At 48.1% G+C, this 70458-nt stretch overlaps 11 protein-coding genes across 11 annotated transcripts; 10 read left to right on the top strand and 1 right to left on the bottom strand.

Moving 5' to 3' along the window:
• Nucleotides 1-29336: 29336 nt before the first annotated feature.
• On the top strand, nt 29337-32498 carry LOC120838766. Its single transcript, XM_040208828.3, has 2 exons — nt 29337-29551; nt 31939-32498. The coding sequence occupies exons 1-2, from the start codon at nt 29380-29382 to the stop codon at nt 32385-32387; spliced, it is 621 nt and encodes a 206-aa protein (XP_040064762.3). The 5' UTR covers nt 29337-29379; the 3' UTR covers nt 32388-32498.
• A 140-nt stretch (nt 32499-32638) lies between these two features.
• Nucleotides 32639-33529, top strand: LOC120838777 (F-box/LRR-repeat protein fbxl-1-like). Its single transcript, XM_040208839.1, has one exon. It carries the CDS (start codon nt 32639-32641, stop codon nt 33527-33529), a length of 891 nt encoding a protein of 296 aa, XP_040064773.1.
• Nucleotides 33530-33625: 96 nt separating this feature from the next.
• LOC120838775 (F-box/LRR-repeat protein 14-like) lies at nt 33626-34522 on the top strand. The gene has a single exon (XM_040208838.1). The coding sequence runs from the start codon at nt 33626-33628 to the stop codon at nt 34520-34522; it is 897 nt and encodes a 298-aa protein (XP_040064772.1).
• A 43-nt stretch (nt 34523-34565) lies between these two features.
• Nucleotides 34566-35396, top strand: LOC120838774 (F-box/LRR-repeat protein 7-like). The gene has a single exon (XM_042288788.1). The coding sequence runs from the start codon at nt 34566-34568 to the stop codon at nt 35394-35396; it is 831 nt and encodes a 276-aa protein (XP_042144722.1).
• A 2346-nt stretch (nt 35397-37742) lies between these two features.
• Nucleotides 37743-38999, bottom strand: LOC8030531. Its single transcript, XM_042288787.1, has one exon. The coding sequence runs from the start codon at nt 38997-38999 to the stop codon at nt 37743-37745; it is 1257 nt and encodes a 418-aa protein (XP_042144721.1).
• Nucleotides 39000-39838: 839 nt separating this feature from the next.
• Nucleotides 39839-40846, top strand: LOC120838773 (baculoviral IAP repeat-containing protein 8-like). The gene has a single exon (XM_040208836.1). The coding sequence runs from the start codon at nt 39839-39841 to the stop codon at nt 40844-40846; it is 1008 nt and encodes a 335-aa protein (XP_040064770.1).
• A 122-nt stretch (nt 40847-40968) lies between these two features.
• LOC115319208 (baculoviral IAP repeat-containing protein 3-like) lies at nt 40969-41868 on the top strand. The gene has a single exon (XM_029979090.2). The coding sequence runs from the start codon at nt 40969-40971 to the stop codon at nt 41866-41868; it is 900 nt and encodes a 299-aa protein (XP_029834950.2).
• Nucleotides 41869-44170: 2302 nt separating this feature from the next.
• Nucleotides 44171-44602, top strand: LOC120838772 (uncharacterized transmembrane protein DDB_G0283675-like). Its single transcript, XM_040208835.1, has one exon. It carries the CDS (start codon nt 44171-44173, stop codon nt 44600-44602), a length of 432 nt encoding a protein of 143 aa, XP_040064769.1.
• A 213-nt stretch (nt 44603-44815) lies between these two features.
• Nucleotides 44816-45826, top strand: LOC120838771 (baculoviral IAP repeat-containing protein 8-like). The gene has a single exon (XM_040208834.1). It carries the CDS (start codon nt 44816-44818, stop codon nt 45824-45826), a length of 1011 nt encoding a protein of 336 aa, XP_040064768.1.
• Nucleotides 45827-49772: 3946 nt separating this feature from the next.
• Nucleotides 49773-50783, top strand: LOC120838770 (baculoviral IAP repeat-containing protein 8-like). The gene has a single exon (XM_040208833.1). The coding sequence runs from the start codon at nt 49773-49775 to the stop codon at nt 50781-50783; it is 1011 nt and encodes a 336-aa protein (XP_040064767.1).
• Nucleotides 50784-54753: 3970 nt separating this feature from the next.
• On the top strand, nt 54754-55761 carry LOC120838769 (baculoviral IAP repeat-containing protein 8). The gene has a single exon (XM_042288786.1). It carries the CDS (start codon nt 54754-54756, stop codon nt 55759-55761), a length of 1008 nt encoding a protein of 335 aa, XP_042144720.1.
• The last annotated feature ends 14697 nt before the right edge of the window (nt 55762-70458 follow it).

Here is a 70458-nt window from a genome sequence, read left to right as displayed (position 1 = left end):
ATGGGGATGGACATGTTGTGTGCTGATCGTGGCAGGGTGGCATTTCCTGGGACACACGATCGAGCCAGAATTGCCAGGAAGTTGACAAGAAAGCGGCTTTGCTTGCAGTTTGTGCAAAGGCTAAAAAACCCGATTCGTTGTTTCATGTTGTCTTGTCGGCCAGAGCGCTTTGAAGAGGCAGTCAAGGTGGCTATGCAGGAGGAGGCTAACAAGAGCCTGCCTTGCAGGATTCAGCCAGTGCGCACGGTGGGACAGCCCAGCGAAGTTGACGAGTTGAGGGAGAGCCTAGCCAGACTCGAAACACTGTTTCTGCAGAGAGGAACGGCCTCGCGGGGGATCTGGAAATCAAGGACACCGCGCTCCTAGGTGCAACTCGTGTGGAGAGCCTGGTCATTTTTCTCGATAGAGTGATAGACAGACAGCACCATGGTCAGGAGAGGGTAGGCGAGATATGGTTAAAAAAATTGGCAAGCCCCCCACTGCCTTGTTTGTAAAGACGGAGGAGGGGAACCAGAAAGAAAAAGAGGCCTGTGCAGTCTCGGTCACAAAGGAAAGGGTACAGAAAGGAATGCATGCTAACCCTCCTAATGAAATAACGGCTAATAATAAACATGGACTGAATATAGTTTACATCTCAAGTCCTACAATTTTTTTTTTTAAAGTACACCGAGAGAAATAAGTAAGAGGACATAAACATGTGCGTCTGAACTTTAGAAAAAAAGATGTTTACAACTTCCTGTAATGCCAAATTAGACGGCAGCTCTTGAGGAGGAGGAGGGGAGGGTACTGAGGGGAGGGTATGCCCCTCTTCCTCATCTGTATCCTCTCCTCATCCCTCCTCCTCCCCCTTTTCTTTTTCCTCCTCCGCCCCCTTCTCCCTCCGCTCCTACTGAAACTATCGTAATTCCTCCCCTTCCTCCTCCACCTCCTCGCCATCATGGGACGTTTCCAATTCACAACTCCAGCGCGCCGCTCGCCCTCCCGCGGACGAACGGAGAACCAGAGGAGTGGCGGCGGCGGCGACGCGGAAACGGTGGCAGGGACTGTCGGCCTTGATGCGTGAAGCCGTTTTAACGAAAAAATTGAACGCGTTAAAACAGGAATTCTTGTTCTCCGCCGAGTGGCGGCGGCGGCGACGCGGAAACGGTGGCAGGGACTGTCGGCCTTGATGCGTGAAGCCGTTTTAATGAAAAAATTTAACGCGTTAAAACAGGAATTCTTGTTCTCCGCCTTGCAACAGCCTTGCACGAAGGACCGGAATGTCTAATTTTATTAGAGACTTTTCGTGTATCGCATATGCTGCGGATTTCTGGTCTTGTGCATGGCCGCCAGCTCAATCTGTACTCAACGTGACGAAAAACGCTCCCACTAATAATGAAGAACTCTATAGTACTGTCTACGGAAAGTCTATTCTTTGCCATAAGTAGGTGAAAACTCGTCGCGCAATGGTATGTCGAGCAATACAAATCGGGAATGGGTTCGCGTTTTAAGGCCGTTACAAGGAACATGACCATTATTTCCAAGCATTTCAAAAAGACAGATTACCCGTACTTGCTTTCCGGTGATTACAAAGCAAATAAAGAAAGGCTAGAAGCCTTTTAAGCGGTTCTGTGTTAGGCAGCCGTTTGTGACGAGAGCTTAGAACGCGCAGTTTTGGCCAGAGGGACCGCAATGTTGCAAATAACGCGGTGTAAAAAATGTATGGTATATTAAAATATTTATTTTTGATAAATCGATAAATAAAACCCCTAAACACGCCGGTTATGTTAATAGGCAGTTTTTGCAGAGCGTACGACACCCCTAAACTTCGTTTGGACGTACAGCGCACTGACGTTCAACCAGTGCTACCAACTTTCACGAGCGACTTGTTAGCCGAGTTGTGCAACTTTTTAAAATAACCCAAGTAAGTGTGAATGACTGTAAAAAAATAATAATAATCGGGGTTTTCTTGGTCCTATTGCAAAACCTCGTTTTTTTTTTTTGTTTTTTTTTTTCGGTACTTTTTGATGCGTACTTTAGCTGTTTAATATCTTATAATGCACCGTCATCAAGCCTCTCGTAAAAGTTGGGGCCGTCAGTTTGATGTCGATGGGCTGCACGGCGAACTGAAGTTTTGGAGTGTCGTATATGTACCAAGAAGTGTAAGGACTACAACATTTTTCTTTTTTTTTAGAATGATGAGCACGGCAACGCTAATGGCGCGCACTGAAAATTGTACTTCAAAGGCACAGCGCGAGCTTGCGGTTGTAATGCTACACTGCACGGTAGCCTGCGGAAAAAAACTTTCTATCAATAACTATAGACCAGTTTGATTACGTGTTGCAATACACTAACACCGAGACGGCGAGCAGCGAGTTGTGAGCCTGCATGTGACGCGAAGACACCAATACTGTGAACTCTTCCGAAGCTTGACGGTCAGCGTTCTCGGCTCTTTTTTTTTTAGAGAACTAATGGCCAGGCAAAGCCACAAACATATCTTCATCGCCCTCAAAAATATTCTGCCACAAACAGTAACCTGGCCGGTGCCTAAAACGCGCTCGCTCACCCCAAAGCTTCGCAATTTGAGGTTTCTGCAACTTTTAAATAACAGCATGCTCGTTTTCCTAACAAGCATCAGCATCTACGTCACCTGTAATATGATCCCTTCATAACCGCTTCGCATTTGTAGACCAATAAATAATTTTTAGTGCGCTGAACAGCGTCAGCGCGAGCAGGTGCGCGGGATATCCTGGAGAATCTATCCCCGTCTCTTCCGCCATCTTGGAACTACCGCTCCGCCACTTATAGGGCGCTGGAGTTGTGAATAATGCAACGCGTGACGTGAGGTCACGTGACCCTCATGATGTCATGTGACCCTCGTGACGTCACGTGACCCTCGTGACGTCACGTGACCCTCGTGACGTCACGCGACCCTAGTGACGTCACGCGACCCTCGTGACGTCACGCGACCCTCGTGACGTCACGCGACCCTCGTGACGTCACGCGACCCTCGTGACGTCACGCGACCCTAGTGACGTCACGCGACCCTCGTGACGTCACGCAACCCTCGTGACATCACGCAACCCTCGTGAGGTCCCATGACACTCGTGACTTCTAGAGTCCCGCACATTGCATTATGGGACATTTCCCATAATGCACCGCGCGCTTACGCCGACGGCAACATCGACGCCAAAGCCAGAAACAAGCGCCTAATAGCTGCGCTCTAAAAAAAAGAAAAACGAAATCAGGGGGCGCAATTTATGGCGACATATTTCAATGGTTTGGAGAGTTTGTTTGCCCCAACAACGGCAGTTTTGCTCCTCACTTATAATTCCACTTTTTGGTTGGTTTATACCGAAAGTATATATTATTTTGACGCTTCAACACTACAAATACCTGGTAGATATGCACCCCATTGCTGAACACGTCACGACTGGTGCATCAAGTACCCCTGATTTGAGGCCACATCAGCGCTCGCTTTGCACAGGTCGAGATACGAACAGGAAACTTTTGAGACCTTCAAAATGCATCGAAGCCCTACATACATCGGTCCCCCTCCCTAGTCCTATCCGAATCCGACCTTGCCTTTTTTCGACCGGAACTTCAGCCTTGACCTCCCTGTCTCCTTCACCAGTTCATTAGGATCCTTCTGTTCCCCCCCCCCCCCTTTTTGCTATCCATGCTATTTCGGTTCCTTCCTTCTTCGCCCTTCCCCTTTCCCTGATAATGTGCCCCCTCCTCCCCCTCCCTCAGGAGAAAAAAAACCCCAGCCCGTCGGAGTCATCGGAGCGGTCATGAAGTGTTTGTGGTCTGTTGGGAAACGTCTTGTCTGTCCTTGTCTTTTATGTCCTTCCCTTTATTTATATTACCCTTACCAGCACGCTCCCCATTCCAAGTATACATATTTTGTGAGCCCCGTCATGTCCTGACCCTTGACGAATCCGCCGGTGCCGCCTGCGTTTGCTCCTGAGGATTTCTTTCAAGCTTCCCTCTTCACGTCCAAGTTGACCCTTCTCCAACTATGACTGAGGGTGTACAGCCTTTGACTGCGCAAGAAGTTGCTTCATGGATCATGTAGTATTTTAGTTTTTTTGTTAAAGTACTACAGCGCCTAGGTGGCACCGCCAACCACCACTGGCGCCCGTGCTCTCAGGCTGGCCGCCACCAGGGTGCACAGCCCCATGCTTGTGACTGTTGAGCAAATCAGTGCGGCTCGGATTGTCATCTGTCAGGTGTTTTACTTCCGGGGCTGTTCCCGGGCTTCACTGGCCACTGCCTCCATAATGAAAAATACACCAGGCAATCCTGGTGTGACATCAGAGAATCCTGGTGGGACACCAGAATATCTGGAGTGCCCACCAGCAATGAGCACACCAGCCTGTTGTGCCCACCAGCAATGCTGGTGTGTCGGGCACACTAGCCTGGTGTGCCCACCAGAAATGCTGGTGTACCCGCACACCAGCCTAGCAGGCACACCAGGCGAGTCTGGTGTCCACCACACGGGCTCATGGGCCCACCAGGCAGCCTGGTGTGCACACCACACAGTTTGATGTGACACCAGAGTACCTTGGTGTACACACTGAGCAACCCAGTGAGCACACCAGCCTGGTGTGTTTGGCCCACCAGATCGTCTGAAAAGGCCACCATGACCAACCTTCCAAAAAAGGAGTGTGACATTCTCAAGCGCACACTCAAAAAACGTAAAATCCGGCATAGTCAGGTGCCTGCTTTCCGCGGCATACACAAGGTACTGCGCCCACCAACGGGAGGCCAGCCAAAGCCAACAGTGTGCACGGCTTCGGAGGGAAGGCTACCCTGCAGATTTGATTTTGGCTACCTCACAAAAATTGCCTACAAACCCCCAGGCAAAGCCAACCGCCGAGACTTCACCCGTCACCAGAAGACCAGCCTGTATTCCATACATTCACACAACATCTCACCGCCTAAGAGCTCTCGCCTCAAAACACGACACAAAAGTGCTTTTCACGTACAAATCGAGACTCGGCGACATGAGTAGGGCCGTCAACAGAGAGGGACCCCCACGACCCAGCTGTACCAAAAAATATGCAAGGAAGTTCACCGCCTGCATGACAAAGAAAGTGTACGCGATCCCCCTGTCCTGCGGGGCCAGGTACATCGGGGAAACAGGGCGATGCCTCAACGACCGACTCCGAGAACATCAAATGGACGCCGAAAGAGCGGCTTCGAATTCCTAGCACCCGATCGCCATTCATGGGAGAAAATGTCCCGGCTACGCTCCTATTTTTGCCGGCACGACACCCATGGGAGGCCACTGCGAGCGGGTCGGGAGAGAAATAATTGAGGCCTATCGGATGGCGACAAGCCCACAGACCATAAGCACCCCTTCGATTTCGCTCTCAAGAAAGGAGATTACCTTTCTGAGGCCCACAATGGAAGCCCAACGCTGACAGACTAGGCAAGGCGACAAGGTCACCGGCAGAAGCGGCCTTTCCTTTCATTCTGTTATCCCACACCTACAGTCAAGCCCCCCTCCTCTCCCTCTCTCCCTTCCTCGTTTGGCAACCTCCTCCCCTTCCTCTACTTCCCCCAAGATTTCCCTTTCCCGTACTCCCACGGAGCGGGGCGGGCTTTGAGCTTGTGTTGTTGAAGTTGAAAGATTGTCCTGTCTGTATCGTCCCTTATTTGTCTCCACTTTCTAAATGGGTATTTGGTGTATAAAGTTTTTTGGGGGAACACACATATATCTAATTATGAAATAGTTGTGTTTGTTTGCTTTCTAAAAGTTATATGACTCGTGGTATAATTTGCTTGTGGCGTTTTAAAGGTAAAGTAATGGGGTTCTACCGACAGGGAAAACCTAAGAGTGTCAGGGAATTTTAAGGATCTGTAAAATGAAGGTAATGTCAACGAAACCCTTATGTTGGCCAAGCCAGGGAAATTCACAAATTAAAGCATCATGACAGTGTGCTGTCATGATGCTTTAATTGACGACACTAATCGTCACATTACTCAAAGCATCGCAAGACGTCACAACCTACTATTAAACAGACGGGAAGCACCACTGTGTCTCCAGCCTCTAGCAGGGACGATGAATAGAACGATCTTCTGGCTCCTGGTTTGTCGGACCTTGACGGTGGACACTTCCGTCTATGTGTGACCTGTGCTTCACACACATAGTTGCTTTAGACCTTTTTCTGTAGTTTTGTCTTCAAAGTGAAAATATGTCAGTCAAGTCTCCACTGGAGGCTTTTTCCCTTATGCTCCTTCGTTTATTTTAAAAATGAAATTATTAATAATATTGCTGTTATTCTTATAACCATCAATATTATTATTGTGATATCGCTGTCGAAGAAGCCTTTTAATGGGAACTGAGCCTACTTGGACATCTTCTAAAGCACAAGCTCGGTTATACCTGTGCTGGACAGCTTGAATGGTGCTCAGTATATGACATGCTCAAGGAAGTTCTCCTTGAGCAACTTGGAAAGCAATTTCAATACCCCAGCACAATTGCCAGATTGCTGTCACCCTTCTGTAACAGCCAGCGAGTTCAATCGAAATAGTGCGGAAAAATCTGGAAAAGTAGGGGAATTTGAGAACTTGGGAAAAGCCCGATAAGCAATCTGTTATATTGTTTTTAACAGCATTCTAATATTTCTAAATTTGGTTGCTGTAGTCTGTTGCAGGTTAAGAATAGCAGGAGGGTGGAGAGGAGGAAACCACGCCCCTTGCCATGATTTGTGGTTTTGTTTTCTCCAGTGTCGGCTCCACTAATCTGGAGAGAGACCCCTCCTGCTATTCTTGACCTGCTACAGACTATAGGTTCGCTTGATATTTGAAAGGGCAGATGTGCTCTTAAAAGGGGGGGTATAGCCTTCAGTACTGTGTTGACGTGCAGATCTGCATGAGCTACTAATTAATTTATAGCTATCTTGAGCATGAATGCTGCACTGTTGCTTTTTCCATTGTTGTTGATAAGCAACTGCTTTCATTTCACTTTGCTTGAAAACTTAATCCACATTATTGTGGTTCATGTGGTGAAACAATATTGGCATTATCTGTTGAATTGGTACTCAGCGCACTGTTCTTTAAACCTATACTTCTTATGTTGCAGGTTTCTTTGAACACTACGCCAGGCAGACGACAACCCACGAGGGGGTCATTGCAGGAAGGGCGAAAAACATCCGCCGCTACCTTTCCGAGAAAGTTAGCGAGCTCCGTCGTCGAGAAAGAGGTGGGAGTGCAAAAGAAACGTGAGTATGGATGAAAATCTATCGTCGCTGCATGTTTCACCAAAGGCTGTAAGGGCTGAAACGACACTTTTGATCTTTTCCTTTTAGGTTGGATTGAGGAAGAGCCTCGGGCGTCGCCACCATCACTGGCCATCCTCTTCATTCACTTTTGATATAATTAGATTGCATTTTTCCCCACCCAAAATTATGCTTTCTTGAATAAAGTAGTTATGACAGCAACGTTGTTAAACTTATCTTTGTACCCTTTTTTCTGAGTAAAGCAACAGTTAGATAACAGGTGCTCTGGTATCACCACAACAAAGCCTGATGTCACACTAGAGGCTGTCACATCAAAGCACCACGGCCTGATGTCACACCAGATTGCTGGTGTCACACCAGCACACCAGATCTCTGGTGTCACACCAGCACACCAGATTTCTGGTGTCACACAAGAACACCACAAAACGTCCCAAATCACATCTGTGAAAAAGTCTGGTGTCACATCAAGTCATACCGGCTCTAGGCCTGGTGTATTTTTCACTAGGGCTTGTTGGCAAGCAAGATTGTCTAGATTTCCAACAGGCCTGCGTGGGCTCTACGCCTCTTCTACTTCATTTTGTGGATTTTTCTTTTTGAAATTACAACAGATCACTCCGCGAGGTCCTTGGATTACACTCCCACCATTGGTCTGCCAACCATAAAATTGTAGATTGCCCAGGATGAAAATCACAAGAGATCAGTTTGATACAAACACTGCTTTTCTCTGTGATGACAAGGTTTCTTTCAGAGGAGTTTGGAACTTGGGACACCTACATCTTCCTGGTCAAGTCGGCGAGTAACCTAGCGTTCCTCCTTGGTCATGTTTCTCCATAATCTGAACCTGTCGAAAAATCAAGTGCCTCGACGCCAGCCCCAAAGGAACCCACCCTCCCATTAATCTCTCATCCGTCAAGCTGCCCTCAGCAACTGAAGTCCTTCTCAAAGTTTTTGCCACCGCTCCCAGTTTCAAGAGCTGACCACTTGGCTGCTTTTCCATGAGGTCGCAGATAAAGTTCCCGAGGCCTGCCGCCAAGATTTTATCAGGTCCGATTCAACATCTATGCATTTTCATGGTCGAAGCTAGACCGGAAGGAATGATGTGCGCCCTGCTGTTCAAGAGCTTCGCGACACAGATTTGAGGGTCCTCGAAGCGGACAAGTCAGGACAGTTTGTCATCTTCGACGAACAGCTACTGGGAGGTATCAGCTGCCCTCATCAAGAAAAAGCGACCTTCGGGATAACTTCACACGGAGGCAAAATGTCTTTGTGATGCCCTAAACCTCCCTTCCCTAAAAAAGTGCCATTGGACCACTCTCTCAACAGTATTTTTCTATATTCTTTTCTGCAAAAACACAAAAACCTGGCCTTCCACTTCACAGCATTATCTCCGAACGCGGTTGCTGGCAAAAGCACTTGCGCGTTACCTTTTCGACAGACTTGGAGATTGAAGCTAATGAAAGAATGCTGGGGTTCCATTGCCCATGTATTTTGTCAATAAAGGCTACGTGGGCGTTATTTTGTTTACCTGCACCACTAGAAGCTTGTTAAATGGCACGTAAACAGCGTCTCGGTATGGATCATGGCCAGGGCCCGGGGGGGGCTCTGCGTCTCCCGGATCTCACCAGGAGAGGCACGAGCCTTGATGCCCCGCCCCCGAAGTCTACGCCTATGAACGTGGGATCACTTCACACTTTGGTGTTGGAGTTGCCATCAAGCTCGAGACTAGACTAGTTTTGGACTATTCTGTCCAGAGCAATTATTGCCATGGATGTAGCTTTGGACCTGCAGAGGGATCTGACAGCCATGAAGACTGGGCCGAGAATCAAAGAGCAGTATCCTAGAAGAACTTCACTGGGTCTCCAAATGTGATGGAGCTGCAAGCAGCACACCAGACCTTCTGTCGGTCCATCCAACTCCACAACCTGCAGTATGTGACAGTGCTGTGCGACGGGGACAGCGAAGCATTTAACCATGTTGCAGGACTTGATCTTTACGGCAATGGCATGAGGAAAGAAGACTGTGTAAACCACGTCGCCAAAAGAATGTATGCTGGCATGGAGGCCCATAGGAAAACAAAAAAGGTCTCGGTGGAAGGGGCAAACTGACAAACCTTGTCATAAAGAAATTGACTAGCTACTATGCATCTGCACTGAAGACCACTGCCCTAGACGTTCCAGCCATGGAGAAGGCAGTGTTTGCCAGCCTCCTCCACAGCTACTCCACCGATAAAGAGCCCCGGCATCAGGCCTGCCCTCATGACTAACATTCCTAGTGTCACTTCAATCGCCACAAAGCGCTGGAGGCAGCAGGAGAGCCGACGAAGCCACAGCCACATCGCCCTGCCTTCTCCAGAGACATTGCAGAGGAGTTGGTGCCCCTCTACAATAGACTCTCATGGCAGAACCTACTTGAGAGGTGTGCTAGGATGGGAACACAGAACGAGTCGTTCAATGCTCTGGTGTGGAGGCAATGTCCCAAGACTGATTTTGCCTCTCGAAGAACTGTGGAGACTGCCGTGGCTCTTGCAATGCTGGAATTCAATCTGGGCCCCAAGGGCTTTGAGAGGGCCCTCCATGAGATGGGAATAGAGCCCGGAAGCCACCAGGTTCAACACGCAGACAAGGCCCTCCAAGCCAAGGTCTCCAAGGCCAAGCAAAAGGCACTGAACTCTTCGAAAGTGGCCCATAAGCAGAGGAAGCTGGCGGCAATCGCCAAGGCACAGGGGGACCAGGCAGCCAAAGGGGAAACCTACTCCGCTGGCACCTTTAGTGGAAACAGACTGGGCCGAACTAATAAAGTAAAGGTGTTCAATGTTTGAATGTGTTTTTCTCAGTTTCACTTTTTTGCTGCAAACTTTGTAGCAAGGAACCTATAGTTCGATGGTAAACATATCCAGATGCCTCGTTGAAAGAGTTTCTGAACTCAAATTTACTGGGAAATTGGGCTATCTACTTCATTTTGTTTTAAGTTGAAGTCATCACTGAGAAAAAGGGACATTTTGACAAAATGGCATTCAAAGAAAGCGCACCTGATTTTTGGAGAAAGATTTCTCTCTGAAATATTTACATTTGAATCATACAAAATAGACAGCCCAAAGCCACATACACTCTACTTCATATCCAAGCAATAAAAACAGTGGTTTAACATTTCATTTGTGTACGAGAGATTCCCTAAGGAAAGGTGCCACAGCCTCATACACAAATATAACTTTTTACATAGTTTTCCTAGAGAAGTCAAGGTTTGCACAGTGCCCCTGCATCTGTTCATAAATGTACTCTCCAAATTTCATTATAATCAGACAAGGAGTTCAAAAGTTACTAATTATGCCAGTGCCTCCCCTAAAGGCTAGTTACCCCCAGGATCTGCTGGAAATGACACTAAAGTGCATATTATTTGGACAGGCACCGATCAAGAAGGTAGGGTGCTCCTGCATTATTGCAGTATGTGTGTATGCCGTACATCCACGACACGGGGCACCCCATCAAGTCTTTGGCTGCTGGGTTCGGCACGAAAGTGTTCCTTTCTTGCCGTTTCAGGCTATCCTCTATATGCAAAATGGGCAACTCTCGTGACCCCCTTAAAAGTCTGCCCCAATAAAACGCCGCACTCAATCTCCCATGAAAAAAACAGTGTGTTCACTCCAGCCCACAGAGCTGTGGCTCCCAATACATCGGCCACTCTGGCCGAAGTGTTAACGACAGAGTTTGGGAGCATGCCAATGAGGTAAAAAATGCCGCCCTCAATCCCTCTGTCCCAAGTTATGACCCTACTGCCGATCACGTAGCGACTTGTGCATCGTGTACCTTCGACTTTGAGGTCACATCAGTGCTAGCTTTGCACAAGTCGAGGTACAGACAGGAAATTTTGGACGCCTTCAAAATGCACCACAGCCCTACAAACATCGGTTCCCCCTACCTAGTTCTATCCGAGACTGACCTTGCCTTTCTTTGACCGGAACTTCAGCCTTGATTTCGCTCTGTCTCCTTCACCATTGCATTAAAATCCTTGCGTTCCCCTCCCCTTTACTATCCATGCTATTTCGGTTCCTTCCTTTTTTCCCCTTTCCCTGATAAAGCGCCCCTCTTCCATCTCCCTCTGGAGACAAAACCCCTGCCCGTCGGAATCGTCAGAGTGGTCATTAATCGTTTGCTGCCAGTTGGGAAAACTCTTGTCCATCTTTGTCTTTCATGTTCTTCCCTTTATTTATATTACCCTTTTAAGCACGCTCCCCATTCCAAGTATACCTGGTAGACCTGTGCCATTTTATACCAATACTTCATTAAACATAAATCAACTAGTCAATTAGTTTGCTCTATCCATCGGCCCATGTTCACTACGGTAAATAATTATGCTATCTCGAAAGAACTGTTGCCTCACCTCAGGTTACTTTTTTGTAATCATTTTCAGTACTGCAGAGACACCCCAAAGACCATTTTAGTCGAAACTGCTAGAAACTATATCATACCACCATGTTCAATTCATATATGCAGGAATGTCCAATCTTCCTATTGCAGTAAGATAAATAGCCACTACCGAACTCTGTGGTGCATAAAGATTTAGTGGCCGTTTGGGAACAGCTTGTTTAAACAACAAAGTCCAGGAATTCGCCGGACGTCGACGAGTCTTTGCTCCTCCATGAGCAGATAGCACCGCCGATGGTAGTGTTGGCCTCTCGTCTGGACCTGCAGATGCTCCACTCATTCCACCACTGGGTTTGTGACGGAACCTTCGAGTACTGCCCTGCCACATTCACTCAGTTGTATATGATTTGTGGCTTCGCACATGGGGAAGCAGTATCGTTTGTTGCAGCACCTCTGCCTGGCAAGATATCCGCCGTGTGGGATGCCCCGAACCGTCGCTTTGGGTCCACTAGAGCACTACAGGTCGTCCATTTTGATTTCGAAACGGCCGCCACCACAGCCTGCCAGGGAACGTTTCCAGGCGTGACGACAACGGGGTGCCTCTTTCACTTTGTCCAGTGTCTCTCTGGGAAGATAGGAGAACTGGGACTGCAGGTGAGACCACGACGAATGATTTTTTAATCCTTTTTTTCAAGCTTGTTCTTGGATGCCTCGGGATCCTGGCATGCGGCTCAATTTCTTCTTACAGAATTTTGTGACGCCCGCTTTTGCGCATGCGAATAAATTGGCGATACCGAAACTAACCGCCCGAGTGACGTCTTGTGACAATAGTCGCTTCTCGCATGTCGTCACGCTCTAACGTCGTGCTAGGCGAGGAGCTAGGAGCTCACACAACTCATTTTTCCTGCGCTCTCGTGGTGGAAGTCGATTTTTCTAGTAATTGCTTATTAATATGAGCGGCACGCAGGCATCGGTTTGTGCTAAAACTTGGTCAACATTGCCTGGACCATGCCCGACGCCTCTTTCAATCGACAAATGAAGTTTCCAAAGCATCTTCATTGTTCCTTCACTAGGGCCGTTTTGGAAGGAGGTTGTTTTTTATATCATATGGTTTGTTAGGCATAAGTTAATACCATATTTAAAATTTCATGTTACAAAACCACCTATAAATCTCACTGTAGGCAAAAAACATGACTATTTTCTTTCGCGAACTACTTGCATTGGATCAATAAAAACCGTATAAAGCGCGGAAATTGCGAACATTATTATTATAACTCGTTCGGGAACGAAGCCTGACCTTCACGGAGTTCGGTAATCCCGCTACTCGTCGCCCAGGCTGGAAGCTATCGCTTGCGACCGGCTAACGAGCCCCTATCGCAGGCCACCTTACGATCGCGACTTGCCCCTTTCTCTGTGAAACGGTGCAGAAGAAGGAGAATGTGCGGGCGAGCTGGTAGGCGATCATGTTGCAAAAACTGGAGACTGTGGTAAAGGAAAAAATTTCCGAAGAAAAACAATTAAGAAAAAGACTGTCAAGGAAGAAAATAATTTGTCGAAAGAAAGGGATTCAGAAAAAAGATTGTCTCAATTGAGACGGCCTCTTTCCTCAATCTTTTTTCCTCAACGAATTCTTTTCTCCTTTTACCGCAGTCTCCGGTTTTTGCAACATAAGCAAAGAAAGGTGCATGTCACAACGTTTAATCGAGTTTTTCACAAAAAAAAAAGAAAAAATTACAAATGATTGCAATTTTTTTTATTCTTAGGGTGAGTGCGTAGACTGATTTATATAGTTTCCGCTATAAAAAGGTAATTTCAGAAACTGCTTCAGTACCCCTTTAAATGGTTTCATTTTTTGTAGTCTAGTAATCATTGCATTTGAAATGGTCCTCACTCTAGAACCAATCACAGTCCTAACTTCCTTATGCTCCTACTCACGCTCACACCACGTTGGTTTGCATTGCTTCTTCATTTTGTTTTTTTCTTCTTTTTGGTCCTGGGTTTGGCTGGCACGGTTCCACACTGCCGCCTGTCCCACGGTATTTTTGTCTATTTTCTGCATTTTTTTGTTTGTTTTCCACCCTGCCTTCACGAACACCTCTCCACAAAAACCTGGGGGCCTTCGTGATTATGGTTCGCACGCTGCTGGCCCGGCCGATGTGTCCTATACGAGAACTTCAAGGAAAGGATTCGTAAAGCGGTGGGGCTATCCCTGCTGCCACTGGAACTTGTGCTGTCACATTGGAGCCTGCGCCTCAAGAGCTCTCATTCAGTCACGGGAGACGGCAGACTAGACGGAGCGATACAGGATTTTGTTCTCCACGTTGAGGTGCAATGGCTCCACTCTCCAACTCAAGCGGAGCTTTGGAATTACCATTACGATGATGAGAATCTGAGAATGACAAATCATTTCGAAGTTGATTGATTGATTGATTTTGGGTTTTAATGGCGCAGCAGCTGCTAAGGCCATAGTGCGCCAGAACAATAGAAGAAAAAACTGCGGTACTATTTAAAGGTGAGGCATAATATCATTTCGAAGGGTGGCACAGTTCTCTGAAACAAAAATTTAAGTCTGTGCCACGAATTTCCCTCGGCAAGTTCCTGGCCGAGAACCAGCAGTTCATCCATCACCAAAACCAGGTAAGTGAGTTACACAATACTTCGACATGACCTTATCAATGATATGTTAATAGACCGCGCTTAATCCTGAGTGTATTAGTAGTAATAATAATGATATTAATAATAATAATATTTGTTCAGGCTCAGAAAAGACAGAACGGCACAGAAAGGCCTGGGGACCATAACATTTAAGTCTGCAGTGCTGCATGATGCTAGGTTGACGATGTGTGAATTTGTACGGGGGGATAAAAGGTGTAATGATGATTGAGTAAAGGTTTTGTCAGTAACGTATACATTGAGCATAAAATTGAGATCAAGTGGGCATGGAAACAGCCTGAGGATGCAGTCTTCTAATCCGTTCTGCTTCATTGTACAGATCCTGCTTTGCCTGTGTTCAGCGCCTGTCTGGGCATCGCCGTTTTCTCAAGTCATCGTCACAACAACGCTGGCCACGGAAGGATTTCCAGTTTTTCAAGATAAATCCGACGTACGTTTTGGCGTACTCGCGTACTGGCCGCAGTATGCCTTTACCCGGCACAAGGAAGCTACCCCATCGACATCGACACTAATCAACGAGGCTTCAAAACCGTGGAACGTCGCCAGTTCTGTCAGTGGGCATGGAAACAGCCTGAGGATGCAGTCTTCTAATCCGTTCTGCTTCATTGTACAGGTGGGTTCCTCTCCGTCGTTACATACTAGACGAACGAATAACCTCGTTCTTCTGCTGTTTCCATGCCCAAGTGTTATTTGTGTTACGGTCATTGAGTGTTATGATGTGGTAAAATCGTTACTAGCACTTTCGGGCGACATTGAACTTAATCCCGGCCCCATGAGCGACGTTCAAGCGAAACAATTCGCAGATTTGATGCAGCTGGTGAGGGATATGAATGAAAGATCTTTGAAATCTGAAGTTGGGCAAAACAGTTTACTAGACAGTGTGAAAGAAATAAGAGAAAGTCAGAGTTCAATCGAAAGAAAAATTAACGACATCGGTAATCGACTTACGCTTGTCGAGAATAAAGTATCTGCGCTTGAATTGGTTGACCAAGATTTCAACACAGTAAAATGTCTCGCTGAAAAATTAAATTATGACAACGCCACTTTGAATGACCGTCTAAACGACCTTGAAGATCGATCACGTAGGGATAATCTAATTATTTATGGTTTGGCGGATTCTCTGTCCGAAACTTGGTCCGTTACTGAAAGAAAAGTTCTCGAGCTTGCTTCTGGCTCTCTTGAGTTACAGGTGCCCCCAGACTGCATTGAGCGCTCACACCGCATCGGTGCTTTTAGTGCCAATCGCTGTCGCCCAACAATAGTGAAATTCTTATCCAATAAAGTCAAAAATTATGTATTTTCGTCGCGTTTTAAGTTGAAAGGTAGTGACATTTACATCTGTGAAGATTTCTCGCCAGCAACCCGCCAAGCTAGGAAAAAACTAACTGAGTTTGGAAAAGCCTCTAAAAATGTGTTTCAACTACGCTACAATAAACTGTTTATTAACAAGAGGTGTTATATGTATAACTCAGTGTCTGACGAAGTGTTTGATCTCGGTGCTGGTCCTGATAGGAGTGAAGGTGATAACGTCAACAGGCCTCCCCTTAACTTGCATCAAACGCCCTCATCTGATAGGCGCGAAGGAGATAACGTTAACATGCTTCGTAACACACATCAAGCGTCTTCTTCACCATAACATGTGGCAAGGGGCGTGGGTGCTATTCCTTTTTCCAAAAATGTGTCAGCACTTTTTAGCAATATAAGGAGTATTTGACGTCATCGTGATGAATTGTGTTCAGTTATTGATTCCTGTAGCGCTGACGTAGTAGCTTTAACCGAAACGTGGCTGTCATCGAATGTTCGGAATTGTGAATTATTCAGTTGTGATAAGCGTTTTAATGTCTACCGTTGTGATAGGGGTGCACGAAATGGAGGTGGCGTTTTATTGGCAGTTGCCGATCACATTGATTCTTTCTGTGTGCGTTTGAATAGTGATTTAGAAAGAGTTTGTAGTTGCTTGTGTTTGAACTTCCAAAAAGTTATCTTAGCCGTGTGTTATCGTCCGCCATCAGCTAATCCTTCTTTTGTTTCGAATCTTCATGATGTTTTGAACTCAATAATAGTGCGCTTTCCTTCATCTCCTATACTCCTCCTTGGTGATTTCAATTATCCTCAAATAAAATGGTCTCACCCGCATATTTTCTCTAACCCTTTCTCATCAGATGCGGAAGATTTTATAAAGTTATGTGATGACTTCAGCTTTTCGCAGCTGGTGTCTCTTCCTACTCGAATCACTGCTACAACTGCAAACGTATTAGATCTCATTTTGTCAACTTCACCTGAACTTATTTCTTCTGTTACTTTCATGCCGGCTCTCAGCGACCATTCGCTACTACATTTTTCACTTGATGTGCCAGCCAAAACAGCACAGCGAACTCTTAAAAAAATACGAGACTATGGTAGAGGTGACTATGACTCTATTAATGGTGCCCTTGGCCTTTTTCTTAACGATTACTTAGACCACTTTTCTGACCGTTCTTTAGAATTAAATTGGACATTGTTTAAGACGCAGGTTGAGCTCCTAACCAATAAACATATACCGCTACGTAACATCCCAATTGTTTCGAATTCCCCTTGGTTCAATAACACTCTAAAAAGACTTTCCAATAAAAAGAAGCACAAATTTCGTGCAGCAAAGTTAACAAATTCGGAGATTAAATGGCTCCAGTATCATGAGGCTGCCAATGCTTATAAAAGTGCAATCGCGGATGCAAAGTCAGTTTATTTTTCTATCACCCTGCCATCACTACTAACCAACAACGTCAAACAGTTTTGGAAGGCGATTAACGGCAATAAAAACACCACACTGTCTCTGTTTACTTTATCAGGTGAACCTGTTTCCACCGATGACTGTGCAAATGTTTTCAATTCTACTTTTGTTGAATCATTTTCAAACTGTATTTCTTCAACTTTACCTCAACTTCAACAACGCGCTTTTCTGCCCATGTATCCCATCTTAATTCAAACAAGTGGAATTATAAAGATAATTGAACAGCTAAAACTATCCTGCTCCGCGGGAGTTGACGGAATTAATTCTAAATTTTTGCTAAGAACAAAAGAGTATTCTTCTATAATACTGTCTAAATTATTTGAGCAATCACTTACTCTAGGCTCTTTACCTGACGATTGGAAGGTGGGTAAAGTGGTGCCCGTGCATAAAACCGGTGATCATCATTCTCCTCTCAATTACCGTCCCATTTCCATAACAAGCATTCCGTGTAAAATTCTTGAGCATATTATTTTTTCTCATCTCGTTCAACACCTAGAATCCAATTCATTCTTTGCTCCTGCACAACATGGCTTCCGTAAATCATTTTCGTGTGAAACTCAGCTACTCACCTTCACTCATGACCTTCACCTTATTCTTGATCATGGTTCCCAGGTGGATTGTATTTTCCTTGATTTCGCCAAAGCTTTCGATAAGGTGTCACATAATCTATTACTCCATAAGCTTAGCAAACTTAACATTGATCAGGATGTACTTTCATGGATTCGCGCTTTCCTTAATAACCGATCTCAATTTGTGTCTGTGAATAATACCTCTTCAATTCCAGCTCCCGTGACATCAGGCGTACCTCAAGGCTCAGTGTTAGGTCCCCTGCTCTTTCTTATTTTTATCAACGACTTACCTTCCTGCGTTTCGTCCTCTATTAGCTTATTTGCAGATGATTGCGTTCTTTACCGAGAAATAACTAACGCCTCTGATGTTGCTATCCTTCAGTCTGACCTTGATTGTGTTTCTAATTGGTGTAACAAATGGAACATGCAGCTCAACACTAACAAATGTAAAGTAATGACTGTTTCTCGTCTTAACTCGCACTCTACTTTCTACTATCTAAACAGTGTTTTGTTGGAAGGTGTATCATCGTATAAGTACTTGGGGATCCATATTTCATCGAACCTGTCTTGGAAGCCTCATATTTGTTACATAACTAACAATGCTAACCGCATGCTTGGCTTTCTCAAACGTAATTTTCCATCTGTTCCTGTATCTCTCAAGCTACTACTATACAAAACCCTTGTCCGCTCAAAATTGGAATACGCCTCCCCTATATGGGATCCCGGTACTGACTTACTTACAACAGCAGTCGAAGCTATTCAAAATAGATCTGTTCGCTTCATTCTTACTAACTATCACCACCTTCCATCGTCAGTTGTGTCTGTAACAGATGCCACCATGTTTAAGCGTTGTTTAACCACTTTTCTAAGTTAAATTTTCTTATGTTCGTGTTTCTATTCTTAGGTTGTCATTTTGTTTTTTAGTGATTTTACTTTGTAACCCACTCCCCTCTGTAATGCCCTCGGGCCCTGAGGGTACAATAAATAAATAAATAAAATAAATAAATTAGAAATATATATATAAAGATATGGCGCGAACCCCCAAGCTTTAAATTCAACCAGCTTATTTTCTTTTAATGCGAAGTTTGTGCCATTTTTATGAGGAGAGCTGCAGCAAAATATTAAAAATCCAACTAAATCACTGAATGTAATTTGTCTTTTATATTAGGCTAAATTATTAATCAATTTCTAAAGTCTTAACCTAGCAATAAGAGCTTATATTTTACAAAAGTTTAATTTGATTGAGAACAGGTCGGGCAACACAATTCACGAAGTCAAGCTTTGAGACTACTTTGGCGGGAGACACTTTGGCGAAAGTTGCAGAATTCGATGAACAATTTGAACCTGAATGTTCAACATCAAAACTTTGGTTCGAGGAAAGTTTGCAACATCCCTAATTATAATATGAATAGGCGATTCATTTGAATCACACCACAGCAGGAAGTGTTCGGGTGTCACATGCATGCATCGTCGCACATGTTGACAATGATCTTCCTATCTTTCATTCATTTACCTTCTTTTTTATTCTGCATTAGGTACAGATCAGGCAGGTGGTAAGAGGGGAGCTCCCCAAAAAATGCCGTCGGGAATACACTGCCAACAACGATGCCATCGAGAGTCTGAAGCAGGATATCATTGTCCATTGTGAAGAATTTCTGCTTGTGCCCGTCGTGACGCCATCTCTAAACCAAGATGACCAATTTGCGTACAAAATTGACGCTAAAGTGGCTCGGCCTCAACAGCTGATGACTGATGGCCAAAAGAGTAAAGAACAAGGAACACAATGTATATATGCATATAAATATATATTTGCAAATGGCTGTTCCGCTTCAATCAAATTCATAGCCAGCTGCACGGTGATCACTGCTTCAGTTTCAAAAGGACGGAGCACGGCGCACTTGGTAAGACAGGTAAGCATCGTATGCGCAACGAGTGGAGAGGATTTTTGAAAGACACCGATGATACTGGTTAATAATATATCTTACTTCATTGGCTCCTTTTTTCCCATGCGGATAGCTCTGATAACGACACCAGATACTCCACCAGAGCCCTTGCTGCTGCGTCGCATCGTTATAGGTTGTCGTTACCGGTGCACAAAAACAATCCATTAAATACTCGTTTATATAAGGGACCTTTTGTAGATAGCTTTCCTCCTCCCCTGCAATATCCGCAATTAAAGCACTGCACTGGGGAACTTTGTGGGTGCTTAGCGGGGGTGCGGGAACGACCTACGAAAGCCCACAAAACGCAGGGATTGTCGAAACGAGAACCGAAACCTCCGTAATTTTGACGGCAAGTCTCGACTGCAGCTAGACGAGCCGGTCTTGCCAAAACCTATTTATACTCTTTAGTTATTTATACATTGTATTGACAAGAGTCAATACAAAATGGAGAAAGCAAACTGGAAACTCTGATAAAAATATATGGGCAATAGTGGGGAGGCAGATGCACCAGTGCAGGAGCTGCAGGTAAATCGAGCGGGCGTATTGTACACGAGGTCCAGCTGCCGCTAATGTGGCTGTCACAAATTGAAGCAGACAGCAACCAGTCCGAAAATGAACTTCGGTAATGCATTTTTATGGGAAAAGGTGTTTACATTGTCGCTCTCCACTCAATCATAAGAACACATATTACGGTCATCTTATTGATTTGAACTCGAGCAGGACCGAACATTTCTTCGAATAAAGCAAAGTTTGAATTATTGGGAGTTTCCTCCCATATAGATGTATAGGATGGGACCTGCATGTTTGTTTGAATCATCTGCAAGTTTGAATTAAGAGTTTGAATTAACGAGATTCGACTATACACAAATTCATAACGTGATAGATAATTTGTAACATTTATTAAGCATAGAAATGAAAATATACGCCAGCTACGGGTTTTTTTTTTTTTTATTTAATGGCTGTAAACATGGGAGAAAAACAATAGTAAAATAGCCTTATAAATGCATTTGTGTTCCAAGTTTTTGGCTACAGAACACGCACTTGCGTATAAAAAAGCAGCGAAAGCCAAATAGAAGTAATTAAATTGATGGCAGCAGATGCTTAGAATCGAGTAAATACAGTATTTTACCTAAATTATTTTTAGGAGTTTAATTGGGTTCTATCCATCAATTTTTGTTTCCCCATCTGGCAACAGTGGGATCAAGATGGCAGACGGTATGCGAAGCATTGTGTGCAAGGTGGTTGTGGCAGTGATGTGATTGGCCTAAGCCATTTTGGAGCACTTTTTGGAGCAGCCAAAACAATGTTTTGGAGCAGCAAAATTGGCCTTTGGAGCAGCCAGAACAGTGTTTTGGAGCAGCAAAAGTGGCTTTTGGAGCAGCCAAAACAGTGTTTCAGAGCAGCAAAAGTGGCTTTTGGAGCCACTTTTGCTGCTCCGACAAACAAAGTGCACTTGGTGCTGTGTTGTGACGGAACTCGCTGTTTGTGTTTTTACTGCTGAGGCATCCCACAAGTGTACAGTGTTGTAGGCATTGCCGAGCAATTTCGAAAAGAACGCTTGCCACCGTTTTACTGGTTCCCGACGTGCCAGATTTTCATCAAAAGGAAGCAAACGTAAAACAACGAATTGCAAGCGTCTCGGCTGGTGCCTTTGTGGTGCTGTCATGTTCACATGCACGTGAGGGCAAGTTCAGCAGGCTTGCAGTGGCACGTGCTTCGTCGTGCGAGCGGAGACAACGGCTGTTCAATCGAAACCGAAATAATGCCATTCCCCTCTGTCGCCAACTGATTCCCAAAATAGTATTCAAAATGTAACTGTCCAGCGTATGACAAAAACAAAAAAGAACAGTCGGGCGGCGCGTGCTTGCCAGGCCAGCAGGCGAGGTAGAATCTAAACGCACACAAAAAAAAAAGGAAAGAAAAACCTAAGCGCATCAATGCATGACTTCACGAGCCAGGGTCAAAAAGTTCTTGGAGCGCTTTGTGCAAAGACTAAACTCGAGACAAACAAGCGCGATGTTCGGGTTCAACATGCACAGATTGTCTTCTTTGCTTTAGCTCACTTCTGTTCACCAACTTTGTTTCGCGGCATATTTTTCACGTACCAGGGTCCCTCTTGAAAGAAAGCCCACCGAGAGAAACCTAGGTAATCAATATTTCTACAAGCAGCTTTTGTAGTAGAGTATGATTTAGAAAAGGGCAGGAATGTCGATGAACAAATTTAGAAAGCGCCATATCTGCAGCGACGTGGGAACGGAAACACCCGACGTCGCGTGACCACGGTGACTGTGTTCGCGCGAGCGTTTCAGCTCACAAAGTAACTTTCGCCACCCAAAAACGTGGTTTTGTTTCACAGCATGACGGCATGGCTGGCGCCCGGCACACTAGCGTCGGAGCGTCAGCACACGCCTGCGTCTATCGTTGAAAAAATTTAAAAGAAGACGCGAGACGAGATTTCCGAGACGACGAGGGACGAGTGCGCGAAACGCGAGACAAACCACTGGGAAAAACCATGCAAGACCGAATGGACGATTGATGCAGGGTACTTTGTGTCGGGTGGCCGCTTGCACCACCTAGCTCACGCATGCTCAATTACGGTTCTCAGTTTAGTTTCGGTTTTGAAAGGCAACCGAAATAGGTCCTTTGGCACAGGCTTGGCGCAGATTACCCGTATTTTGGCAAAATGTAGCAGGATGTGGCAGGATTAGCCCCATGGCGCAGTTTGGCACAATTGGCGCAGCAATCACATCACAGTTGTGGTCTTTGCGCTACTGGATGGTTTTGTTCAAAACAAGGCCACTATTTTGAGAACAAGCGGTTCAAATCAACGCCTCCGATCACAGAGAAAGTAATTTTGAATCACTGACAGGTCCCACTTCACAGTTCGTTCAACAAGGGAGAGTATCCACAAAAGCATGGTAGCACAACTTCGAGAAGTCGGCAAAAAGCATCTTCCGAAACCACCAGACCCGTGCTCTTAGCAAGGATAAGCGTGGCGTGAACAAGCGAACCCCACTTGCTTAGGTTCGTATCTGAGGCAGTTTACTTTCATGGATTATAAATAAAATTTCAAAACACGTCCGGAATTCCCCTGTCAAGATTTGTTAGCTTAATAGGGTTGTACCTTCGATCCACACTTGTGGAGCATGAGGGTGAAGTGTTTAAGCAAAAGTCAGGCGTTTGCATTGGTTCCTGCCTCGCTCCTGCCCAGAGTGAGGTATACCTAGATCAGGCCACACTCGGCGTGCGCGCCATGTACAATTTCGAAATGCTTAGTTCGGCGTACGACGGAGACTACTTGTTTACGGCAGCCGTGTTGCGAAATGCGTACAAGTTCGCTTACGACAACTGTCTCTACGTGCCCCGAGGTGTTCCGAGTGCGGAGATCGCCGCCGTTCCGAAACGAGAAGTGTTGTTGAGCGTTCGAAACGCCACCGTCGGAGACGTCGTTGTGGACGTGAATAACATTCACAAGGAAGAAACCAAACGGCGCACGTCGTCTTCCGGTGGCGTGGGTTGCCTCGTCTTGGCGACGGGCCGACCACAGGAGAACGTGACTACCAAGATAGCCCAGAGTGTGGAAGCGACCGTCAAGAGCATGATCCCTCGCATGGCCGAATCCATAGGCGTGCCCAGTGCAATCGTGAACGCACTCGTCTCAACGAGTCAAGTGCAACTGTTGGACATCGTGCGCATGATCGATAATGTGCTATTTCAACACAGCGATTGGGAACAGAGAATAGAACGCGGTCTGCGAAACATCCCGTCTATCATGAATAACGTCACGAGAACCCCCCTAATCTCTTTCAGACCTAGCAAGGCCGTTTACACGCACGTGTCGGAGAATTCGGTCCTCGAGTTGCCCGGATTTGATAACTCTATCGTGTTATCTACGTACGTAGACGCCGAAACTAACAAACGCCTCTGCCCTCTCAAATACCTCCTCAAAGAACCGTTTCTCTTTCTCAATAAGGGGAGTGGGCGGTATTTCTCTCACTCCAGTGGAAATCATCCAATGCCGTTCACGCAAATGGAGGGGCTGCGTATTCTTTTCTATTTGCTCTGCTAATAAAAAGGAAGGGGACGTAGAGACTCGCGACACATTCGTTACTAGTACCAACCATGGGCATTCCGGCACTCTGGAAGACTGTGAACGACGTTTGCAATCGTTATTGCGAAGAAGAAGCGGCCCGTAGGTTGCTACGGACCCAACTCACTCGTCCGGACGCCGTACTCGACGCCTCGGAAACGGTCGACATCGTGTTTCGCACGTATCACGCCATGGAAGAAAATAGTCGACGCTACTTTTCCTACGAAGGCAGGGATTCCCGGGACCCGTCTCGCGACGAGTTTCGAGTGCAAGTGGTCGTGGATGGAAACATATTCCTGCATCACTACAGGCACAAGTTGCTGGAAGAGTGGAAGCCGTACGACCTGATGGCTCGAATCAACGGCATCAAGGCCCTTCCACCCGACACCGCCGAAGCGGGCTGGCGCAAACTGGAAGTCGACATCGCTACGGCCGGCATCGATCGAGAGACTCTGGACTTGCCCTTTCAAGAAGCGCCGCCCGTACACACCGAGTTACCAAACATGATGCGTGTATGCAACGTGTCGTGTAATGGACGGTGCGTCACCTACGGCGGTTTCTTTGCCTGCGTGTTCAACGCCATTTCGCATAAGGTGCGGTATCTCGTGTGTGGCTTGGGACTCAAGGGGCGTCACGTACACACGGACGTCGTGGTGGTATTCGACGGCGTGCCGCCAATGACCAAGTGGTGCGAACAATACAATCGCCGCAACCCCAAGACAGCCACTGTCATGACCGATACTTCGTCTCCGGTTCCGAAAAGGATCAAGACGAGCAAACACCACGGCGACGTTCTCTCGAGAGACCTGCCGGACTTTGCCGCGAAAGAAGTCACGGTGTTGCAGAGTCTGACGAGTCTGACGCCGTTTTCGGACGTGCTGCATGACGTACAGTCGTACGGAAATCTGCTAACGCAACCTCACGTGGCGAACGTGGTCATCGAGGGCTACAACAACCCCGAAAACGCCTACTATCAACTCTCATCGTTCACCGTCTTAAGCCCTTCGTTCGTGGGAGAGGGTGAAATCAAGATGATAGACGTGATGTTGACCGAATTGGACGACGGTGCCGTGTGGGACGTTTCCATAGCCCTCACGGACGATTCGGACGCCATGCTGGCCATGGCCACCACAGTCGACAGAATGCCGGCACGCGACGTTTACCTGTATTCGCCGTGTCAGTACGCACAGTCTCGCAAGCTAAAACGCTCCTACAAGTACGGAAACAATCTGGAAAGCGAGAGGCCGGAAGAGGCTCCAGTGGTGACGGTGCATCTCGTGGACAATCCGGCACCGTGTCGCGAGCGAGGTTATTATCACCTGCGGGAAGATTTCTTCGGTCGCTTTTTGGGCGGAGTCAAATATCCGTCTCCGATGTGTTACGTCGTACCGTAGCTTTTGTACGGCGGCTTCGAAATGTTGCCGGTCGTGATAAGTGCCAAAATGCAGGTTTCGAAAAACGTAAACATGATTAGCGGCATGTTAACTGCCACGCGCGAATGCACGGAATTCCTGGACGTTTTGCGCGCGACGCTTCGAACGCTAGTCGGTGACGAGAGGGCGGCTACGAAGCGTCGTCGCGGCCAACAAAACAAGCGATGGAAGGCGGCTAGAGTCGGTGAAATGGTAAAGAAATGGTCGGAACGCTACGTCAAGTTACTCTATTGGGTGACGCTGTACACGTGCTACGACGATAGGCTCGCGTGGTACGTGCCGCCGACGGACTTCATGTCCAAAAAAGGGGACATGTGGCAGCGACGAGTGTCGATCTTGTCCGTGGAAGACCTCGTGCGCTTCCTCGATTCTGGTGAAGAGAATCGAATCGAAGGGCATTTCGGCCGAACCACACGCGTACTCGTCGTCCGTCGCCGACGCAGTCCGCGTCCTAAATGGCATGTTCTTAATGGGCGCCGTGCAATACGAAACGAACTACGCAAACTGGGAGAACTTGGAAGCCGTGTGTGCTGCGTACAAACACTATCGCGACAATTGCCTGTGCGTGCTGGCGGAAGAAGCGGACCCGCGCAAAGCATGCTCGTTATTTCTCGAGAGTTCGGAATGGGCGCGCATGTTCACCACGAACGCGCTGCGCCGTTGTTACGAACTCACGAGAAAGCGACTCGCCACCGTGCGAATTGACGAGTTTCAGACAATAATGCAAAGCCTGGATAGCAAGCAAGCGGAAGCGGAATTTTTATTTGCATAGTGGTTTGCCGGAAGCGTAGTATTTGACGGAATAAATACCGTACGTGGAATTGACGGGTGTGCGTGCAATGTCGATGTAATAAAAGAAATCCACCAAACGAGACACCACGAGGTTGTGTAAATACATCCAATGTTTTTCGCAGTATAAGTTCTGGGAAAGGTACTGTCCGTTTTCCTTCGGTTTGAGTTTGCTCACCAGAACGGTCAACGGAACGAGTACCTCGTACAAACCTCGATAACATAACGGACTGTCTCCTGGATGAACGTCGCGTCCGTTCTCGGCGTCTTCGTCATCCATGGGTACGTTGATGCCGCCGTTGACGTAATCGGAAATCACTCGGTCGACGAAGTGCAGCACGTCCTTGTTGGCGCCTGGTTGTTTGCGTACGTACAGGTACACGTGGTTCTTGGTGCAGATGACGTCGTGAACGCGTAGCGTTTTCGTCACGTTAAGAAAATTCACAACGTCCACCACAATCGAATTGACAACGGGCGCCTTGTACGTGAACACGACGTTAAAGGCGGTGCCACAGTCGTCGTCTTTGGTGGTCGTTCTCGTACTGAAATATTTTGCGATGCATATCCATAGTTTTGTCGGTATGGACACGCTCAAATCAAGGTGCGTCTGTAAATAATCGCTCAGAGCGGGTTTGCTCTCTTCGGCCAACGGTACGCGTCTTAACATCTCGTCCGTACAAGTGGAAATAATTGGTTACCGGGACGTTTGGTCCGTCTACCAGAGTTTTTATTGTCCCACGACATGTTGTCAGTATTTGGGGTTAATCATTAACGGCGCTACCATAGTCGACACTTGTTCCATGTTTCGTTTTAAGGCGTCTCGAGCCGAAGTACTCATCGAGTCGGCGCTATCGCAAATAAGTATCTTGAGAAAATCCGAATTGAGCGGGATCATCACGCGAATGTCGTCGGCGATCGTCCAGCGACATCTCGACAGGAAAATGCGCAGAGCGGTATTAGAAACGAACTGGTTGCATAGAAACACGTCTCTGGTCACGATGGATTGCATGTTGGGTGCTGATTTCAGCATGGAGTCCACAGTCCACAAGTTTGTTACGTCCCAAGTGTCCACGACGTAGCCTTGGTTGATTCGCGCCGTCGTTTGATATTGTGTCGAGTCGATTCTTTCGGCCATTTTTAACGCCGATGCGAATTTGTCGTCGCGCATGCGATCGTACGCCACAGACATGTACACGTGTATGGGGAGTGGAAGGTCGTTGCCGTCGGCGCCTTGCGCTTTGCCAGCCATGGTCGAAGGGTCCAGATGAGGCAGGGCGCTAGTTATGCGCGAATAAAGGTTTCTTCCGTAATAACTCAAGAGCACTTCTTCGGTGAATTGGTTGTATATGCGCGAATTAGACAAGTCGTAGCATGACGAACCGTCGGGTACCGACCGTTTTCTTCGTCTACGGCGGTCTTGGCTATCATGAATTTGATCAGATTATTCGGTCCGTTAACCACCGCCACGGGTCGACCCAGATATCCCTTGCGATGCGCTTCGAGACAAAAATCCAACCAGTCGTAGTTGCAACATGCGTACGTAACGTTTATTGCTAGACGGCGCATCTCCGGCGTTATCTTCATGTCCTTTACTTGCTCCACAGCGTCACCGCTACCGTACACGTAGGCTGTGCGCACGGTGTTTGCCACGATCAGGTGGAATATAGACTTGTACGTATTTTTCGTGAGTATCGCGTCGACAACGTCTTCGTTAGTCGCTCCGGGGACGGCCTTCACGGCCGAGTGGAAAACCGGTATCCACACCGGGTAGACGCGAGCACGTGAAACCGATTTCGTAAGAAGCACTTTCAATGCGTCCGCGGGGCTGTAGAATAACGCCAAGATCTTGTTGTTTGTAGAGTCCCGCAGCGTGAATGATAAATCTTTCGGTCGTACCGACCACGGCTGACACGAATGCGTGGAATAAGTAGAGTTGCCCAGTGCTGGAGTTAGAAAGTTGATTTCGTGGTCCGTCGTGTGTGGCAGATTTCCAACGCCGGCTTTTGGAAACGTCGTCGAATGTGGAGTGTACAGGTAATAAAGCCAATCGTCCACGTAAGACTTGTATAGTGTGTACGCTTTGTCCAAATCGATCTTGTCAGGTACCGAAGACATGATGCTCCGTTCGTAGCCGAGGACGGCGAGGCCTCGTTTGTTGGCATCTTGGTCTTGGAAATTCGCCGCTTTCAAGCGCATAAAGGGATAGACTCGCCCACAAGCGTCCACTTGGTCAAACTCAGCCTTGACGTGAGAAGAGCCAGCTACCACCAACTCGTCGTAGCAGTTGTTGCTACCTCGGAAGACGCGATTAAAGAAGTCCATACCCTGTATCATCAGACTGTACACTCTGCGTCCAAACACCAGACGCATGGCGGTATGCGGTATGTCGCACTGTCTTCTCGTGCTGACGAACGACCAGAGAACTTCGTGTGCTTCTTCGGACGTGTGAGTGCGGCCGAACAACGCAGTGTAGATCCAATAATCTTCGGAAACGTGGCGTCCGAGAGCCTCGTCGACGACGAATGCCATGGCCACTCCGAACGTGAATGCCGACACGTCGATCTTTTGCGACTTGACGTCCGCGTCGTAAAGTGATTCGCTACCGTCGAAGACGCGCTCGCTTAGTTCTTTGGCGTAATATAGGTTCTTGTTCTTCACGCCACCGGAGATCATCTTCTCCCAGAACAGACCGTTGGCCAGCGACCGACAGGCGGGATACGTGCCGGTGGCGCTTGATACGGACCACGGGTTGCGATCGGAGACGTCGACGCGGTTGTATAACGAATAGAAGTAGTCCAGGGTGCAGAGAATTTTTGCTGTCGGCGTCCGCGATATACACGTAACCACCGCCGCGACCGTCCGTGTCTTTTCGAACGATCAGTTGTTGCGGAACGATCGCGTGTTCTTGAGGTTCTAGTAGGTAAAAGTCGGCGTCCGCCGACAATTCGTGCGGAAAAAGCGGTCTGTGTTTATCGTGGCGGCGGATGGGGAGGGGCGACTTTCTCAAAACGAAGCATATCCGCTTCGCTCCCAATTTGTTATCTATATCGAGATATAGAGGTTCGTTGCCATTGAGTGAGGGATTGGCCTTAGGAACGCTTGATCATCGTAGTCACCACCCCTTTCGTATGAAACGAGGGGTGCGACGTCGAGGGTGGAGGACACGTTTATCGAGTACATAACGCATCTGCCGACTACTGTGGGGATCAGTCCGTGCGGGTTTTATTTGGCGAACGCTTTCGAGACATGGCTCCGACGCTACGTTCCCGTGCTCGCATCGGTTGGCTTCCGGCCGAAATGCTCCAAAAAGTGTTCGAGTATCTAGACGACCGTTCCAAGTGCCGAGTTTCGTGTGTGTGCCGTGCCTGGCGCGACATCGTCTACGCTCACCGTAAGAACGACGTCGTCTTCATTCGAACCATCAACAGTGTGATTCGTAACTACAAGTTTTTCGTGAAGAACGAAGTACATAAGTTCAAGTTCGTCGACGATGGCGTGGATGGCACCAGTCACATTGGCATCATGTATTTCGCCATGTACGTGAAAATATTGCATTTGGACTTGAGCGACAGCATGGCTCTTGACGACACCAAGTTCAAGAAAATCGGATATCTCACCAAACTCAAATGGCTCAGTCTGGATCGTTGTACGGAAATCAGCTCCAGCTCATTCGAGATCATGTATCGCTGGTTGATTAAAGGGATTGTCCGGTCGAAACCGAAAGTACTTAAGTTCTTGCGCTCGTCACGTCGAGGGAGCCTTCATATAGACAAACGTCATTTTTATTTTGATATATGATCTCCCGTTATTAAGTAAACCTTTCATGATCCTATGTACGAAACTGCACCCCGAATTTCGCCAGTGTCAATGGCTGACATCCGTAGGTGCTGCGTGACGTCACAAAACGCAAAGGTTTGTCGGATGGTCGGGATAACAAGCGTTGGTCGATGGATGTTTTGTATTTTGTTTCGAATTATATAGTCTCCTAGGCACTACCCTACTAAAATACGGTTCTTTTAATGCAGTTCCCAAGCACGTGCAAAAAAAGTCACGCCTTTTAGCGGGATGTTACTCGCAGAGAGCCATAAGCTTCGAGCAAACGTATGCCGTTTCGAGCAAACACAACTGCGACGGACGCCGATCGAACTAGGGGCGCTTGCAAAGCAAAAGATGCAGATTTCGCCTCTGAAGCGGCACTTAGGTACACGAAGCGGCATCTGGGAACACCTTTCGGCGGATCCACTGGATCGGTGATGAGGCTGCGGGTCATTCCCTCAGTGGCGACGTCCGCGGGTCGAAGGCAAACGGCGAACCGTTCAAATGCATGTCGGACTCGTCACTTGACTTGGACGAGCTTGATGAATCGTAGCTACGCTCCATTTTCACACGCGGGTCAAACAGATATCGGGCTGCACGCGTGCTAAATACAACCTCTGGTATCATTTCGAGATGGCCAAGCTGTTGGTTTCGGTTTCGCTGCATAATCAAGGTCTGTTCGATTCGGCCAGGAAGTTCTGAACTATAGTCGGTTACAAGTCAAGAAGGTAGTGGCAAATGCCCCTCAAAGGGAATCTTTGCACTTCGACGATAGGTTCGCGGCATCAGGATGATTTTGCGTCGGGAGTCACTGGCGGCAGCGCGCGGTCGGTATACTGGTCACCTCGAAGGCGAAGGCCTGACGATAGCGTACGTCTTGGCCAAGACAATTATCGACCGTAACTTTGGCGTCAAGTTAAAGCGAGAATCGGCAAAAAAATACCGATTCTCGGTGTTTTTCCCAGGCCCGTTAGTGGGCGTCCACAGATACCAGCGGACAAAGCATGCAGTATTATGCTCAGCTACGGGGACATGCGAGTGCCAACGCACTAAATCCCGGACCTCTGCAATGAATCGGAGTCGTCAATATGCATCCAAGAGCAACTGAAGGCGGAGACTATCAAGAGGGCAATAGCTTTCCCGTGTCTGTAAGTAAGAATATCAACACTGTGGATCCCAACATAGCATCAAAAAGAAACAATTTACGTGAGCCAATATTTCAACACTCACCACAGGGAGCCAAACCTACGCGAGCAGGTGCCTAAAACGCTTTTAGAATATAATAATCAAGCAAATTCCTTCCCTCGGTTAGGATCTCAATTCCGCGTCCACCGCGGGTACGTTATTATCATAAATGAGAGGAAATGCAACCTCCGTATGGGCGTTATTGTTAAACATCGCAGACATTTGAGCAAGCGCTGCGAAAAATGGCACCGCGAGCAGAGGCGGACGAGGAGTTCTGCTATCGCCGTCTGCTCTTGCCGTCTGCTTCTGCACGGACGCTGAACCGAGTCCGGAGCCGGTGCAAGGTTTTGAGGAACTGGGTCTGAACTCGTTCAGAACTGGGATGAATCGGACGCGCCAGTGCAGTGGTCGTGCAACTTACGGTTGAATCGAATGCACCAGTTCCTGCACCTCCGAACTAGTTCAGCCAGTTCAGGCGAATCGAACAGACCTAAATTGACTGATCCGATTTGGGCGAGGAGTGGGTGGACGTAGTTTAATATCGTTGGCACAGCATCACACCTCAGCTTACAAGCAGTCTGTCCGCTGAGAGCTCAGCTCGTAGCTTTCTTCTGTGAGATGAATGCTGCATAAACAGGATCTCGATCTGGACGGGAACCCAGTCCCTACGCACGACGACGATCCACTTTGCTCGTCACTGCACGTCTCGCGGAAAAGTGTGGAACGTCATGTCTTGGCTCGCATATGCTGCCCGGTGGTTGTGGCACCCAACCGCGCAACAAAAATCTCACCCAACCACGAAACAAGTCGAGCACAACAACAAAAACGAAGCACGCTGAAGCGTTCACTCGCAGGCAAACAACGAGACAAAAATGCTCGCTTTGTGTTTTGTGACGTCAGAGCTTCAATGTTGCCAACGAAAGAAGCGTTTACGCTAGAATGCGATATGAGCACTATAAATTCAATTACTCACGCAGAGGGGCATATAAAATTCGGATATTGCACGTACGATGCTTCTCGAGGCAATAACAATGATATCCAATTGTTTTTTCGAATACAAAATTTGACCGGACAATCCCTTTAATCTGGAACATCTGAGTGTGCGTTACACCAACATCACGCGGTCTGTTCTATGCGATATGGCGAACAGACTCAAGAAGCTACAGTACCTGGACATTGGATACTGCCCGGATTTGGACGAAGTCGATCTACGGTACATCGCGGAATTCTTCGTTACTCTGAAGACCTTGATCGTGGACGGACTGGGGGGTGTGACAGACGTGGTCCTCTTTCTCGCGTTCACCCACATACCGCATCTGAAGAAGTTATCGGCACAGAACTGCGAGTCGGTTTACGGTCACGTCACCACACACTGTCCCGAAACTCTCGAGATCTTGGACATACGCAAATGTGGAGGCAGATACGAACCGAACACTACCATCTTCAACGGTATCAACCGGCGTCGCGACGGTAGCCTTCTTGTGCGTTTTACGACGCCTTCTGACAGTGACGTCAACATCAGAGTATGAGAACTTATCACGCGGTGGTTGTTAATTTTGACCTGTTCATATGGTTTTATCTGATACGGTTTGTCTTGTTTGATACGGCTATACTCCCCAGTGAGATTATAATAAACACTTTTATCTGATACATTGTGTCCTGTGATAATTTAGCACGTGGTGGTCGACATTTATCGGACACGTGATGTATTATGTGAGAGAAGTCTCCACCCACCAGACTATATAAGGTCTAGTACACGACTAGTTTTCTACTTACAAACATGGCTCCGACGCTACGCTCCCGTACTCGGATCGACTCTCTTCCGAACGAAGTTTTGGAAAAAGTGTTTGTGAATTTGGACGACGCCTCTAAGTGCAAAGCTTCTTGCGTCTGTTCGAAATGGCGCGATGTCATCTACGCTCGCCGGAAGAACGACGTCGTCTGCATTCGCAACATCGAGAAAGTTCGTCAGTGCGTTTCTTTTTTCGTGCGGAATCGCGTGCAAAAGTATAAGTTGCGCTACCAGACCCTTTCGGAACTTCACAAAACCGTCAGTGTCATGAATCTCAACACTCGTGTAAAAATAGTGCATTTGGACCTGAGCGGTAGCACCTGCGTAATCGATACCGCATTCAAGAAGAGTTTCGCCCGTTTGACTTCACTCAAATGGCTCTCTCTAGATGGCTGTACGGGAATCGACTTACACGGTTTGAGGTACGTACTGGAAAAAATGGTGAAACTCGAACATTTGAGTCTGAAGCACGGCAACGTCACATTCGGTGTCCTGATTTATATGCCGCGCATGAATTTACAATATCTGGACCTGAGCTATTGTCAGTTTCTGGACAATTACTCCGTGCAATACCCCGTGTGTTGTTTCCTTAATCTGAAGACTTTGATCCTTGACGGAGTGCAGGACGTGTCGGACGAAGTAATCGAAATGGCGTTTATTTATTTGTCTTGTTTGGAGACTCTTTCTGTGCGGAATTGCAAATTGGTTAAAGGCATCGTCAAGACCCCCTGTCCGGTCGGTTTCAAACTCCTGGACATACGTGGATGTGATGGTAGACACGAAATCGATACCACTATATTTGACGCCATCAACTCTCGCCGTGACGGGAGTGTCTTAGTGCGTTTCACGACGCCGATTGACAGTGACGTTAGCATATGAATATAATAAATGGTGGTGTTGGAACCATGACACGTGATGGAGAAGGCTCCACCCACCAGACTATATAAGGTGGTTGTGTCGAAATTTCTTGCAGACATGGCTCCGACGCTACGCTCCCGCACTCGGATCGACTCTCTTCCGAACGAAGTTTTGGAAAAAGTATTTGTGAATTTGGACGACGCCTCTAAGTGCAAAGCTTCTCGTGTCTGTTCGAAATGGCGCGATGTCATCTACGCTCGCCGGAAGAACGACGTCGTCTGCATTCGCAACATCGAGAAAGTTCGTCAGTGTGTTTCTTTTTTCGTGCGGAATCACGTGCAAAAGTATAAGTTGCGCTATCGGAACCTTTCAAAACTGTACACCACCACCAACGTCATGAGTCTGGACACTTGTGTGAAAATAGTCCATCTGGACTTGAGCGGTAGCACCTGTTTAAGTAATTCTGCAGTCAAGGAGACTGTTGCCCCCCTGACTGCCTTAAAATGGCTTTCTCTAGATGGTTGTACTGGAATCGGTTCGCAAGGCTTGAAGGACGTACTGAAAAACCTGGTGCATCTGGAATATTTGAGTTTGAAGCACTCGAACATCACGCTCGGTGTCCTGATGGCTATGCCGAATGCGAATTTACAACATCTGGATCTCAGTTACTGCCAGCTTTTGAACGGGTACGAAATCTGTTATCCCTCGCGTTTCTTTTTGAATCTGAAGACTTTCATCATGGACGGAGTGCGGGCCGCATCGGAGGCGCCCATCGTATTGGCGTTCAAGTATTTGCCTCGGTTGGAGACTGTTTCTGCACGGAACTGCGAATTTATTATGGGAATCTTCGTGGACCCCTGCCCAGCCGGCTTCAAACTTTTGGACATACGTGGATGCGGTGGCGACCACGAAAAGGATACTACGATATTCGAGAAGCTGAACTCTCGTCGTGATGGAAGTGTCGTCGTGCGGTTTACGGATAAGGATGGGCGTGACGTCACCGTTCGGGTGTGATATATAAGTAGAGACGCGAGACTGGGAAGTGCTACTAGACGCGATGGATCGCCTGCCCGCGGAGTTGTTGATGTACGTGTTCCTGTTCGTCGAGTCTGGAAAGAGGGGACGGCTCGCGCTCGTCTGTCGAGGATGGAAACGCGTTTTAGATTACGCTTCCCTCTGGAAAGACGCCACAGCGTACCTCGGCAAATATAGTAAACGTCAATACCGGAGCATAGATACGCGCCATGTTTCCAAGGCCAAGTTGGTGCAAGGCTTTGATTGGACTATTCTACCGCCGCGGATGTGCGACGTGAACGTCGGGGGCCTCTACGACAACTTCGGCAGACTCCTGACCATGGATCGTCGAGTGCTGTGTAACCTGACGCGTTTGGACAACGTCACCGATGCCGACATGGTGTTCGCAACGAATAGTATGCCCAACTTGTCGTGCTTAAACGTGACGCGATGTGTGCGTCTCAGCAATTCGAGCATGGACACATTTAATTATACGCGTCTCGTCCATTTAAACATGTCGTGTTGTATACACGTTACCAACGGCGGCCTGTACAAACTATGTATACCGACCCTGCGGACTCTGCACGCGTCGCAAGTGTGGGATCTACTGCCCGCCTGTTACGCGGAGCTGTTGATATGTATGCCGGAACTGGAAGATTTGGAAATTAATTACGCAGAAGACTTTTGCGCGGACGTGTTACATAAGTTTGTGTTAACCTTAAAGAAACTCCGCGTTCTCACGCTATTCGCGTCGAGTGAGATTGATATACACAAAATAAAACTCGCGGTGCGAGATTACGATTGTAAATACAGAAAAGTGCCGCTGAAAGTTGGCGTCGCTAGTGTTGCTACCAATACGTACTACCTTTCTTGAAAGAATAAATGTGTGTTTTATTCGTCCATTCGTGGTCTCTTTGACAAATCATTTGGGGGAATTTAGGTGCGAAACGAAATGTCCGATACAAGGAGATTCGACGTTGCGTCGAATCTCCTTGTATCTCACGGCTTCTGTCAACGCGTCGTCCAGGACAGAAGAACCGCTTGCGAGGTCGCTGAGTCGCAGATGCATCCCGCTCGACTTGCGACTCGCCAGAGCCGGATTGGAATTCTCGCCGATGGTAAAATAGTATCCACGCACTCCTCCCGCCACGCAATGCCTTTCAAATTCGTTAAACGGTGACTGGGTCCACTCTCCGCCCAAAGAACGCCATCCGCCCAGGTATTTTAACAGTACGTCATCGAATGCGTTGCGGAAAGAGTTTTCGAGGACGAAATTGTCCATCGTCGTGGAGTCGGTATTGCCGCGGGAGAAGGCGTGGAGTTTTTGCAGTAAGCGTACTACGGAATATTCGGACACCTTTCCGAAATGTCCACCGAACAATCGCGAATGACCATCGTAATCCAATTCGTACACGAATCGATCCATGGCGTGCATATGCAGCCACGGTTCGTAATCTCGCAAGCTAAAACGCTCCTACAAGTACGGAAACAATCTGGAAAGCGAGAGGCCGGAAGAGGCTCCAGTGGTGACGGTGCATCTCGTGGACAATCCGGCACCGTGTCGTGAGCGAGGTTATTATCACCTGCGGGAAGATTTCTTCGGTCGCTTTTTGGGCGGAGTCAAATATCCGTCTCCGATGTGTTACGTCGTACCGTTGCTTTTGTACGGCGGCTTCGAAATGTTGCCGGTCGTGATAAGTGCCAAAATGCAGGTTTCGAAAAACGTAAACATGATTAGCGGCATGTTAACTGCCACGCGCGAATGCACGGAATTCTTGGACGTTTTGCGCGCGACGCTTCGAACGCTAGTCGGTGACGAGAAGGCGGCTACGAAGCGTCGTCGCGGCCAACAAAACAATCGATGGAAGGCGGCTAGAGTCGGTGAAATGGTAAAGAAATGGTCGGAACGCTACGTCAAGTTACTCTATTGGGTGACGCTGTACACGTGCTACGACGATAGGCTCGCGTGGTACGTGCCGCCGACGGACTTCATGTCCAAAAAAGGGGACATGTGGCAGCGACGAGTGTCGATCTTGTCCGTGGAAGACCTCGTGCGCTTCCTAGATTCTGGTGAAGAGATTCGAATCGAATCGAAGGGCATTTCGGCCGAACCACACGCGTACTCGTCGTCCGTCGCCGACGCAGTCCGCGTCCTAAATGGCATGTTCTTAATGGGCACCGTGCAATACGAAACGAACTACGCAAACTGGGAGAACTTGGAAGCCGTGTGTGCTGCGTACAAACACTATCGCGACAATTGCCTGTGCGTGCTGGCGGAAGAAGCGGACCCGCGCAAAGCATGCTCGTTATTTCTCGAGAGTTCGGAATGGGCGCGCATGTTCACCACGAACGCGCTGCGCCGTTGTTACGAACTCACGAGAAAGCGACTCGCCACCGTGCGAATTGACGAGTTTCAGACAATAATGCAAAGCCTGGATAGCAAGCAAGCGGAAGCGGAATTTTTATTTGCATAGCGGTTTGCCGGAAGCGTAGTATTTGACGGAATAAATACCGCACGTGGAATTGACGGGTGTGCGTGCAATGTCGATGTAATAAAAGAAATCCACCAAACGAGACACCACGAGGTTGTGTAAATACATCCAATGTTTTTCGCAGTATAAGTTCTGGGAAAGGTACTGTCCGTTTTCCTTCGGTTTGAGTTTGCTCACCAGAACGGTCAACGGAACGAGTACCTCGTACAAACCTCGATAACATAACGGACTGTCTCCTGGATGAACGTCGCGTCCGTTCTCGGCGTCTTCGTCATCCATGGGTACGTTGATGCCGCCGTTGACGTAATCGGAAATCACTCGGTCGACGAAGTGCAGCACGTCCTTGTTGGCGCCTGGTTGTTTGCGTACGTACAGGTACACGTGGTTCTTGGTGCAGATGACGTCGTGAACGCGTAGCGTTTTCGTCACGTTAAGAAAATTCACAACGTCCACCACAATCGAATTGACAACGGGCGCCTTGTACGTGAACACGACGTTAAAGGCGGTGCCACAGTCGTCGTCTTTGGTGGTCGTTCTCGTACTGAAATATTTTGCGATGCATATCCATAGTTTTGTCGGTATGGACACGCTCAAATCAAGGTGCGTCTGTAAATAATCGCTCAGAGCGGGTTTGCTCTCTTCGGCCAACGGTACGCGTCTTAACATCTCGTCCGTACAAGTGGAAATAATTGGTTACCGGGACGTTTGGTCCGTCTACCAGAGAGTTTTTATTGTCCCATGACATGTTGTCGGTATTTGGGGTTAATCATTAACGGCGCTACCATAGTCGACACTTGTTCCATGTTTCGTTTTAAGGCGTCTCGAGCCGAAGTACTCATCGAGTCGGCGCTATCGCAAATAAGTATCTTGAGAAAATCCGAATTGAGCGGGATCATCACGCGAATGTCGTCGGCGATCGTCCAGCGACATCTCGACAGGAACATGCGCAGAGCGGTATTAGAAACAAACTGGCCTCGTTGTAAGTGTTTGTAGGCCACGTCGCATTCGAAAACCTTGAGAAGCTCGTTTTCCAGGAATTTCTTGTTAATTATGGTTATTTCAGTCTCGTCCTCGATGTACATTTTGACGAACATCTTGAGGAAATCGGCCAACACGCGTTGATCGATCTCGCAGACGGACAGGGCGGCCATCGACTGTCGTGTGCCGTCGGCGTCGCGAACCGTATGCAAAGCGGTCGACATGGACGTGCACCAACTCATTATGGAGGCGGCCACGCTCGGCGGAATGTGGTGCTCTAGATAATGCACGTCGTGCATCCAAGACAGATAGTGATTAAAGAACATGCCGTCGTACAAGTAAACTTCGTCGTTCTTGTACGAATGGCACACGCGCGTGTGGTAAAACAAGTTCATGGCCATGCGAAAGAGCGAACTATTGGCGTAAGCGGCCACTTCGCGCTCGTCCGGCGTGGGGATGCCGTTGGTGACCTTGAGACAGTACAACATGGCTCCGAAAGTCTCCGGATCCATCATTTCAAAGTTTATGCACTGGAAAAAAAGCCATAAGTTGCGCGGCGACACGCTGCAGGCCTGGGCGAAAAAACGGTCCAATTCGGAGGAACCGCCCTGCGTCGAACGGTGTAGTTCCACGAATCGTTTGTCGGTCCGACTGCTGCTCATGCATTGTTGCACGACGTGCGCTATGTTAAGAACGCCTACTGTCGTTTGCACCGCGTTACTGTTTTGCAGCGCGTTAAAGTACTTGTTTCGTTTGATCACGGGCACCGTGTCGAAAGTACGCTGTATCATGTCGTTGTGATCCTTTAGAGTGGTCGACACGGACGGATCGAGAATGGCCGCGTCGTCAGCTTCGTTCGTTTCCATTGGCATAACCGTGCGCAGAGTCATAAAATCCGTATCGCAACGCCCCAAAGCGGCGTCTTCGGCGTCCAGACGATTACAATCGTCAACGAGCATCGTGATGACGTCGAAAACCGTGCTGTTGTTGGAAAAGCGCACCTTCATCGCCTGATAAACCGGTTCGTTGACGCGAACGTTTCCGTTCATGTGCGCGTGAAGAAGCAGACCGTTAGTTACGTCGAGCCAGTTGTGCGCGCTGGCAGCTTGTACCGTGACGACGGGGCTGCAGCGCGCGCGGCGCAAAGCGTAATTGCACAAAGACACCTGCGAAGCCAACAGTATCTTTTTGGGGAGTATAGAATCGTTGACGACTTCGACTACCTGTCGTTTGCATTCGTCGACCACTTTGTCTATGTTCACGAGGAGAGCACGTAGCATGGCAGTCGCGAACGAATTGACGTACGGTTTGAGTTTGCGTATGACGCGCTGGACGTTGGACGAAGGCGACGTGCGTCTCGTTATCGTGATTCCGTTGCGCAAAAACTCGAGGCCGGCCACGGCGCTAAAGAGACTGCCGTCAGACAGATATTGGGCGTTGGTCGGCACCGCGTCCATCTCCAAAAGCAGGAGAGAGGCCGACTCGAAAATAGAGTAGGCGACCTTACTTATCACATCTTCGTTATCGAGCGTCGTAGTCATTTCCTGCAAAATATCCAGGAGGCGGTGGGAGGAGTAGCCAAGGAGGGTGTTGACGTTGGAGGCGGTGTCTCTGTCGTAGACGACCTCGTTGGTCTTGGAGTAGGCGGTCTCGGGAGGATCCGCGTTATAGACGGCTGCCAATAAAACAGACGCGTCCGTATAACTTATGGTCTTGCCGAGCGTACCCTCCGTCACTTTAGTCGCGAAACCAGTCAGGATAGACATTTTATTTTATCATGGAAGACATCGTGAACCGATTCTTTAGCTTTAGACAGTGGAAGCAACCCGTCGTTTCGGCGCGCGCCATGGCTTTAGCCGGTTTCTGCCGCTTGTCCGACAAAGCGTCCACCTGCACGTCGTGCGGCTTCGTCCTCGACGACTCCATGCTGAAAAAAAACGACGGTGGAGGCGACTACCCGTTCCAAGTTCACGCCAGTCAACGCCCGCAATGCCGGTACGTGCGCAATTTCACGGACCCGCGACTCGAGGAACTGAAGTACCTCGAAGGGTGTGCCGCGACCGTTGTGCAACACACCATGCCGTCGGTGCCCGTCTACAAGAATCCCATTAAACGACTCGAGAGTTTTCGTTCCACACCAGCCGTAGAACGCTGGTGGAGCGATCGAATGGAGCAAGACTTGGTGACTGCGGGCTTCTACTACGCTGGAAACATCGCTAAAGTGGGTGAATGTAAATGTTTCCACTGTAACGTGACAGTGCTCGGCTGGCACTCGACGGATGATCCTTGGGAAATACACGCCAAGTTTTCTCCCAAGTGCGAATTCTTGCGTCTTCACAAGACACCTGACTACATCTACTCGATCGCCAAGTCGTACGTGACTTCCGAGATGTACTGGGCGATGCAGCTGAAAGAGATCCGCCACCTGTTGTCGTCGCCGCAACACCGTCTCGCGACTATGAACTTGCTTCGTTTGAACGTGAACCTGTCTAACCCCGACAACGTCTACGACATGATCAAGCACGTCACCCTGGACAAGCCATGTCCGCATCTCTTCGAGGCTAGAGACCGCAGTTCCAATTTCGTGATCGTAGATTTGGGCCGAGACACGGTCGACAGCATATGCGATACGTTCGACTCTGCCCAGCGTTATCAGCCACAAGCCGTAAAGGAAGAAGAAGACAACGAGCAACAACAACAGTCGCTGAGCATCGCATGCAAGTTGGCACCAGCAACCATAGCGTCTTTACCACGTGCACACTGCGTTCTCTGTTTCGATTGTATTTGCACTCGACAGCAATGTTTCGTGTGTAAAAAATACATTCGCAAAGTTTTGCGCATCTATTATGGTTGAGTGAATAAAAAGCAATATATCGATACTCTCGTTTCTTTTTCTCTCCCTCTCTTACTCGGGCCGACCGATAAGATTGAGGATAAAAAGACGCTCGTCGACTGGACACGACGTGTCAGAACGCAATGCAGAACGTAAAGAAACGGTTCCTAACGTACAAATCGTACCCCACGGAGTGGGTTCCCGATCCGCGCGAACTGGCTCTCGCCGGATTCAAAGCTTGCGTGTTTGGATTTCCCAGATGTATGGAGTGTGACTGCGAGTACAAGTTGCTGCGTAAAGAAGGACCGATGGAACAACATAGGCTATTTTCACCCACCTGCTCGATCATCGTCGCCGCTAGTAGGGAGAACGACATTAGGGACTGTGACTACTTCACCGTGGATAACTACCAACACTACTACTCCAATCCGGTGCACCGAATGGAGTCTTTCGAAAGGTACTTGTGGCCCGATATGCCTTCGATACAACGCTTCGTCGACGCCGGACTATACGCCATCAACGGCGTCTTGGCTGGCTGTTTCGTCTGCCATTGCAAGCTCTACGCGTTTCACCATTACGACGATCCTCTGGTGGACCACGTGCAGCATTCTCCCAAGTGCGCTTACTTGAACGCGACGCTCGACAAAAGACGCATCGACGCCATATACAACGATTTTCTCAAGAGCGAACTGTACTTCGGGATGCATTTCCTCGACGTCGTCGATTACTCGAAACTGACCGCCGTGACCTATCTGTTGGGAACGAACCAGATCAAACTACGTCATCCCAAGGACTTGAAAGTTCTCCACAATCCACCACCAGTGCAACACGTCCGCGTGCCGGATTACGCAGAGTACGAAATGCAAGAGTTTGTGCTCGAAAACGACGCTACGGCATGTAAAATATGTTACTCGAATCAAGCGTCTGTAATCGCGCTGCCGTGTGGACACTGCGTGACGTGTAACCAATGCGCACTGCGACACCCCAGGTGTTGTATATGTAGAAAGACCGTAAGTGCAATCATCAAACGAACGCTTTATTAATCGTAAAAGATGATTGCCAACGTGGTGAATTGGATCACCTCGTCACTCGACGGCATTCAGTGCAACCCCATGATTCCCGCTAAAACCACGGCCCAACGAGTCAAGGTCTATTGCCAAAAATCGGGCATGAACTTTCTCGGACGTAAAGCAATCGTCCAGCCGATTCTTTTGACGCATTTTGACGGATCTAATAACCATTGGAGGTTGTCGTTTAACCTTTTCAATGGTTACACGAAGCCTCATTTTCACCCTTATCAGTTTCAATTGGAACAGGGGACCCGAATAACTCTGGCACGGAGCGTATTCGTAAAGTATTTTTTTTTACCGGCACTACAATCTCGGGACGTGCAACAGGCACTCAAGGACTCGCTTAATTACACCCCCACCGACCTGCTAAATAGGGCCGTCGATTATGTCATGGACGCCCTATGGGTTTTAACAAACCATCAACAATTCGTGTCGAACGTTGGAATTTGGGATGGCGTGGCTCGTCTTGTGCGTCGCACGCACAAGACTTGCGATAACGCTCAAGTCAGAGCGTTACAAATTTACCCGAAAGTAATCGAAAACCCTCAGGTGTACGCGAACGTAAGCACTCCACTCGAAGAGTCTGCAGTCCAGGATATTCTTAGTAAAGTGTTTTTTTCAAAATTGAACTTTACGAATCCGACGAGTGTGTCTGTGCATGAGTCGTCGTTTTTTTTCTACTTTTTATTTGCTGTAATGAACAACAACAAGGGCATCCACTGTACTTTCGTAATCGAATGTGCGAACAAAAGGGTATTGAAAGCCTTTTATCAGTGCATTCGACAGATCACCAACCCCTTTAACACGAAGATGAACGGAACGATTCGTCTTTTCGTGTTAAAGCATAATTTGTACGAAGTCAACGACGGTTGCTTCTACAAACTAGACAACTACGACAACATGCGTTCTCGTTCCACAGATGGCGTCGTTACCACGATTTGTTTTGTCAACGTATCGAATTACACTCAATTAACGGAAGTTAACAAGAGTAGGAGTTCGAAAAAAATGTTCATCGTGCACTTCTGCAATTTCTTTGGTAACGGCGAGGACGAGGACTTCGCGAGTAAATACCTGGACCGTCAGACGTTTTCGAAATTTTTCGGAGCACTTCTTAATTGGTACAAAAAATCAGGCGCATACGACGTGGAGTTTGAGATGAATAGGTGGGCTAACCAGAGTCTACACGTCATCGCAAACTCCACCCAATTTTTTATTGCAATCGTACCCGGCGTGTCGGTGGCGGATACTAAAAAACGAAAGCAATTGGAAGAAGAAAGCGAGTCCGACGAAATTCGACGCAAAATTATTCGGCTGGACGAGGGAAATCCATGGGGTCGAGACTCGCAAGAAAAAGAACAAGATACTCCCGTCCTAGACGAATTACCCGAAGCCGACGTTTTAGCACCATCATCGCCGCGACACCAGCGGACGGAATGTGTCGTATTACCACCATCGCCGCGAAACCAGCAGACTGAATATGTCGTGTCACCAACATCGCCATTAAACTATCAGATGGAGTGTGTCGTGCCACCAGCATCGCCATTAGACCATCAGACGGAGTGTGTCGTGCCACCAGCATCGCCACGTATCGAGCAGACTGAAGGTGACGTGCCACCACCATCGCCATTAAACCATCAGACGGAGTGTGTCCCAGCATCACAGACTGAATTTAACGTGCCACCACCATCGCCATTAAACGATCAGACGGAGTGTGTCGTGCCACCAGCATCGCCTGTCCAGCAGACTGAAGGTGACGTGTCGCGAGACCTGGAGAGTGACGTACCACCAGCATCGCCACGAGAACAACAAGAGCAGGAAAATGACGTGTCCCAAGCATCACCTATGTGGGAAAGTGACACGTGGACGGATAGTGACGTACAAGACTGACTCTGAACGTGGTGAAGCAATCGACGACATCTACGTACCGGACACTCTAGATCCAGTTCTCGAAACACTACTAATTCCGTTGAGAAACAGCCCTTCGCCCGAAATGCCAGTATTGTGTGGAGATGACGTGGATGACGTATTAAATACACCGCACGTGAGCTATAGTAGCAGTAGTCGTAGTACTAGCGACAGCGATAACGACGCTACTTTCACCAGGGGGCACGACCGGTCTGCTAGCGATGATAGTTCGTCCTAACCTATATAAAAAGACTTCATTCATGCATGCTACTTCAACAGCATCGGCAGCGAGAGGACCCGCGCCGTCTGGTACGCGTCGGACGATTGTTGGCTAGCAGACCGCGCCCGACCAAAGTGCGAAGAAACAATCATGTCCGAACCGTCGCCGTCTCTTCCGAACAACGACGTCAAAAAGAACTGTCTGTTTAAAGACGACGACGACGACGACGAGACCGTCGTGTGCCTGTGCTCAAATTGTGATAGGTGTGACGACGACGACTACAGAGAAGAGACGCCGACTGATTCGGACTTGGACTTTATAAATGACGGCGTCATCTCCATTCACACGGCAACCTCTTCTTCCAGTGACGAGGAAGACGACGATGACGACAGCGTCAAGTGTGTCTACGTGAACCGGCGTCGTGGACGAATTATAACGAGCGACGACGAAGATGACGACAGCGTCAAGTGTGTCTACGTGAAACGAAGTCGTCGACGAATTATAACGAGCGACGACGAAGAAGACGAAGAAGCATCTACGCCAAAGAAAATTCTAGTCGACGGAACTAGTAGTGAAAAATAAAAAAATATTTATTATTACAATCCAAACTTGCCTTTCATTCTGGCCCAAAGGCCTAGCGGATCGCGCACACCAGCGTCGATTCGTAAAGCGTACCCTCCGTCACTTTAGTCGCGAAACCAGTCAGGATAGACATTTTATTTTATCATGGAAGACATCGTGAACCGATTCTTTAGCTTTAGACAGTGGAAGCAACCCGTCGTTTCGGCGCGCGCCATGGCTTTAGCCGGTTTCTGCCGCTTGTCCGACAAACCGTACACCTGCACGTCGTGCGGCTTCGTCCTCGACGACTCCATGCTGAAAAAATACGACGGTGGAGGCGACTACCCGTTCCAAGTTCACGCCAGTCAACGCCCGCAATGCCGGTACGTGCGCAATTTCACGGACCCGCGACTCGAGGAACTGAAGTACCTCGAAGGGTGTGCCGCGACCGTTGTGCAACACATCATGCCGTCGGTGCCCGTCTACAAGAATCCCATTAAACGACTCGAGAGTTTTCGTTCCACACCAGTCGTAGAACGCTGGTGGAGCGATCGAATGGAGCAAGACTTGGTGACTGCGGGCTTCTACTACGCTGGAAACATCGCTAAAGTGGGTGAATGTAAATGTTTCCACTGTAACGTGACAGTGCTCGGCTGGCACTCGACGGATGATCCTTGGGAAATACACGCCAAGTTTTCTCCCAAGTGCGAATTCTTGCGTCTTCACAAGACACCTGACTACATCTACTCGATCGCCAAGTCGTACGTGACTTCCGAGATGTACTGGGCGATGCAGCTGAAAGAGATCCGCCACCTGTTGTCGTCGCCGCAACACCGTCTCGCGACTATGAACTTGCTTCGTTTGAACGTGAACCTGTCTAACCCCGACAACGTCTACGACATGATCAAGCACGTCATCCTGGACAAGCCATGTCCGCATCTCTTCGAGGCTAGAGACCGCAGTTCCAATTTCGTGATCGTAGATTTCGGCCGAGACACGGTCGACAGCATATGCGATACGTTCGACTCTGCCCAGCGTTATCAGCCACAAGCCGTAAAGGAAGAAGAAGAAGACAACGAGCAACAACAACAGTCGCTGTGCATCGCATGCAAGTTGGCACCAGCAACCATAGCGTCTTTACCATGTGCACACTGCGTTCTCTGTTTCGATTGTATTTGCACTCGACAGCAATGTTTCGTGTGTAAAAAATACATTCGCAAAGTTTTGCGCATCTATTATGGTTGAGTGAATAAAAAGCACTATATCGATACTCTCGTTTCTTTCTTTTTCTCTCCCTCTCTTACTCGGGCCGGCCGATAAGATTGAGGATAAAAAGACGCTCGTCGACTGGACACGACGTGTCAGAACGCGATGCAGAACGTAAAGAAACGGTTCCTAACGTACAAATCGTACCCCACAGAGTGGGTTCCCGATCCGCGCGAACTGGCTCTCGCCGGATTCGAAGCTTGCGTGTTTGGATTTCCCAGATGTATCGAGTGTGACTGCGAGTACAAGTTGCTGCGTAAAGAAGGACCAATGGAACAACATAGGCTATTTTCACCCACCTGCTCGATCATCGTCGCCGCTAGTAGGGAGAACGACATTAGGGACTGTGACTACTTCACCGTGGATAACTACCAACACTACTACTCCAATCCGGTGCACCGAATGGAGTCTTTCGAAAGGTACTTGTGGCCCGATATGCCTTCGATACAACGCTTCGTCGACGCCGGACTATACGCCATCAACGGCGTCGTGGCTGGCTGTTTCGTCTGCCATTGCAAGCTCTACGCATTTCACCATTACGACGATCCTCTGGAGGACCACGTGCGGCATTCTCCCAAGTGCGCTTACTTGAACGCGACGCTCGACAAAAGACGCATCGACGCCATATACAACGATTTTCTCAAGAGCGAACTGTACTTCGGGATGTATTTCCTCGACGTCGTCGATTACTCGAAACTGACCGCCGTGACCTATCTGTTGGGAACGAACCAGATCAAACTACGTCATCCCAAGGACTTGAAAGTTCTCCACAATCCACCACCAGTGCAACACGTCCGCGTGCCGGATTACGCAGAGTACGAAATGCAAGAGTTTGTGCTCGAAAACGACGCTACGGCATGTAAAATATGTTACTCGAATCAAGCGCCTGTAATCGCGCTGCCGTGTGGACACTGCGTGACGTGTAACCAATGCGCACTGCGACACCCCAGGTGTTGTATATGTAGAAAGACCGTAAGTGCAATCATCAAACGAACGCTTTATTAATCGTAAAAGATGATTGCCGACGTGGTGAATTGGATCACCTCGTCACTCGACGGCATTCAGTGCAACCCCATGATTCCCGCTAAAACCACGGCCCAACGAGTCAAGGTCTATTGCCAAAAATCGGGCATGAACTTTCTCGGACGTAAAGCAATCGTCCAGCCGATTCTTTTGACGCATTTTGACGGATCTAATAACCATTGGAGGTTGTCGTTTAACCTTTTCAATGGTTACACGAAGCCTCATTTTCACCCTTATCAGTTTCAATTGGAACAGGGGACCCGAATAACTGGCACGGAGCGTATTCGTAAAGTATTTTTTTTTACCGGCACTACAATCTCGGGACGTGCAACAGGCACTCAAGGACTCGCTTAATTACACCCCCACCGACCTGCTAAATAGGGCCGTCGATTATGTCATGGACGCCCTATGGGTTTTAACAAACCATCAACAATTCGTGTCGAACGTTGGAATTTGGGATGGCGTGGCTCGTCTTGTGCGTCGCACGCACAAGACTTGCGATAACGCTCAAGTCAGAGCGTTACAAATTTACCCGAAAGTAATCGAAAACCCTCAGGTGTACGCGAACGTAAGCACTCCACTCGAAGAGTCTGCAGTCCAGGATATTCTTAGTAAAGTGTTTTTTTCAAAATTGAACTTTACGAATCCGACGAGTGTGTCTGTGCACGAGTCGTCGTTTTTTTTCTACTTTTTATTTGCTGTAATGAACAACAACAAGGGCATCCACTGTACTTTCGTAATCGAATGTGTGAACAAAAGGGTATTGAAAGCCTTTTATCAGTGCATTCGACAGATCACCAACCCCTTTAACACGAAGATGAACGGAACGATTCGTCTTTTCGTGTTAAAGCATAATTTGTACGAAGTCAACGACGGTTGCTTCTACAAACTAGATAACTACGACAACATGCGTTCTCGTTCCACAGACGGCGTCGTTACCACGATTTGTTTTGTCAACGTATCGAATTACACTCAATTAACGGAAGTTAAGAAGAGTAGGAGTTCGAAAAAAATGTTCATCGTGCACTTGTGCAATTTCTTTGGTAACGGCGAGGACGAGGACTTCGCGAGTAAATACCTGGACCGTCAGACGTTTTCGAAATTTTTCGGAGCACTTCTTAATTGGTACAAAAAATCAGGCGCATACGACGTGGAGTTTGAGATGAATAGGTGGGCTAACCAGAGTCTACACGTCATCGCAAACTCCACCCAATTTTTTATTGCAATCGTACCCGGCGTGTCGGTGGCGGATACTAAAAAACGAAAGCAATTGGAAGAAGAAAGCGAGTCCGACGAAATTCGACGCAAAATTATTCGGCTGGACGAGGGAAATCCATGGGGTCGAGACGCGCAAGAAAAAGAACAAGATACTCCCGTCCTAGACGAATTACCCGAAGCCGACGTTTTAGCACCATCATCGCCGCGACACCAGCGGACGGAATGTGTCGTATTACCACCATCGCCGCGAAACCAGCAGACTGAATATGTCGTGTCACCAACATCGCCATTAAACTATCAGATGGAGTGTGTCGTGCCACCAGCATCGCCATTAGACCATCAGACGGAGTGTGTCGTGCCACCAGCATCGCCACGTATCCAGCAGACTGAAGGTGACGTGCCACCACCATCGCCATTAAACCATCAGACGGAGTGTGTCCCAGCATCACAGACTGAATTTAACGTGCCACCACCATCGCCATTAAACGATCAGACGGAGTGTGTCGTGCCACCAGCATCGCCTGTCCAGCAGACTGAAGGTGACGTGTCGCGAGACCTGGAGAGTGACGTACCACCAGCATCGCCACGAGAACAACAAGAGCAGGAAAATGACGTGTCCCAAGCATCACCTATGTGGGAAAGTGACACGTGGACGGATAGTGACGTACAAGACTCTGACTCTGAACGTGGTGAAGCAATCGACGACATCTACGTACCGGACACTCTAGATCCAGTTCTCGAAACACTACTAATTCCGTTGAGAAACAGCCCTTCGCCCGAAATGCCAGTATTGTGTGGAGATGACGTGGATGACGTATTAAATACACCGCACGTGAGCTATAGTAGCAGTAGTCGTAGTACTAGCGACAGCGATAACGACGCTACTTTCACCAGGGGGCACGACCGGTCTGCTAGCGATGATAGTTCGTCCTAACCTATATAAAAAGACTTCATTCATGCTACTTCAACAGCATCGGCAGCGAGAGGACCCGCGCCGTCTGGTACGCGTCGGACGATTGTTGGCTAGCAGACCGCGCCTGACCAAAGTGCGAAGAAACAATCATGTCCGAACCGTCGCCGTCTCTTCCGAACAACGTCAAAAAGAACTGTCTGTTTAAAGACGACGACGACGACGACGAGACCGTCGTGTGCCTGTGCTCAAATTGTGATAGGTGTGACGACGCCGACTGATTCGGACTTGGACTTTATAAATGACGGCGTCATCTCCATTCACACGGCAACCTCTTCTTCCAGTGACGAGGAAGACGACGATGACGACAGCGTCAAGTGTGTCTACGTGAACCGGCGTCGTGGACGAATTATAACGAGCGACGACGAAGATGACGACAGCGTCAAGTGTGTCTACGTGAAACGAAGTCGTCGACGAATTATAACGAGCGACGACGAAGAAGACGAAGAAGCATCTACGCCAAAGAAAATTCTAGTCGACGGAACTAGTAGTGAAAAATAAAAAAATATTTATTATTACAATCCAAACTTGCCTTTCATTCTGGCCCAAAGGCCTAGCGGATCGCGCACACCAGCGTCGATTCGTAAAGCGTACCCTCCGTCACTTTAGTCGCGAAACCAGTCAGGATAGACATTTTATTTTATCATGGAAGACATCGTGAACCGATTCTTTAGCTTTAGACAGTGGAAGCAACCCGTCGTTTCGGCGCGCGCCATGGCTTTAGCCGGTTTTTGCCGCTTGTCCGACAAACCGTACACCTGCACGTCGTGCGGCTTCGTCCTCGACGACTCCATGCTGAAAAAATACGACGGTGGAGGCGACTACCCGTTCCAAGTTCACGCCAGTCAACGCCCGCAATGCCGGTACGTGCGCAATTTCACGGACCCGCGACTCGAGGAACTGAAGTACCTCGAAGGGTGTGCCGCGACCGTTGTGCAACACATCATGCCGTCGGTGCCCGTCTACAAGAATCCCATTAAACGACTCGAGAGTTTTCGTTCCACACCAGTCGTAGAACGCTGGTGGAGCGATCGAATGGAGCAAGACTTGGTGACTGCGGGCTTCTACTACGCTGGAAACATCGCTAAAGTGGGTGAATGTAAATGTTTCCACTGTAACGTGACAGTGCTCGGCTGGCACTCGACGGATGATCCTTGGGAAATACACGCCAAGTTTTCTCCCAAGTGCGAATTCTTGCGTCTTCACAAGACACCTGACTACATCTACTCGATCGCCAAGTCGTACGTGACTTCCGAGATGTACTGGGCGATGCAGCTGAAAGAGATCCGCCACCTGTTGTCGTCGCCGCAACACCGTCTCGCGACTATGAACTTGCTTCGTTTGAACGTGAACCTGTCTAACCCCGACAACGTCTACGACATGATCAAGCACGTCATCCTGGACAAGCCATGTCCGCATCTCTTCGAGGCTAGAGACCGCAGTTCCAATTTCGTGATCGTAGATTTCGGCCGAGACACGGTCGACAGCATATGCGATACGTTCGACTCTGCCCAGCGTTATCAGCCACAAGCCGTAAAGGAAGAAGAAGAAGACAACGAGCAACAACAACAGTCGCTGTGCATCGCATGCAAGTTGGCACCAGCAACCATAGCGTCTTTACCATGTGCACACTGCGTTCTCTGTTTCGATTGTATTTGCACTCGACAGCAATGTTTCGTGTGTAAAAAATACATTCGCAAAGTTTTGCGCATCTATTATGGTTGAGTGAATAAAAAGCACTATATCGATACTCTCGTTTCTTTCTTTTTCTCTCCCTCTCTTACTCGGGCCGGCCGATAAGATTGAGGATAAAAAGACGCTCGTCGACTGGACAAGACGTGTCAGAACGCGATGCAGAACGTAAAGAAACGGTTCCTAACGTACAAATCGTACCCCACGGAGTGGGTTCCCGATCCGCGCGAACTGGCTCTCGCCGGATTCGAAGCTTGCGTGTTTGGATTTCCCAGATGTATCGAGTGTGACTGCGAGTACAAGTTGCTGCGTAAAGAAGGACCAATGGAACAACATAGGCTATTTTCACCCACCTGCTCGATCATCGTCGCCGCTAGTAGGGAGAACGACATTAGGGACTGTGACTACTTCACCGTGGATAACTACCAACACTACTACTCCAATCCGGTGCACCGAATGGAGTCTTTCGAAAGGTACTTGTGGCCCGATATGCCTTCGATACAACGCTTCGTCGACGCCGGACTATACGCCATCAACGGCGTCGTGGCTGGCTGTTTCGTCTGCCATTGCAAGCTCTACGCGTTTCACCATTACGACGATCCTCTGGTGGACCACGTGCGGCATTCTCCCAAGTGCGCTTACTTGAACGCGACGCTCGACAAAAGACGCATCGACGCCATATACAACGATTTTCTCAAGAGCGAACTGTACTTCGGGATGTATTTCCTCGACGTCGTCGATTACTCGAAACTGACCGCCGTGACCTATCTGTTGGGAACGAACCAGATCAAACTACGTCATCCCAAGGACTTGAAAGTTCTCCACAATCCACCACCAGTGCAACACGTCCGCGTGCCGGATTACGCAGAGTACGAAATGCAAGAGTTTGTGCTCGAAAACGACGCTACGGCATGTAAAATATGTTACTCGAATCAAGCGTCTGTAATCCCGCTGCTGTGTGGACACTGCGTGACGTGTAACCAATGCGCACTGCGACACCCCAGGTGTTGTATATGTAGAAAGACCGTAAGTGCAATCATCAAACGAACGCTTTATTAATCGTAAAAGATGATTGCCGACGTGGTGAATTGGATCACCTCGTCACTCGACGGCATTCAGTGCAACCCCATGATTCCCGCTAAAACCACGGCCCAACGAGTCAAGGTCTATTGCCAAAAATCGGGCATGAACTTTCTCGGACGTAAAGCAATCGTCCAGCCGATTCTTTTGACGCATTTTGACGGATCTAATAACCATTGGAGGTTGTCGTTTAACCTTTTCAATGGTTACACGAAGCCTCATTTTCACCCTTATCAGTTTCAATTGGAACAGGGGACCCGAATAACTCTGGCACGGAGCGTATTCGTAAAGTATTTTTTTTTTACCGGCACTACAATCTCGGGACGTGCAACAGGCACTCAAGGACTCGCTTAATCACACCCCCACCGACCTGCTAAATAGGGCCGTCGATTATTTCATGGACGCCCTACGGGTTTTAACAAACCATCAACAATTCGTGTCGAACGTTGGAATTTGGGATGGCGTGGCTCGTCTTGTGCGTCGCACGCACAAGACTTGCGATAACGCTCAAGTCAGAGCGTTACAAATTTACCCGAAAGTAATCGAAAACCCTCAGGTGTACGCGAACGTAAGCACTCCACTCGAAGAGTCTGCAGTCCAGGATATTCTTAGTAAAGTGTTTTTTTCAAAATTGAACTTTACGAATCCGACGAGTGTGTCTGTGCACGAGTCGTCGTTTTTTTTCTACTTTTTTTTTGCTGTAATGAACAACAACAAGGGCATCCACTGTACTTTCGTAATCGAATGTGCGAACAAAAGGGTATTGAAAGCCTTTTATCAGTGCATTCGACAGATCACCAACCCCTTTAACACGAAGATGAACGGAACGATTCGTCTTTTCGTGTTAAAGCATAATTTGTACGAAGTCAACGACGGTTGCTTCTACAAACTAGACAACTACGACAACATGCGTTCTCGTTCCACAGACGGCGTCGTTACCACGATTTGTTTTGTCAACGTATCGAATTACACTCAATTAACGGAAGTTAACAAGAGTAGGAGTTCGAAAAAAATGTTCATCGTGCACTTCTGCAATTTCTTTGGTAACGGCGAGGACGAGGACTTCGCGAGTAAATACCTGGACCGTCAGACGTTTTCGAAATTTTTCGGAGCACTTCTTAATTGGTACAAAAAATCAGGCGCATACGACGTGGAGTTTGAGATGAATAGGTGGGCTAACCAGTCTACACGTCATCGCAAACTCCACCCAATTTTTTATTGCAATCGTACCCGGCGTGTCGGTGGCAGATACTATAAAACGAAAGAAATTGGAAGAAGAAAGCGAGTCCGACGAAATTCGACGCAAAATTATTCGGCTGGACGAGGGAAATCCATGGGGTCGAGACGCGCAAGAAAAAGAACAAGATACTCCCGTCCTAGACGAATTACCCGAAGCCGACGTTTTAGCACCATCATCGCCGCGACACCAGCGGACGGAATGTGTCGTATTACAACCATCGCCGCGAAACCAGCAGACTGAATATGTCGTGTCACCAACATCGCCATTAAACTATCAGATGGAGTGTGTCGTGCCACCAGCATCGCCATTAGACCATCAGACGGAGTGTGTCGTGCCACCAGCATCGCCACGTATCCAGCAGACTGAAGGTGACGTGCCACCACCATCGCCATTAAACCATCAGACGGAGTGTGTCCCAGCATCACAGACTGAATTTAACGTGCCACCACCATCGCCATTAAACGATCAGACGGAGTGTGTCGTGCCACCAGCATCGCCTGTCCAGCAGACTGAAGGTGACGTGTCGCGAGACCAGGAGAGTGACATACCACCAGCATCGCCACGAGAACAACAAGAGCAGGAAAATGACGTGTCCCAAGCATCACCTATGTGGGAAAGTGACACGTGGACGGATAGTGACGTACAAGACTCTGACTCTGAACGTGGTGAAGCAATCGACGACATCTACGTACCGAACACTCTAGATCCAGTTCTCGAAACACTACTAATTCCGTTGAGAAACAGCCCTTCGCCCGAAATGCCAGTATTGTGTGGAGATGACGTGGATGACGTATTAAATACACCGCACGTGAGCTATAGTAGCAGTAGTCGTAGTACTAGCGACAGCGATAACGACGCTACTTTCACCAGGGGGCACGACCGGTCTGCTAGCGATGATAGTTCGTCCTAACCTATATAAAAAGACTTCATTCATGCTACTTCAACAGCATCGGCAGCGAGAGGACCCGCGCCGTCTGGTACGCGTCGGACGATTGTTGGCTAGCAGACCGCGCCCGACCAACGTGCGAAGAAACAATCATGTCCGAACCGTCGCCGTCTCTTCCGAACAACGACGTCAAAAAGAACTGTCTGTTTAAAGACGACGACGACGACGACGAGACCGCCGTGTGCCTGTGCTCAAATTGTGATAGGTGTGACGACGACGACTACAGAGAAGAGACGCCGACTGATTCGGACTTGGACTTTATTAATGACGGCGTCATCTCCACTCACACGGCAACCTCTTCTTCCAGTGACGAGGAAGACGACGATGACGACAGCGTCAAGTGTGTCTACGTGAACCGACGTCGTGGACGAATTATAACGAGCGACGACGAAGATGACGACAGCGTCAAGTGTGTCTACGTGAAACGAAGTCGTCGACGAATTATAACGAGCGACGACGAAGAAGACGAAGAAGCATCTACGCCAAAGAAAATTCTAGTCGACGGAACTAGTAGTGAAAAATAAAAAAATATTTATTATTACAATCCAAACTTGCCTTTCATTCTGGCCCAAAGGCCTAGCGGATCGCGCACACCAGCGTCGATTCGTAAAGCGTACCCTCCGTCACTTTAGTCGCGAAACCAGTCAGGATAGACATTTTATTTTATCATGGAAGACATCGTGAACCGATTCTTTAGCTTTAGACAGTGGAAGCAACCCGTCGTTTCGGCGCGCGCCATGGCTTTAGCCGGTTTCTGCCGCTTGTCCGACAAAGCGTCCACCTGCACGTCGTACGGCTTCGTCCTCGACGACTCCATGCTGAAAAAATACGACGGTGGAGGCGACTACCCGTTCCAAGTTCACGCCAGTCAACGCCCGCAATGCCGGTACGTGCGCAATTTCACGGACCCGCGACTCGAGGAACTGAAGTACCTCGAAGGGTGTGCCGCGACCGTTGTGCAACACACCATGCCGTCGGTGCCCGTCTACAAGAATCCCATTAAACGACTCGAGAGTTTTCGTTCCACACCAGTCGTAGAACGCTGGTGGAGCGATCGAATGGAGCAAGACTTGGTGACTGCGGGCTTCTACTACGCTGGAAACATCGCTAAAGTGGGTGAATGTAAATGTTTCCACTGTAACGTGACAGTGCTCGGCTGGCACTCGACGGATGATCCTTGGGAAATACACGCCAAGTTTTCTCCCAAGTGCGAATTCTTGCGTCTTCACAAGACACCTGACTACATCTACTCGATCGCCAAGTCGTACGTGACTTCCGAGATGTACTGGGCGATGCAGCTGAAAGAGATCCGCCACCTGTTGTCGTCGCCGCAACACCGTCTCGCGACTATGAACTTGCTTCGTTTGAACGTGAACCTGTCTAACCCCGACAATGTCTACGACATGATCAAGCACGTCATCCTGGACAAGCCATGTCCGCATCTCTTCGAGGCTAGAGACCGCAGTTCCAATTTCGTGATCGTAGATTTGGGCCGAGACACGGCCGACAGCATATGCGATACGTTCGACTCTGCCCAGCGTTATCAGCCACAAGCCGTAAAGGAAGAAGAAGACAACGAGCAACAACAACAGTCGCTGTGCATCGCATGCAAGTTGGCACCAGCAACCATAGCGTCTTTACCATGTGCACACTGCGTTCTCTGTTTCGATTGTATTTGCACTCGACAGCAATGTTTCGTGTGTAAAAAATACATTCGCAAAGTTTTGCGCATCTATTATGGTTGAGTGAATAAAAAGCACTATATCGATACTCTCGTTTCTTTCTTTTTCTCTCCCTCTCTTACTCGGGCCGGCTGATAAGATTGAGGATAAAAAGACGCTCGTCGACTGGACACGACGTGTCAGAACGCGATGCAGAACGTAAAGAAACGGTTCCTAACGTACAAATCGTACCCCACGGAGTGGGTTCCCGATCCGCGCGAACTGGCTCTCGCCGGATTCGAAGCTTGCGTGTTTGGATTTCCCAGATGTATGGAGTGTGACTGCGAGTACAAGTTGCTGCGTAAAGAAGGACCGATGGAACAACATAGGCTATTTTCACCCACCTGCTCGATCATCGTCGCCGCTAGTAGGGAGAACGACATTAGGGACTGTGACTACTTCACCGTGGATAACTACCAACACTACTACTCCAATCCGGTGCACCGAATGGAGTCTTTCGAAAGGTACTTGTGGCCCGATATGCCTTCGATACAACGCTTCGTCGACGCCGGACTATACGCCATCAACGGCGTCGTGGCTGGCTGTTTCGTCTGCCATTGCAAGCTCTACGCGTTTCACCATTACGACGATCCTCTGGTGGACCACGTGCAGCATTCTCCCAAGTGCGCTTACTTGAACGCGACGCTCGACAAAAGACGCATCGACGCCATATACAACGATTTTCTCAAGAGTGAACTGTACTTCGGGATGTATTTCCTCGACGTCGTCGATTACTCGAAACTGACCGCCGTGACCTATCTGTTGGGAACGAACCAGATCAAACTACGTCATCCCAAGGACTTGAAAGTTCTCCACAATCCATCACCAGTGCAACACGTCCGCGTGCCGGATTACGCAGAGTACGAAATGCAAGAGTTTGTGCTCGAAAACGACGCTACGGCATGTAAAATATGTTACTCGAATCAAGAGTCTGTAATCGCGCTGCCGTGTGGACACTGCGTGACGTGTAACCAATGTGCACTGCGACACCCCAGGTGTTGTATATGTAGAAAGACCGTAAGTGCAATCATCAAACGAACGCTTTATTAATCGTAAAAGGACACCGCGTAGTGAAACTTAAAATACGGGTGAAGTTTGGCGCAAATAAAGTAATCGCGCACGTGCAAGTGCCTGTCGATTAGCGAATGGAAATAAAGCCAACGTTTGGAACAGTACTTGGTTTGTTTTCTTTCCGTGCCGGTCTTGAGCCACATGATGAGGTATTTGATGTCGTCGTTGTACTCGTAGACGTCTCTCTAACCAGCAAATTGGGCAAGGGAGGATTTGGTACGGTGTACGCCGGCGTACGGTTGTGTGACAAGGCTCCGGTGGCCGTGAAATTCGTCTATTCCAAGGCCGTGTGGAAATGGCATGTTACCGACAAGGGAGAACGCATACCGATCGAAATCCACACCTTGAACAGAGTGCGTCACGTGCGCGGCGTTGTGCGCTTATACGATTGGTTTGCAGTATCCGACGGTTACATCATGATTATGGAAAGACCCATAAATTACGTGTCCTTGGACAAATACTGTCGAGAGGGTAGAACTTTGACCGAGGCGCAAAGTATCCACGTGTTCGAGCAACTAGTCAAGATAGTCTACGAATGTTGGCTTCAATGTGGAATTCTTCATTGCGACATCAAGGACGACAACGTTTTGATAAACCGAGAAGATTTATCGGTACGCTTAATAGACCGATTTCGCGATAGAGCATTCTCAACGCCCTCGGAAAACTCACGCCGGCACTCCTTTCTTCGCACCACCGGAATGGCACATACGCAAGAGGTATTATCCAGAATCGCTCGTTGTGTGGACATTGGGGGTAGTGCTCTTTCGCTTAATCTTTTCGCAACACCCCTTTCGACACTTATCGGAGATAAAAACCTTCGTCCACGTGAAGACTCTCGAAACTTTCCGCGAAATCTCCAACAAGGCGTTATCGGATCTTTTGGCGAGTATGTTGACCCGCCTACCTCAAACAAGGCCAGGTCTAGACGCCATCTACAGACTCTCTCGCACCCTTCATCATGACGTCCTCCGCAACGATAGCAAGTGAAGAGGAGGGGAGGGACCTCCCACATTTTTTTTCGACAATTGTTCGTTTGTTTTATCTCGCCGCAGCTGCGCAAACCATTGTCTCCATAATCCACACCTCGTGTATATAAAGAGCACTTTCTTGCCAGAAATTACAGTCACGACTACTATTCAGTAACGATGAACAGCCAACTCCTACTCTTAGTTATTCTTTACGACATGGTCTTTCCGTCTCCCGAGGTGGCGACGGTAAAGAACACTCGGCGGCGACGATCCCGCAAGCCCAGGGTTAAGGCCGCCGCCATCACAACTAGTCTCATCGGACCCAGCACATCCACGTCTCGAGTCGAAAAAATTCTAACCGACGCTTTTCGCACTCGAAAATTAGTACAACAGAGGAAGACTACCGGCCTGGAAGACCTCAACATTCACGAAGCGCTGCCGGAGGACTTCGACATCATCACTTTCAAGATGGTACCGAACCTGGCTCTGGTACAGTCACTCATTCATTACACTTTACTCCTGGCGTACAACGATAAGTTGTGTGGTCACGTTTTTTCGGACGTGGTCCAATGCTTCTTTCCATACGTAAACGATGGCATGGCGCGACGCTGCAACGAGAAAAAGATGATTGCCGACGTGGTGAATTGGATCACCTCGTCACTCGACGGCATTCAGTGCAACCCCATGATTCCCGCTAAAACCACGGCCCAACGAGTCAAGGTCTATTGCCAAAAATCGGGCATGAACTTTCTCGGACGTAAAGCAATCGTCCAGCCGATTCTTTTGACGCATTTTGACGGATCTAATAACCATTGGAGGTTGTCGTTTAACCTTTTCGATGGTTACACGAAGCCTCATTTTCACCCTTATCAGTTTCAATTGGAACAGGGGACCCGAATAACTCTGGCACGGAGCGTATTCGTAAAGTATTTTTTTTTTACCGGCACTACAATCTCGGGACGTGCAACAGGCACTCAAGGACTCGCTTAATCACACCCCCACCGACCTGCTAAATAGGGCCGTCGATTATTTCATGGACGCCCTACGGGTTTTAACAAACCATCAACAATTCGTGTCGAACGTTGGAATTTGGGATGGCGTGGCTCGTCTTGTGCGTCGCACGCACAAGACTTGCGATAACGCTCAAGTCAGAGCGTTACAAATTTACCCGAAAGTAATCGAAAACCCTCAGGTGTACGCGAACGTAAGCACTCCACTCGAAGAGTCTGCAGTCCAGGATATTCTTAGTAAAGTGTTTTTTTCAAAATTGAACTTTACGAATCCGACGAGTGTGTCTGTGCACGAGTCGTCGTTTTTTTTCTACTTTTTTTTTGCTGTAATGAACAACAACAAGGGCATCCACTGTACTTTCGTAATCGAATGTGCGAACAAAAGGGTATTGAAAGCCTTTTATCAGTGCATTCGACAGATCACCAACCCCTTTAACACGAAGATGAACGGAACGATTCGTCTTTTCGTGTTAAAGCATAATTTGTACGAAGTCAACGACGGTTGCTTCTACAAACTAGACAACTACGACAACATGCGTTCTCGTTCCACAGACGGCGTCGTTACCACGATTTGTTTTGTCAACGTATCGAATTACACTCAATTAACGGAAGTTAACAAGAGTAGGAGTTCGAAAAAAATGTTCATCGTGCACTTCTGCAATTTCTTTGGTAACGGCGAGGACGAGGACTTCGCGAGTAAATACCTGGACCGTCAGACGTTTTCGAAATTTTTCGGAGCACTTCTTAATTGGTACAAAAAATCAGGCGCATACGACGTGGAGTTTGAGATGAATAGGTGGGCTAACCAGAGTCTACACGTCATCGCAAACTCCACCCAATTTTTTATTGCAATCGTACCCGGCGTGTCGGTGGCGGATACTAAAAAACGAAAGCAATTGGAAGAAGAAAGCGAGTCCGACGAAATTCGACGCAAAATTATTCGGCTGGACGAGGGAAATCCATGGGGTCGAGACGCGCAAGAAAAAGAACAAGATACTCCCGTCCTAGACGAATTACCCGAAGCCGACGTTTTAGCACCATCATCGCCGCGACACCAGCGGACGGAATGTGTCGTATTACCACCATCGCCGCGAAACCAGCAGACTGAATATGTCGTGTCACCAACATCGCCATTAAACTATCAGATGGAGTGTGTCGTGCCACCAGCATCGCCATTAGACCATCAGACGGAGTGTGTCGTGCCACCAGCATCGCCACGTATCCAGCAGACTGAAGGTGACGTGCCACCACCATCGCCATTAAACCATCAGACGGAGTGTGTCCCAGCATCACAGACTGAATTTAACGTGCCACCACCATCGCCATCAAACGATCAGACGGAGTGTGTCGTGCCACCAGCATCGCCTGTCCAGCAGACTGAAGGTGACGTGTCGCGAGACCTGGAGAGTGACGTACCACCAGCATCGCCACGAGAACAACAAGAGCAGGAAAATGACGTGTCCCAAGCATCACCTATGTGGGAAAGTGACACGTGGACGGATAGTGACGTACAAGACTCTGACTCTGAACGTGGTGAAGCAATCGACGACATCTACGTACCGGACACTCTAGATCCAGTTCTCGAAACACTACTAATTCCGTTGAGAAACAGCCCTTCGCCCGAAATGCCAGTATTGTGTGGAGATGACGTGGATGACGTATTAAATACACCGCACGTGAGCTATAGTAGCAGTAGTCGTAGTACTAGCGACAGCGATAACGACGCTACTTTCACCAGGGGGCACGACCGGTCTGCTAGCGATGATAGTTCGTCCTAACCTATATAAAAAGACTTCATTCATGCTACTTCAACAGCATCGGCAGCGAGAGGACCCGCGCCGTCTGGTACGCGTCGGACGATTGTTGGCTAGCAGACCGCGCCCGACCAAAGTGCGAAGAAACAATCATGTCCGAACCGTCGCCGTCTCTTCCGAACAACGACGTCAAAAAGAACTGTCTGTTTAAAGACGACGACGACGACGACGAGACCGTCGTGTGCCTGTGCTCAAATTGTGATAGGTGTGACGACGACGACTACAGAGAAGAGACGCCGACTGATTCGGACTTGGACTTTATAAATGACGGCGTCATCTCCATTCACACGGCAACCTCTTCTTCCAGTGACGAGGAAGACGACGATGACGATAGCGTCAAGTGTGTCTACGTGAACCGGCGTCGTGGACGAATTATAACGAGCGACGACGAAGATGACGACAGCGTCAAGTGTGTCTACGTGAAACGAAGTCGTCGACGAATTATAACGAGCGACGACGAAGAAGACGAAGAAGCATCTACGCCAAAGAAAATTCTAGTCGACGGAACTAGTAGTGAAAAATAAAAAAATATTTATTATTACAATCCAAACTTGCCTTTCATTCTGGCCCAAAGGCCTAGCGGATCGCGCACACCAGCGTCGATTCGTAAAGCGTACCCTCCGTCACTTTAGTCGCGAAACCAGTCAGGATAGACATTTTATTTTATCATGGAAGACATCGTGAACCGATTCTTTAGCTTTAGACAGTGAAAGCAACCCGTCGTTTCGGCGCGCGCCATGGCTTTAGCCGGTTTCTGCCGCTTGTCCGACAAAGCGTCCACCTGCACGTCGTGCGGCTTCGTCCTCGACGACTCCATGCTGAAAAAAAACGACGGTGGAGGCGACTACCCGTTCCAAGTTCACGCCAGTCAACGCCCGCAATGCCGGTACGTGCGCAATTTCACGGACCCGCGACTCGAGGAACTGAAGTACCTCGAAGGGTGTGCCGCGACCGTTGTGCAACACACCATGCCGTCGGTGCCCGTCTACAAGAATCCCATTAAACGACTCGAGAGTTTTCGTTCCACACCAGTCGTAGAGCGCTGGTGGAGCGATCGAATGGAGCAAGACTTGGTGACTGCGGGCTTCTACTACGCTGGAAACATCGCTAAAGTGGGTGAATGTAAATGTTTCCACTGTAACGTGACAGTGTTCGGCTGGCACTCGACGGATGATCCTTGGGCCAAGTTTTCTCCCAAGTGCGAATTCTTGCGTCTTCACAAGACACCTGACTACATCTACTCGATCGCCAAGTCGTACGTGACTTCCGAGATGCTGCGGGGGGGGGGGGGCCAAGGCTGCCTTGCGGTCCGGGTCTTCTGTTGGCGTGGCTGCCCCGGCACCGGCTCTTGTTCGTCTCCACCCTTGGAACTGTCTCTTTCCTTACGCCCGCCGCGATCCTCGCTTTTTCCTCTTCACCGCTCTTCGCGCTGTTCCTCCACGTGCCGTGCTGCTCATTGTCCTCCACAATGCATGAAGGTATACAGTGCATCTTTGAGCACCGTGGTAGGAAGAAGGAAAGCTACAGGTAACAGCAAGGCCATAGTGCTGAATTTTCGGCATTATCTAGATGAGGTCAAATTGGGGAAGATTGCGCGCAAGTGCTGTGTCAGCATCCAGGTGGGACTCATGTCCTCATTGGCTGAGCGAGAGTCCCACCTGAGTGCAGCGATTGCGCACGATCTGCTCCGCATTGGCCTTGCCTCGCCCATCAACTGGGAGGAAGCCACTGCCGCAGAGCTCTTCGGCTTCACAACGGATCTCATCCGTGAAGAACTTGGTTGACGCCAATTAAACAATACTGGCAACAAAAATAAAATTATTCAGCATCTTCTAAACAAAATCGCCGAAACAAAGCCACTACCCGAAGCCAACGCCCATGGAGTTATTCCATCCGACTCCACTTCAGTGAGGCAGCCAGGCACATCAACCATGCCTACCTTTACAGCCGATCCCGCCCTCAAGATGCAGTTGTTAGCTGCATACCTACAACAGAGCCTCCAGATCCCGGGAAGATCCGTGAGCGTGACAACCCTTCTGAATTTGTCTTCTACGATCTCCACGTTCAGCGGAGACGGAGGAATTCCTGCTTGCCGATGGCTGGAAGACCTCGAGCGCACCCAACAACTAGCCTCGCGGGAGCCCTCAACCCTGCTAGCCATCACGCTGGGAAAACTCCGAGCACCAGCCGCCGATTGGAAAGTCACAACTGGGAAACAATTCAAGACCTGGCCCGAATGAAAAGAAGCCTTCCAGGCACAATTCGGCAAACACCTCTCCCCCATTCAGTGGCAGACACGAGTGGCCACTCGACAGCAAGCACAGGGTGAGAGCCTCGTCAATTACACGCTCGCGAAGCTCAAGATCATCGCGAGGTGTCCCGTCACCCTAACCGACCAACAGCAACTCGAGTATGTTCAGGGTCTCCGCGATAGGCAAGTCGTCACCGCCATCTCGGTTCAGCGTCCAAGCACCGTGCCACTCTTCATGACCATCGTCACGGATCTTGACCGTACCCTGGATCACAACCGGAGCCCTACGACGCCCCCCGCACCCAAACCTTCTGCCGCTCCAAACCTGCCCTCGACTAGACCACGCCTATCACCGCCTTTCACCGCCGCACCCGTGCCTCTAGTAAGCCCCGGCACTACTATATCATCAGTCCCGCAGCCCCAACGATCGCAACGAATCTCATCGCTTCCAGTTGGTCAACAAAATGGGATCTTCCAATTCCAAGGGCAGATAAACGCCTTCAAGAGAACTCCGCTGTCTGTTCCCAGCACTTTGATGACAGGCAAATTCTAATTGAGTATGGCGTCAAGCTGTACCCCACGATCATTATGACCGTGAACAGCCTCAACGCTTTGTTGACGGACATGCAAGTTTTAGAACAAGTTCTGGTCCAGACGTAGGATAGAAGGGAATGTTTAGACCCCAGGCTACATACTAGCTGCATACTATTTGAAAGGTTGAGAAATAATGGAGCTTGTGGGAGCAGTAAACCTAGTAAGAAGGCAGATAGGTGTTCATTTTTATATTGTCCGCGATAGTACATGTAAACAGAAGCCGACGTACGAAGGCGGGAGTCGTGCTGATAATTTTCATATCTTTTTTTCAGGGACATACTACGTAGTAATCGCCTGGTTATTGATGGGAAGAAAGTATTTCATCCTCGAGAGCGACCAACGCTGCGGGCAGATGCTGTACCCACAATCTTCCCGAACTTACCAAGTTATCTCACCAAACAGCTGCCAAAAGAACGCAAGTGAAAGGCAAAGACTTCTCCTCAAGGTCCACCCCAAAACAAAGTGCGCGTGGGTTCAGGCGATGTCGAGGAGCTACCGGCAGCGCAAGTAGAAGAGCCCCAAATTGATGAGCATGCTGCTGCTTATCTGCTGTCTTCACTGCCAACTTGCACTGTCCTTCTGATTTCTGGTCAAGACAATTGTTTTCCGACAAACTGTGCCTCATTTCCTACCAGAAGGCAAGGTTTTTGCCAGAGAGAAAGCCACCGTCATTGTTGGAAAAAATGGTCCTCTTTGAAACAGATGTAACCAAGCACACAGTGCATGATCTATCTTAATGGACTTCTGCATCAAGAGAAGACTGTCACCAGTGTGCAAGATGCTGATGATGTCTTGAACTGTATGGACAAACTCGGGCTTTGAGCTGGTGGGGGAGAGAGCAGAGTTTTCGGTGGACATTCAAGTGACTTGAAAACCCCTCTTTGGGACACCACTCTTCTCAGATAGATGCATGGGAGTGGTTACTGGTAAGAATTTCTTCACAGACTTTGCTAAACACATATCTGTGTTGTTTTAGAGTATTGACTGATGGGTCTATTATATTTTAGGTGATGGCCAACACTCCTGTTTAAGCTGCAAGTACCTTCAACAACTCCTAAAAGGCCACCAATGGAGGGTTAAGACAAAAGAAAAACGACCTCTGGACATCGCAGCCAAAAGACATGGACGTGCTCTGAGAACCCTCAAACGAAAACAGAAAGCTGTTCTGACATTGCTTGACAGATCTGCAAAGAAGCCTTTAAAGAGCAGGTAAGTAATTTATTTTGGGTATTAATGACACAAAATTCACCTCGGCAGCTCTGAGTCAAATAACCTTCAGCTGTAAGGCACATAAGAGCACTCGATAGACTTAACTTCCCAAGGTCTACCTGGGGAACTGAGCAGTTGCGCATAGCACTGTTGCTCTTCTGGAACAAACCCTCACGTGGGTGCGGTTAAAAAAAGCTAGGGATTCTTAAAGCCTTTACTCTACATGCTGCTTAAAGGAACACTGACACCCCCCAAAATTTTTTTTTCCTTTTTTGTCGGGCGATTTATTATGGTGTCGGAATACTACCTTCGTTTTGTCTGTCCCTGTTGTTTTGGCGTATTACACCATGAATATTTTGCTACAGAGTCACATATTTTTTTTAATAAAGCCAAAAAACACAACTGCTCGAAACCGAAACTGAAACTCCCGCACCACACGGAAATGTGGAGAGGATAGAGTGAGTGGCGGAAGTCACGTGGCTACACCCGACCGTGCAGGTTTTTTTTTTTTTTTTCCTTTCCTTTCCGCACGTAGCAGACGAAATGCGTTCCTTCGCCGTGCGATTCCTTTGCAGTTATGTTTGTTCCGCTTCGCTGTTCTGTCCTTCAAGATGAGTTGTTTTAGTGTTGGCAATTAGTAGTGAGTGCTCGAGGCCCGTGGTGAATTCCCGTGATCGGCTCCGAAAAGAATACTCCCAAGAGGTTGCGTGAAGAGTTGCCTCACATGTCCTGCATCTGAAAGTGGCATTGTGCGGCAGAGAGCACAAGTTTCCGAAAGATCACCGGGTTGGGATCAATGGCTGAATGCAATTCCGGTAGAACAGTTACGCAAAGCTCGGAAAGCAGACGCTACCCGATTCATAGGCTCCTCGCATTTTGTGGAAAGTGACTACATTGAGTTCGCAGGTGTCAAAAATAGAATCCCATACCATTTAGTTCAGCGACGTATCGTCCACAACAATTGTTTTTTTCAGTGATAATTGTAAAAGAATAAATGTAAACATCACAAAATGCTTGACAAAAAAAAAAAAAGGTACACCCTTTTTTTTTTTGAAATTCAGGTGACAATATCACCTGACGTGACAATTTCGAAAAAGCACCTTTTGACAAACATCAGAATGGCAGCTGACATTATGCGAGAAGCCCCGAAGGTGCAGAGTCGCTTAACAAATGTATGCCATGTACATCGAGGCTTGCCACTTGACGGCGCCTCCAAATGGGTAACGTAGCGCAATCACATAAAATTGCCTTCTACTCGTGACTTGTAGATATGTAAATACTAGACATTTTGAGCATTCGCTCACCTGTTTTCACTTATGTGCTAACATTGTATAATCATCACTGACCACTGCCCTCTGGGCAGTCATTTGTGTATGAATTTGTCTAGGATGACTTGGCCTCATCCAAGAAGCAAAAACTGCTACTGGTTGCCTCTGCCACAGAAGGGGGACAGCCCACGAAGCGCGAGGTTACGTTCATTGGAAAGTACACTTCCATGGGACAGCAACCATTGGTCGTAAAGTACTACGTCTGTCTGTCATGTCGCAGCAAGGAAGAAGCAGAGCAGATAGAAGATATTAGCCTTCCCCGCCTGAAATTAGAAGAAAGTGGCCAACTCTTCCCTATGAACCAAAGTGTGGAGCACATCTGCCAAACTCTGAATCCCCACAAGGTCAGCGAAGCCGCCATCCATATATTTCATTTCATTTATTTCCACTTTAAAGAGACACTGAATTGAAAAAAAAAATTATATCCTTTTTATTGCCAAAATGGATAAACTATTTCTTAAAATGAATTATTGGCGAAAGAGATATTTTTTTGCCCAAAATTCACGCCACAGATTCATTTTCAGTTTTACGATGGAAACTGAAATTTGATTATTTTTTATGCGAAACTGAAATCTACAGCTTTTTTCTGAGGTCGCTCCCATCAGCTCGAGGGCGATTGAAGTTTTAAATGTTTGTAACCGAGTCATCGTTGGGTGTTGTGGTGGCCTTGTGGTCAACTTATATTTGTGTTTACTTAATAAGTGCTCGAATTAAAGCTATTGTTGTATGTGCAAGCAACCTCGGAGTAATGAAGGGAAAGATTTTTCAGTTTTGCGAATAACTAAAAATGTAGTTTGCGGGGTAAAGACTGAGCAAACAAACAAAATTTTCGGCTCATTTTAAGAAATACCTTCAGGCAGTAAAGAATTTATTATTTCGATGTCCCTTTAAAGGTCCGAGCCTTTAAAGGAACATACTTGCTATACTGCACCACACGTGTAAGTAAAAGTGCATTTGCGTTTCTCGGAGACTTATTGTGATGTTGTTTCTATAAAGGTGGTCGCACAACACTTCGAAATAAAAGTAATATTACAAATAGAAAACGGGTATGAGCAGCGACCGAAGGAAGTTGACGAAAACATGCAGGCGGACCTTGTCCAGGAGTTCGCCACCTTTCCACGCTCGGAGGGGCTTGAAATTGAGGAGCACGTGCCAATGTACCAGTAAGTGATATTCTTATTTTAATCATTCCTATGCTTCTGTCGCACATCTTCAGTTGTTCAATGAAATGGAATTGGAAATCAAACATTCACACAACCCTGGAAAAATAAAAAATACACCATATTTCCTAAATACAAATATATAAAAATATACAAAATATGCATGTGGGTGCTCGTGGAAGCCAAGAGACCAGCCAGTTTGAGAGCCCCTGGTGTATGGTATATGTGCTGTAGCGACATATCCATGCCCTAACCACCATCGAGGTCAGTAACGCGTTTCCGAATGACCCATTTGCTAGTTGGAGACGAGCTTATTTATTTCATTTTCAGTCTCAAACAAAATACAAATAAAAAATCAACAACCCCTCTAACGCATTCCCAGTGGAAATTGTTAGAAATTCTCATATCACAATGTTCATTCGATAGTTGCAGGAAAGTCCGGTCCGCATAAAATAGAAATACCCGATGCAACGCCAATACCCGACGCTGCAAGGTGTTGGCGGGCCAGCCACGGTCTGCAAAGAAGTAATGAAGACCTGGGAGGCTAGGAATACTCCAAGCCTGACCTACACGCTCCTGCTCCCGCCAAAGGTGGTGCTGGTGTCGTTGGACCTCGAAACGCTGCATGGTTCCTGCCACTGGATAAGCAACGGCACCCTCGAGTACTGCCGCCCCACGTTCTGCCAGTTATACATACATTATTCATAAATTTGTACAAGGGGAGGCAGTATCTTTGGTTGCGGCACTCTTACCAAACAAGATGTCGGCCACATATGACAAACTGTTTGGAGTCGTCCGGGCCGCCCCAACACATCAGTTTGGATCAGTTGGTGGCCCATTTAGACTTTGAAGAGGCCGCTATCACAAGCTGCAAGAAGCAGTTCCAAGGGGTAACGACCAAGGTGTGCCACACTTTGGGCAGTGCCTGACAAGGAAAATAGTGAGCTTAGGACCCCAGGTGAGACTATGACAAATTTCTGAGGTTAAGAATTTTTGCTAGTTTTGTTGTCATTACTTTTATAGTCATACTCGCTCTTCCATACACCGATCGTTTTTCGTATGCTCCTACTCGCGTCTCAGAACTCAACTTTGTGTTTTTCTGTACAGAGTCTCTACCGAGATTCACCAAGTCCAGCATTCAAGGACTGGGTCCACAAGGTGATGGGGCTTCCCGTTCTGCCGCAGACTCTGGTCCTTCCTCACTGTCACACCCACCTGAACAGCAGGCAGCCTGTTACGGGTGACATCCGTTTGGATCGTGCATCGGACTTTGGCCTATACCTTGAGAGCCAGTGAATTTGCTCACCAACCCTGGTGGATCAATGGAACTACCACTCGGACCAAGACAACCTCAGGACAACCAACCGTGCCGAGGGTTAGCATAGCTCCCTCAGGCTCATATTCAAATCTCAACTGCGGATGCCCCTCACCTAGCTCTTGGCGGAATTCCAGCGGTTTATTCATCACCAAAATCAAGTAAGGAACTTAAGTAAGACTACAGTATAGCCTTCATCACGGTGATACATAGAAGCTTTTTGCTAAAATTTCCAAATACAATTTATACAAAAAAACAGTAACTAGCCTAATTTTTATGCAGCGTCACCTGCTCAAGTGCGCAGGCTCAAAAGTGACTTCGTCTTCTACACTTCGCCCTCCGCATCTTCCGGGCCCTCATTCATTTTTTTTTCATATGCACAGAAAATGCACCTTCTGTAATACGCAGATATTCAGGAGATTGAAGAAACCCACACACACAAAGCACACACATGCATGAATGCACATTTACAAAGCCACATGCGCAAATGCACAAACACATACGCAAGCAAGATTATTGAGAGTACAGCTCTCGGGCTCAACTGCGCCAGCAACCCCGGCAGCAACATCAAAGAGAGAAGCCACGGCCCTTTGGATTGCGGCACTCCTAGCGCCACCAAACACCATCCTCTTGTCGAACAACAACGCCTTGGTGTTGGCGGCCACCAGGGGCCATGGGAGGAGTCTACTTTGGAAGACGGCAGCCACCCTTGTCAATGCTCTTTGTCAAAAAAGGCCTCTCGGCCCGATGGGTCTCTACCCTTACGAACCCCGCCAACGCGCCCTCACGACTCAAACGCACTCAGTACCTAAACTGAGCAATGAGGGGGCGCTGGTGGGGGGAGCCTCTGTCGCTGGCTATAGACCTTTTCACCCTCCGCCGCATTGGCGCTGCCATCTTGGAATCACGTGATGCAGCCGCCATTAGGTTGCTTCAACTTGTTGCTCCGCTCTCCCGTCCGCGCCTTGGCTGATGCGTTGAATTCGTGTTTTTCGTCGCGTTTCACCGCGTCTCTTGCCTTACTCCGTAAAGTGTCGTCCGATACTTATACTTACCATGCAACTGCATTACAAAATTATGCGCGCAACTTCTGTAGTTGATTTTGTAACACGTTTTGAATATTTTGTTACCGTCGGCGTGCGGGATGCGTGTGAAAAGGTTTTATAGGGACAGGAATCAGCGTTCTCACTTGCGTACGTTGAATACATATATGTCTTGAAGAAAGCCTCGAGGGTTCAAATATTAATAACTTATGAGAACTGAGGGTTGGTTACTAATAAGGGCGGAACATTTGGAATAGGAAGCCCAATGTAATTATATATATGAGTGCGCATTGCTGGCAAGGAAGGAAGCAAAAACACTCAGCGTAATTAGCATCGTGTTTTTCTTGAAAGCATGGTGTTTTGTAGTTACAACAGATCGAAAACAGTTTCTTTTGATTACACTAGGGAACTTGTGGACAAGACGCGGCAACAAACGTTTAGTTTGAATTATTTTTTATGCTAGAAATAATGGTACCTTAACATTAGGCAACTTGTTTGTTCGCAATATCACACCTATATCTGTTTTACGTTCTTAATCGCGTGTGTGATATAAGCATTCACTATATTGGTTTATTTATGAATTCCACGGAATTGTATATCCTGCTTGGTCCCATTTCCATAGTCTTTCAGTTGCTTAAGTCATTTTTTATTATAATCATGCAGTTTCAATTAATTTATTATAACATAAATATTATGACTACCCGCGTAAGAAACTGTCACAGACAGCTTGATAGTGCCTATGATTCACAAAATGTGACACCGAAAAGAATCCTTCTGCATGAAAATCACCCGAGTGCAGCCGGTTGTTGACGGCAAGTAGGGAGTTACTTTCAGTAGCTAGCGACGTCAAAATGTGCAAAGCGCATCGTTTCAAATCAGTGAACAGCTTTCGTCCATTGGGTGGCGCCTGGCGTTCGACTTCAGCAAAACTTATTGGAGATCGTTTCCTTTGCACTCT

This window comes from Ixodes scapularis, unplaced genomic scaffold, assembly GCF_016920785.2.
Source record: "Ixodes scapularis isolate PalLabHiFi unplaced genomic scaffold, ASM1692078v2 PGA_scaffold10__122_contigs__length_95168666, whole genome shotgun sequence".
NCBI lineage: Eukaryota > Metazoa > Arthropoda > Arachnida > Ixodida > Ixodidae > Ixodes > Ixodes scapularis.
The sequence above is the reverse complement of the archived record's forward strand: the minus strand, read 5'-3'. Positions and strand labels throughout refer to the sequence as shown.

Coding starts and splice junctions, on each gene's coding strand:
- LOC8030531 (XM_042288787.1), bottom strand. CDS start 38,999: ATGAAGGTGCGCTTTTCCAACAACAGCACGGTTTTCGACGTCATCACG.
- LOC120838774 (XM_042288788.1), top strand. CDS start 34,566: ATGGATCGCCTGCCCGCGGAGTTGTTGATGTACGTGTTCCTGTTCGTC.
- LOC120838773 (XM_040208836.1), top strand. CDS start 39,839: ATGGCTTTAGCCGGTTTCTGCCGCTTGTCCGACAAAGCGTCCACCTGC.
- LOC120838777 (XM_040208839.1), top strand. CDS start 32,639: ATGGCTCCGACGCTACGCTCCCGTACTCGGATCGACTCTCTTCCGAAC.
- LOC120838775 (XM_040208838.1), top strand. CDS start 33,626: ATGGCTCCGACGCTACGCTCCCGCACTCGGATCGACTCTCTTCCGAAC.
- LOC120838769 (XM_042288786.1), top strand. CDS start 54,754: ATGGCTTTAGCCGGTTTCTGCCGCTTGTCCGACAAAGCGTCCACCTGC.
- LOC120838771 (XM_040208834.1), top strand. CDS start 44,816: ATGGCTTTAGCCGGTTTCTGCCGCTTGTCCGACAAACCGTACACCTGC.
- LOC120838770 (XM_040208833.1), top strand. CDS start 49,773: ATGGCTTTAGCCGGTTTTTGCCGCTTGTCCGACAAACCGTACACCTGC.
- LOC120838766 (XM_040208828.3), top strand. CDS start 29,380: ATGTATTTCGCCATGTACGTGAAAATATTGCATTTGGACTTGAGCGAC. Junction 29,552..31,938: donor GATCATGTATCGCTGGTTGA/TTAAAGGGATTG, acceptor CGGACAATCCCT/TTAATCTGGAACATCTGAGT.
- LOC120838772 (XM_040208835.1), top strand. CDS start 44,171: ATGTCCGAACCGTCGCCGTCTCTTCCGAACAACGACGTCAAAAAGAAC.
- LOC115319208 (XM_029979090.2), top strand. CDS start 40,969: ATGCAGAACGTAAAGAAACGGTTCCTAACGTACAAATCGTACCCCACG.